The sequence below is a fragment of the Pogona vitticeps genome, chromosome 1 (assembly GCF_051106095.1).
Source record: "Pogona vitticeps strain Pit_001003342236 chromosome 1, PviZW2.1, whole genome shotgun sequence".
Lineage (NCBI taxonomy): Eukaryota > Metazoa > Chordata > Lepidosauria > Squamata > Agamidae > Pogona > Pogona vitticeps.
Window position 1 is genome coordinate 42,800,986 of NC_135783.1, and position 72,089 is coordinate 42,873,074.

Genomic DNA, 72,089 nt, shown 5'->3' on the forward strand with positions numbered 1-72,089 from the left:
TTAGCAAGGAAAGCAATGTGGTATACAGTGGTGCCTCGCTTAGCGATTGCCTCATTTAATGATGTATTCGCTTAGCAATGGGTTTTTTGGGAATTTTCTGCATCGTTTAACAATGTTCTCTATGGGCGATTTTCGCTTAGCGATTTCGGGACCTTGCTTCGCTTAGCGATGACAGTTTAGGTCCCCCTGTTTTGCTTAACGATGTCCGTTTTTGCTAATTTAAAAGTGTCTTAAAATGTTCAAAAACTGTTTTAAATGCTTGGAATCATTAGTGCACCTTGTAAAACCTTTGCAAACTTAATGTGGCTTTGTTCTGACTCTTCGTTAATTTTTGGTGAATTTTTTTCTCCCCCATTGAAATGCATTGAACTGTAGGTTTGACATTGCTTATCCCAGCTCCTGCCAACCAAGCAGTTTGAAAGCATGTGAACGTGAGTAGATAAATATGTACCATCATACTGGGAAGGTAATGGCATTCTGTGTCTAGTCACACTGGCCATGTGACCATGGAAACTGTCCATGAACAAATGGTGGCTGTACGGCTTAGAAACGGGGATGAGCACCACCCCTGGAGTCAGACACGACTGGACATTTGTCAAGGGGAACCTTTACTTTTACTTGTGCAGAATTCCACCCAGCTTGCTCCATATTCATGATTATGTGGAGAAATATGTAAAAGCAGTAGAAACCATCTTTAATGTGGAAAGTCTTGAAGTCTTCCAATGAGGCTGAAAGAAGTCAGTAATAATATTTTGAAGGGAGGGGAGAGGAACAGGTCTTAGTGGTAGCGTTCGGAAGGACAGTATTGTAAGAAGGAGGATAAGCCATAATGTTAGGTAGTTAGGCCTGTACCCCCAAAGGAAATGTAGGGTAGGGGAGCCTTTAGTAAGTGTTTGGGAGTGGAGTTTAGGAGGCTACAGCAGACTTTATCAAATTACAGAGCAGTAATAAAAAGAAAAAAGTGTCAGAAAGACTTGATCTTGAATTTTAAAAACTGGCTCTCTACCATTTAAGCTAGATGCTGTGCTTAGCACATTTGGTCCTTCACTTAGCGCAGTGGTTTCCACAGTGTGCACCCTGGTGTACTCGGACACCATCAAATCTAGCCAGAGGCACCACTGGATCACCTCTTGTCCCGTCCCACCACTGATGAGATGATCTAGCTCTGCTATCTTCCTCTCACTCTGCTGGCCCCAAGGAGGGTGAGTAAGGATATATTATTTGGATTTAACACTCCCAGAATGTGGCTAAATGTAATCCTATGCACATTTTACTCAGAGTAAGGCCTACTGGACATTGGGGGCCTTGTTATATATCAGTGGTTCCCAGCATTGGGTAACCCAAGTTACCCAAGTCTTGCAGTACAAGAACTGCAACTCTCAGAAGCCTTCACCATTAGCTTTGCTGGCCAGGGTTTCTGGGAACTGTAGTTCAAGAACACCTGGGTTAACCAAGGTTGGAGACCACTGTGTCAGACTGCTTCCAACTGGTGGTGATCCAATACATTAATGACTTCCAGAAGATCCTTTCATTAACAGATCTGTTGAGGTCTTGCAAAGTAAAGTTCATTGCTTGCTTTATTGTTTCGATCCATGGGCCCAGATTTCAAATCTCACTCTTGAGGCATGTATTTCTGAGAAAGCCCCACTTTAGGAATGAGAAGAGATTAATTTTTGGAAATGCATGTTCTCTTCACTTCTAGTTTGCTTCAGAGAATGACAAACATATCTCTTTTAACAGTGGGCATCAGTGGTGAGTGTGCTATGTATGCACTACTAACCTTTGAGTTCTTTTTCCTCACTCCACAGAATCCTTGGGACCACCCCATTTTTCCTGTTGCTTCCCTTTGTAGCTGCCTCCATCCCTCCCTCTATTTTCTGCTCTCCACAGAGATTCCTACAGAGATGTAGATTTACACTGTGTCTAAAAAACAAAAACAAAAACCATAAGTAAGTAAACTTTTTTTTGTTCTTGTTTTCTTTAACCAAGGAGCATCCAGACTGGTTATTTTTCCATTTTCCAAGGAAAAGGATGAGACTGGGCAGATCTCCCAACAATGTTCTCTGCACCGGAAAGGAAATAACGAAATTCCTCCAACAGGTTGACCCTCAAATGGGCTGGAATTCTGTTGCTTTGCATAATAAGTCACACGTGGAGTAGGCCCAATGAATCAATAGGAATTTGGTGAGCCCACTACACTGTAGGTTCCACTGATTAAAAGGGACTGCTTTAAATGTGACAATGCAAAGCAATAGGGTTTCAGCCCCTGAGTCCAAACATTTCTTACAATGATAGGGAGTAGTGGTGTCCAACGCCTCCTCCCCATCCCCCATTTTGCTTTCATTACTGTTTTAATGAGCTGTACAAAAATTATGTCAAATTAAATTCACAACAGGCCTATTACGACTTCCATTAAAATTCATTTTCCTCCTAGTTCATGCCTCATAGGACATCTGGAACAACATTTTGAAGTCTAAATGCATGCAGTGTCCAGAGAGTGGATTGTGTAGCAGACATTAAGTTTCTTTGATGTCCCAGGAGCTTCCAGTGTCTTCCCTTTTGGTCTTATATGCAGAGACATGTTGTTCATTACATTATTATTTTTCTTATCTCTCCAGTGACAATCTAAGCTGGGACAATAAATAGTTACAGGCTCTACAGTGTACAATTAGTATTCAAAACATGAAATTAATTTGTCCTCCAAATATAAGAACCTTGTAATTTGTTTCCTTTTTATTTCAGTGTCAGAAAGGATTTCATTTTCCACATGATTTTATGGCTGGGTAGGATTCATCAGAAACTTTCCCCAAACTACCTCTATAAAAACCTTATTTGATTCTTTTGGTAGTGTATATTTGGCCATTTCTTTCTTCTGAAATTGAACCTGAACTCATATTAAACTTCCAGTCTCTTTGCACACAAATGCAATCTTCGGTAGCCTAAGGATTTTTTTTAATTAGTAACATTTTAATTTCAAACTCCAAAAAAGAGGTTCTCCCCTCCATCTGACAAATATTGAAATAAGGATAAATCTTTACAGATAGCTCAAAGTAGCACCATAAATTACAGAGTGGACAGCAGAGGACAAATTAGAAGCAAAGTCTTATATTTTCTGGATTTGGGTTTAGCTTGTTTTATAATTGAAATGTTTCTGAACCACAGTGGGGAGTCTATTTTTATTTCATTTTAAATCAGCAGCAAGGAAGCCTAATTCCAGGGTGAACTAAAAATCACTGTTCTAGAATTTTGAATAAGCTCTACAAAAGGTGAAAGAGGGCTAGAATCTTATTGTGGTATTCTGCTGAATAAATATACAGAGGTAGACACTTGGCATTTTAAGGGCAGTGGAGTTGGTCTTAAGTTGACTGGGTGCCTATGGTAAGTCGTGGGACCCAAAAAAGAAAGGCAATAAAAAGGCAAGCAGCCAGTGAAACACAGGGCACCTGCATGCATAACTCCAGTAGGATCCTCCTGTGAAGGTAAAGAATGGCCTTATTAGGGGGCCATCTTGACTAAGCTGAGTGCACTCGAGTGGGAGAGGGTGCTTGCTAGAGATGCAGCTAGTGTGGCCACACCACATAGATTTAGCAAGGATTCTAAGGCCAGAAGGATGGTAGAGTTGAGACATTTGGGTGATTTAATGTTGTCAAATATTGCTATTTTAGAGAGGGAGCACCCGGGTTTTTCTGGAGCATCTTCTGCAGTAGCTTCATCTGGTTTGCAGAATTCCACACCTTCAGCTTCAGCGTTGAACCTACTCAGAGGGCAGCCAGTTCGTGGAGTGAGGCGGCTATCATAGGGGAGCCCAGGGGCATTGCCCCAGAGGTGATGGGGCCCAGAAGGATGGCAATTGCAGGTTCAGTAGTGGAGGGCATTCCACCAGACTATCAGATTCTCTGAGAGGCATTCCAATAGGGGTAATGCCCAGACCAGCTTCAAAGTCTTGGATGTCACCTTATTCACAGTGGTCCTTGCCTAGCCAGTCCCCAGGTTTCATGGATGGGCTCAGACACCACTCGCTACCTGCCACCCCTGACACAGGGTACAACTCTGTGTTGCATAGGGCCCTCCCTTACTGGCTACCATTAAAAATGGAGGGAAGCATACGTAGATGTGTTTGATCTTTTAAAGAGGAAATTAGAGGAGAAGCATGTGGACAAAAACAGAGGTAGAGAGAGGGAGAAGTTTAGGAGGAAGAAGCCTGAGAGATGCTGGGCTAATTGGCTTCTAGGCTTTTTCATTTACACAGGAGCCATTGTAAAGGTGTAACCTTTGCATGCTTGAACACTCTTTGAATGGAAATATCATAAAGTCCTAGATCAGCTCTGAGTTTTAGTAACCTGTTGGGTATTTGGTCAGAGCTGAATGACAGAAAAATTCTTTTACGTTGGGCCCAAGTTGGGAGAAAAAAAAAATTTTAAGGGCCTTGGGGCTTAAGGCAAGGCCCAACAGCTGTTCTAGAGAGTTATTAACTCTTCGCTTGCTGGACCATAATGAGGCATCCCGGCAAGGGAAGTGAAGCACAATGTTTGAAGGAGATAATGACAGCTGGAATTTCTCAGGTTTGTCTGCTGAGAGTAAATTATTACCCACTTTGTTGTCCACAGCATAAGGGGGGGTGGCGAACTTCTCAGTAGCAGCTTGCTTTTTACACCAATTAGCAAGTTGGGAGATGTTTTGAGATACTGCTTGTACCTGACTTCCGATCTCACCCAGCCTTTCCAGGATCAGGAGCAGGGTATGAGCAGATATCATACAGGTGTCTCTCATCTGCTGAGTAAGAGTCTTCTGAGGAGAACTTGCTTCCAACCAGGGCTGCTCCCGCTCTGAGTCAAATTCCAAAATAGAGTCGGTAGGTCTCCCTTCCCTTCCCAGTTCCTCCCGGGTTTCAAAGTCCGGGGGGAAGCGGCCAGGTTCAGCTACAGCATGGGATGGTGAAGAAGGGGGGAGCTTGGCACTTACATCCTTGGCATCTTTAGCGTTCGGCGAGGCCGTAGAAAGGTAGGGGATTATCTGTGGGTGAGAAGGCTGTTGTTTTTTTCCTCCTTTCTTTTTCTTCTTCACAACACTGGCCCTCCCCCTTATTGGGGCTGGATCGCTGCCTTTTCTTCGCTTTAGCTGAATGCATGTTTGCGTTGGAAGAAGGCAGGGAGGTTGGAGTCAGGCCAGCCAGATAAGGGAGCACAGTATCAGACGAGCTCACTGAAATTTTTGCCAAGAAACTGATTCCCCAAATGACCTTTGGAGCCGAAATCTGGGGATACACAAACATTTCGACCCTAGACGCCGCACAGAACACCTTCATTCGTTCCATCTTGTGTGTCCCGCGGAGTACTCCAGCCTCCTTACTTAGGGCAGAAGTAGGCCTTATCTCAGCACTAGTCCGGTACTGGCATAAACTGTCCCAAATGAATGACACCAGTTTACCTAAGATCTGCCTTAGAGAACAACTGGCCAACCCCTCTCTTAAATCCTGGGTGAGTGCTGTGAAACAAATAACTGACTCCTATGGCATCGACTTAGATTCTTTAACCGCTCTTCCGCCCAAATGTGTGAAAGCTAGTCTCAAGGATACAATTCGCCTTTTTCATATTAGAAGTGACCTTTGCTTCATCTCTAGCTCGCCCTATTCCTCTTCACTCCCACTCTATAAGTCAACTTTCGTCATGGAAAACTATTTGACCTGGATAACCACATTTGCCCTTCGCAAGGCCTTTACCGCTCTACGTTTTCAATGTATGCCTTCAAGAGTGTTAGAGGGCAGACATGAGAATCTGCCCTATCACCTAAGAATTTGTCCTTGCCACTTGGAGAAGTCGAAGACATCGCTCACTACCTTTTGAGATGTCCATATTACCACTCCCCTAGATCAAGGTTTTTGGCAAGTTCTCTGACTTCCATCCAAGACAGACCTAATCTCGCCCAGGTCTGCTGGCTCCTGGCTGACATTAACGCCAATACCACCTTAAACGTGGCAAACTTTGCCTTGGCTGCAATTAACATTTGAGCTCGCTTGTTCCCTGTACATTTGTCTCTTTGATTCCTGCTTACGCCTTATTGTATTTTCTTTTCTAATTAACTATCTCACCTGTTGCTTATTATTTTATTTTAATGTATTTTAATGACTTATAGTTGATAAATAAACACTTCATTCATACACCTTTGCATGCTTTTTCTTTGATTCAGTACATGAATCTGATATACAGGGCATACATAGATTTCCCAGGGCATGAGTGCCTTCTCTATGATGAGGGGTTCCATATGAGAGCGGTAATTCACCCCAACATACATTGGAATGAGCATCATAATAGAATAATAGAAAACTGAAGTTGGAAGGAGCCTAAAAGGCCATAAAATCCAACCCCCAAACCATGGGTTATGGTTGCAATTGATGATACTGTCATGTTCCATGGTGGGAGACCGTTTTGATGGCAGTCAATTGATTCAGAGGGCTGCATCCAATATGTGGTCCATTTGTGGAGCACCACATAGGTCATTTATCTGTTTTAGAGGCTGCCCCAGGGCAGGGGCAAACAGGGATTCAGGCGGAGTTAAGAAGTCATTACCAGGGCCAGCCAATGCTGAAAAAGGGTCCTAGTCCAATTAAGATAGCAGTTCTGGAGAATTTAAGTTCAGTTTTAAGATCTCTGTGTAACGGAAAAGAGTAGCCACCATGTCCAAAAATTTGAAATCAGTCAAGGGGATGGAGGAGGTGGTCTGGTCAAAGATTAACAAAGAAGTTTTGGAAGGAAAGGTGGTCAGCTCATTTATGGAGCCACCAGTATCAAATTTGAGGGTCTCCCTGCTAGAAGTGATTCCCCAGAAGGTGCCCAGTGAATATTGGTTGATTCACCTATCTATCATACCTGGTTGGGGACTCAGTTAACAACAGGATCCCTCAGGAACTATACTCGGTATGGTACACATCATTTGATGCAGCTGTCCACATGGTTTGGACTTGCAGGTTGGGTGTTGAGCTGGCGAAATGCAACATTAAATTGGCATTTCGCTTGCTACCAGTGCACCCCATGGATTTTGAGTTACTGGGTTTTGTTTTTGATGATGTTTATTAGATGGACAGGGCTTTGCCTATGGGGTGCATCATCTTTTGTGCGCGATTGAGCATTTCAGTTCCTTTTTCGAATGGGTGCTCAAACACAGAGTGGGGTTCTCCCATGTGGTGCACTGTTTAGTCACTGTTTATCTTTTAGTGGGAAACAAGGAACCTCTCATTGCAAACAAATCCTGGAAGCATTTCAACAGTTGACCAGGGAGCTTGGCATGCCCTTGCCTGCAGAAAAAACTGAAGGGCCAAGTACAGTATTCACCTTTTTGAGTATAAAATTGGACACTGTCCATCAATCCAGGAGGCTATTTGAGGACAAATTAGCAGACCTTAGGTGGCAATTACGGAACATGCGTATTTGCATCAAGGTTAACCTGAAGGAACTGCAAGAAGCAGTGGGCGACCTCAAGTAGTGTGTTTAAGGTAGTTGCACCAGGCAGGGCTTTTCTGAGGCAACTTTGTGGTGCCATGAAAGGCCTTTTGAAGCTGCATCATCAGTGGCAACCTTTTGCTGGGTTGAAGGAGGATCTGAATGTATAGTTACAGTTTACTGAGGACTTCAATGGGGTATCATTTTGGAGGAATGGGGTGCATCTCAGGGAGAAATTTCACGTGTATTCCAACGTTGCAGGGTTTTTAGGCTATGTGATTTATTTCCAGGGCAAGTGGTGTGTGGGAGTGTGGCCTCCTGAATGTCACGTGTCTGATATCACCCAAGATCTTACATTTTTAGAGTTTTTTTTCCAATAGTTGGGGCATTGTGGCTTTGGGTTGACATGTGGGCTAATTCTGCCACCACCTTCTGGTGCAACAACCTAGTGGTACATGTGGTAAATGCTCTCTCTTCTAGATCTTGGAGGGTTATGCAGTTGGTGCAGGCCTTCACACTGTGTTGTTTGCATTATAACATTGTTTAATAGGCATAACATGTGCCTGGTATAGACGATGTTCTGACTGTTGCCCTGTCTCATCAACAGATCAACCAGTTCAGGGTGTTGGCTCTGAAGGCTTGGGTCCAAGCAGATGTCTTACCAGAAGAGGTATGGAACCTTGGAGGATTGAAGCCAACAGGGCCATCAGTTTAACAATAGCACCTAGCACCAGACATAGTTATGCAGCAGCCTGCACCAAGTCTTTTTAAATTTTGCAGTCGGAAAGGTCTAGGTAGGCCGTGGTCCATTACTGTGGACCACCTACAGCAGCATGGGGTATATCTGCACCACAAGGGTTTAGCCCCCTGTTCACTTCAGGGCAGGATGTCTGCCCTAGTGTTTTATGCCAAGGTGCAGGGATGCCCTAACTCCACAAATGATTTCCATATTCGGAAAATGATAGAGGAATGGAACAAGGGGAGGGGTCAGTGGGATCACAGATGGGCTCCTTTTCCCCAAAATGTTTTTGGCTAGTTAGGAGGGACATGGGAGACTATTTGTAAGGACAGCTATGAGGTCACTTTGTTTAAGGCAGCGACACTTCTGGCATTTTGGGGGGAATTTCAAATTAGTGAGTTGGTAAGAGTTTCCAGAGCTGATCAGTCTTATTCAGCTGTGCAGATGGATGATGTAGTGATCTCCAAAGACCGAATCAATATCCATCTGAAAAGATCCAAGACAGACCAAATGGGAAACGGTCAGGTTATTTCATTGGGTCGGTGTTCAATAGTAGCCCTGTGCCCTGTGCAGGTTACAGAGATCTATGTCGAAGTTTGAGGGGAAGTGGCTGGGAGTTTTTCTTTCACAAAGACCATTGACAAAATACCAGTTTTGGACTGTTACCTCATGTGCGTTGCACAAAGTGGGCACTGTGGGATGGAAATTCATTCTGCATCGGTGCTGCATCCAATGCAGCAGCCCTTGGCTATGGCGAAGAGCAGATAAATAAGATGAGAAGATGATCCTCACACAGATTTCAGGTTTATATTCCATCATTGCCTCAGTAGATGCTGGTATTGTTTCTCTTTTCTCTTTCCGGTTCAGAGTTTTCAATGACAAGGTTGCAAGTTCTGTTATGTGGCCATAGTTTTATATTTTGAGCACCCAATTATGCTTCCTGGACCAGTTGGGGTCATAATTTGGGCCTTGGAGCCTGGGCCACACTTGAATGGAGGGGAAGGAGAGGCGTGCTTTGGGACAGGTTCTTGGAACTGGTGTCCCGAGGTACTCTGGATGTGCCCCCTGACATATTATTGGTTCAGCTGGGTGGCAACGACTTGGTTCGGAGGATGGGCAAGTCAGTTATTGTGCAGGTGATTAAGGATTTCCAAGCTATGATTGCATGTTCCCTGGAACGTAGATACTCTGGTCGAACATGATACCAAGATTGGTATGGCAGGCTGAGTGCAACCCCATATATATTGACCATGCCAGATGGGGAGTCAACCATGAAGTTGGGAGAGCCTTAAAGGCTGGCCTGGGGTCAGTGGTTTTGCCCCGGACATATGGGTTAAGTGGACTGGGGCCCACTTGTCTGAGTTGGGTTTGGGCCTGTTCTTGCGTGATTTGCAAGGGGGGCTTTGGGCTGAAATTTTCAGCGATGGTAGGAGCATGGGACGTATGAATAGCCCCTATGCTGAGGGCAGTGCAAAAAACAAGAGGTATGGTGAATTACAGTAGACACTCAAGGAGGGTGCCAGGCAACCAATCTCCCTGATTGGTGGAGACAGAGGTTTATCTGAAGGGGGATGAGAGTTAAGGGGATCTCCCAGGAAGCAGTGCACCTAGAGTCGCTAGACCTGTGGCTACAGCTTTGGAGATATTCCTGGAGCTGGACGGATGAAGACATGCCGGACAGAGGTCAGTGTGCTTCAGAAACGGGAACTCGCCCTTGGTGGTCTGGTCCAGATGTTAAAGGTACACCAGAATCAGAAAGGGGAATTAAAAGTTAAATAGTTAATAAATTTGTGCCCCCAGTTTTAACCCAATTCATGTGTCTCGCATCCTTATTCCGGGCTGGGAAGCAGAAATTGAGCTCTGTTTTCCTTAATTATCCACTTACTGCAGTACAATATACTTTACAGGACTGAAGTACCATCGGCACTGTGAAAGGACACAGGATGCATCTTCTTCCTCCTTCTCTTGACATGAACTGTGATGAATCTGAAGAGGAAAAATTTCTAGGTATGTTTTACATGACAAAATCTGGATTCTTACTTGCATGTAGAGTTTCATGAGCAGGAATCTCTCTTCTTCAGGTTCATCCCTGCTCGCATCAGTAAATGATATATCTTTTAAAATTGCGGAGGTTCTTGGATTAGTTGTTTCCAATGTGGATGCCCTGGACTCAGAGCTCAGAAAATTCAATTCCAAAATAAGCTTTTTTGCTTCTTCACTGCTTCTCTCTAGTGGCCAAATCTGATACTGCCACTTGGACATATGAATAGAAATACAAAGGACAATTTCAAACAATACTCCCCTTCGACTTAAGAATGACAAGCAAATAGTACAAAACCTGAAAAACAAATGTCAAAACGCTTTTAAGATGACTCAAAGTTTCATTTAAAAATAACACTAGAAGGTAACTAAGTCTTATTCATTGCACCTAAGTAACTTTGACACCTAGTATTGTGTACTGGATAGAGTTTCAGACTAGGGCTCAGGAGATATGGGTACAGATCTGTGTTTAGCTGTCTCGACTGACTGGGTGGGGGTGGCAACGTTAAACCTCCTTGAACATTTCACAGACATACCTCAAAACCCCTGTAAGGGTTAGCCATAAGGCAGAAGTGACTTGAAAGCACATAACAACTTAAGTTGTTACTTATTACACTAACTGTAACTTTGTAACAGATAATTACTTTATCTGTTGCCCTGAAGTAACTCATTACAAACAACTACATTATGCTTTACTGGTTAATTCCAAGTTGTGTTTGGACTACAACTATCCCCAAACAGCAATTGATCTGTGTAATTTGTAGTGGCAATATGCAATGTTTTGGGTGAATATGTCTCTGTGCATTTTTCAAGCAGAAGGCAAAGCAAAGACCCCAGGGGCATTCATGGAACAGACGAGCATTTCCCATAGACCCCTCATGGTAAATCTGGTGTTTATGTGTTTAAAATTGTTAAGATAAATCAGATGTCATACAATTAAATGTGAGAGAAGGGGAATAAAAAGTACTGATACTTTAAAAGGAAAATGCTGAGCTGAGGCCAAGGCAGGAAACTGTAAGCTTCATGCCCAATGAAGCCCAAGATCTCTCCTGCACATTCTCATTACACAACGTCCTTTGGCCTCTGAGTGGGCGCCCACCTGAGGAGGTGGGCCTTGAAGCACCAAACATTTGTTCACCCAAGAAATGAACCAGCATTAACCACCAAACCAGCAGTTTGTGCTCATCTCTAATACTGAGTTATGCACATAAATTCTCCCCAAATGAGAAGGAACCACGACTAGTCCTGATTCTTTCTTCATGCAGAAGTTCCCCAGTTGTGTACATCAGTATGCAAAGAGCCTCTCCACTCCTATTTTAAGCAATTGTCTCTGAACGCTGGATGTTCAAAAAACACTAGCGAGCTAAACGAAAAGTTTGCTGCTATTATTGCAGTCCAGCTTCTCAGGTTAGAACAAAAGCAGTAAACATGATGTGCCAAACTATTACTAGGTCACAAAAAAGGAAAGAAACCAAATTCCATGGAAACCTTACATGCTGAAACACATTACAAATTAAAAGGGAATTTTACAGCATAATTACATTTGCATTAATATGTTAATCTCACATATACAGACAGAGGGAAGCAGATACTTTACATTAAATAATTAACTTGGTGGTGAGTTTTATTGCCGGAAAAGGAGATTTCTCTGTGGCACGATGTTTAATGTTTTAATTAAACTCTTTTTGAAAGATGTTTACTGTAGCTTCTGTTTCTGCAGTAAGCAAAGCTGGGGTGGGGCAGAATTCAAACATGACAAAAAGTCATGTGGTGGTGGTGGGGGGGAAATGGCACAAACCTATCAAATTGCTGGAAGCACTCATCAGACTTTTAACTCCTACCAGAATACGTTTTTTCCTGTCCTTTCTATTTCAAAATTAGGATGGCCCATCTACACGTCGATCTCTGATACAAGGCTAAGTTTCAAAACAGTCTAGCTGAGCCATTTTCTAATCACAAGTCATACTCGTTAACACCTACTCTTTGCTGCTCTGATTTCTGCTTATGGGCTCAAGATGTGGTTTGTCTGCCTTACACTTCACATCAGGCTGCAAGTGTGGCTTTGTAACAATTCTATACCCATTGAATAAGTCCATTATATCACAATCATTATATCAGTTTAAACAAATTGGAGAATGAACCAGTGGAAAGAAGCAAAATCCAAGTTAAATAACCAAAAATATTTAGAAAAATAAAAAGAGAGAAAGGAGAAAACTTTCTCTTAAAAACTAAGGAAAACAAGTACATTTTTTCAAATTGCCATTTTTACAAAATCAAGTTAAAAGCCAGTCTTGGGAGGAATTTTCATTGGAATGGAGGCTAGTTACAGAAAAAAAAATCCTATTTTCACCTTTCACAGCCTTACAGCTCTTAATGGCAGGCTAGAGAATAGATCCTTCAAACAACTAGAACCAAATGGTTTCTGATTTTATATTTAAAATGCACTTTGAATTCCACCCAGAGATGTATCAGCAACTAAGGAGTCTCATAGCAGAGTGGTTAAACTGCAATACTGCAGTGAAGACTCTGCTTATGTTCTGAGTTCAATCCTGGGCTCAGGTACCTGTCTCGAGGTTGACTCAGCCTTCCATCTTTCAAGGTTGGTAAACTGAGTACCTACAGTAGCTTCCTGGGGGGGGAATGGGTAGCCTGCATAATTAAATTGTATATCATCCATAGTGTTTTAAGCACTATAATAAACTTTGTCTTTGCTACAGAATTTGTGTAATATAACCCAGCCAGTCAGATTGAATAAGAATTTGACCGTCTGTGTTCTGCACCAACACAAGATACCAAGTGACTTCAAATACAGTGGTGCCTCGCTAGACAGTTACCCCGCATGACAGTTTTTTCGCTAGACATTGACTTTTTGCAATCACTATAGCGATTCGCAAAACAGTGATTCCTATGGGGGAATTTCACTGGACAAGGTTTGGTCCCTGCTTCACAAACCAACTTTCGCTAGACAACAATTTTGACAGGTGTTTGCGGGACCTAAGCTTCGCAAGACAGCTATTTAAATAGCTGATCAGTGGTTCACAAAGCGTCTTTCCTGTGGCCGATCTTCACTAGACAACAATGATTCTTCCCCATTGGAACGCATTCAACAGGTTTCAATGCATTCCAATGGGGAAATGCTTTTTGCTAGACGATGATTTTGCTAAACAGCGATTTCAGTGGAATGGATTATCATCATCTAGCGAGGCACCACTGTATAGCCCCATGTAGAACATATTGAATCCATATTTGGATATAACCAGTGCATGCATATTTGAGGCTACATTACTCAGCTGCAAGGTCTTCTCATAGCACCAGTTCTGTGGAATGACCTTGTAAATAAAACTGTCTATTATCTTCTGCAGATATTGTTGTTGTGGTGGTGGTTGTTTACAAGTAACAGATTTTTTATTCTTTTTCAAGTATGAGTATTACATCCTAACATAAAGGATGAGTGGTGGGAATCCTATTGCAGTTCAGGTAGAGTGTGATTAACTTGCAGCATCTCAGCGCACCTGGTTGGTGGTGCCATGGCTCATCTTGGCTGCACAGTCAGGTGTGTGACTTTAAAGGAACACCGACAGGGTTCTGGCAATTATGATCCTTCACTCAATTGTTGAAGCAAGCTAGTGTAATTGGTAACACTGGAAGTAATTGATCATCAAATTATGTAGATAATTCTGTTGGAGAGATGCCTGAAGCTACTTTTTGATAAACAGCCTCTCAAGAACAATGTCAAACAGCAGCGATAAGGCACAATATTCTAGCTGGCCTCACTGACAAATTAAAAATTAACAAATGAGCAGTCCAGGGGCATTTACTTAGAACGTTTTATAGGAACTCAAATGTGCTGACCGCCTGATAAAATATGCAGATTTCCACTTTATCAAAGATGGAAAACTAGCCAAAGTTATGTTGCAAATACATTTGTAGAAAACATTGGTAACTGAATGAATGGTAGAATGATAGAAAAAAAAATGAAACAGAAGGCAAAACACAGAAGCCCAAGTCTTGTTGAGGGATTCCCCTGGTTTCCTGAAAAAGAAGTTTCACTGCAACATTCTTTTGGAGCTTTTTAACAGCATCAAGAAATGTCTAGAGCTTAGGGTTACCAGGCACAAGGCAGGTACTTTATACAACATAGAATAAACCCAAGGAATTTACTGCTATAAGGTGAGGTGGTGATCAGTTGCTTATGGGGTTTTTAAGTAATATGGCAAATTTCTGAAGAATAAACATATTAACAATTAGGCACTTCAGCTGAGGAGGACCCCCAGATTCAGAGGCTGTATGCAAGGAGTACAAGATACTGAGAACCAACTGCTTAGACATGGTCTATTGCCTTCAGAACCACATTGTGGGCTTCACAGAAGAATCTGGGTGGCCATAACAGAAGTCAGGATGCTGCATAATTTGGAATTAATCTGACTTTTCTTCTATACATCAAGCCCCCTTGTTTTATTGTGGAGTTAAAGCCAGTTAAAAACTTGGTTATTCAAGAAGGTCTTCCCTCCAGTCAATTAAGTCTTTCTCTCTCTCTCTCTCTCTCTCTCTCTCTCTCTCTCTCTTTTTTGGCTATTCCATCTTGGTAATCCTTTCTTTAAATTAATTGTTTTAAATTGAAATTTGTAATTTTATGATTTTATATATTTTTATACTGTTTCGTTTTATTTTGTAAGCCACCCCGAGTAGACATGGTCTAGAGGGGCGGGGTAAAAATCAAATAAATAAATAAATAAATAAATAGAAAAGCTCAGTGAACAGTTTCCCTACAGAGAAAGGGATTCTAAGCAAGTTTCCAGATCTTCCTGGAGGTATCACAAGTTTTTAATTTCAAAAAGGAACAGAAAAAAACAACAACAACAGGACTGATGACATCATCAGTCTTACACAGTGTTAAGTTAAAGCAACAGGATTTCAGTCAGTGTAATGCAGCTCCTGATGTTCCTAGCTATGTTTCCTGAGAAAAGCTTGGAAAATGGCCATACTGGCTAAGGGTTTCTGGGAGCCGGATTCCAAACAATAAAATTTCCAAGTTCTTCCCTGGCGTTTATTTAATAGTTGAGTCACAGTTAAGTCATAAAATACAACAGACAGTATTTTCAGACTGCAGACCATGGTTAGAGGATCTCAGTGGAAAATAAAAATCAGCCCCTGTGCCACAGGCTTAATTTTTTTTTCTTTTAAGCCGGTGAGGTTGATCTACTATGACAGAGACTGAGCACTGGTTCATAGGGTTAAACAAGTCCAGTCTCTAATGTAAAAATTTCCTCATGGCTTCCAGAAGCTCTTATTTATTTTCTCAGCTCACACATTTTAGCTATCAACATTTCTGTAGAGGCAGCTGGTACCCAGTCATTTCTCCAGAGGTACCCCATTCATTTCATACTTTGTTTTAAAACAGGCCTCCACTGTCTTAGAAACTTAGAAATATGTTTTGGCATTTTTAATATATTTAATTTTTTGTAACTGGAATGGAACTTTATTTATGTGTTAATTTGGCTTTTTATAAGCTTTCATGGACTTTGCCCCACTTCTTCAGATTTGCTTCTGAACACATGACATACAATCCATAAAAGCTTACACCAAACATAAATAAGTAAACCCTCCTAAAACCTTTAATGTGACACAAGAGTCTTCATGGTCAAAGCTACAAAAGATTAATATGGCTATCCTGTCCCCCTACCCCCCCAAACTGTTTCGCTCTGTGTGAGAGAGTATCTATCACTTGTCTAAAAAATGCTTGTTCTCTTCTGTTGTAGGAATTCTCTGTTAGAGCATACCAAAGTTCATTTTTCCTTTTGTCTGCCATTCTTGTCTACACTTTAATCTTTCGCTAATTGATAATACACTGTTTGGGAGTCTTAAACCATTACTTCAAATGTATACTGTTAGCTGTCCTGGGCAAATGTCTGATGGCAAGGTGGACTTACAAACCTGCTTGTTTGAAATGAATGAATACAGTTTCATCTGCCTACATTTTAAAAAGTGAAGCCACAGGAAAGGAAAATCATATGATTTTTTTGGTCAAATCATTATGATTTGACAAACTGCAATTGGTGGTATTTTGTTGCATCCTGTCTGCAAGCCATGCCTAAGAACACAAGTATAGCCCCTTTGAATTAAACCAGACACTCTTCTAGTCTGGCATTCCATTTCCTGTGGTGGCCAACCTGTCGTCAATAATGATTATGGCAAATTTTATACTCTCCTTTTCCTAAAAGAAGCTAAGAGTGCCTTATAATCTATCTATCTATCTATCTATCTATCTATCTATCTATCTATCTATCTATCTATCTATCTATCTATCTATCTATCTATCTATCTATCTATCTATCTATCTATCTATCTATCTATCTATCTATCTATCTATCTATCTATCTATCTATCTATCTGATCCATGCAAGTCTTTTTTAAATTATTCATCCATATCTAGCCATGGGGCCCAAGGGTTATAAAGAAACTGAGGAACGACGTTGCTGATCTTTTAACTAAAATATACAATTTGTCCCTTAAAAGAGGATAGCACATGTCAGCCAATTTTTAAAAAGAGAAGCAGGGGTGACCCAGGAAACTACAGGCTGAGTTAGCCTAACATCTGTTCCAGGGAAGATAGTGGAAAGTCTCATCCAAGATAAAATCTTAAAACACATAGAAGAGCAAGCCTTGCTGAGGGAAAATCTGTAAGGGTAAGTCTTGCCTCACAAACCTTTTAGAATTCGTTGAAAATATCAACAGGCATATAGATGCGGGCAAACCAGTGGATATTGTCTATCTGGATTTTCAGAAGGTGTTTGACACAGTCCCTCACCAAAAGCTGCTGAGAAAACTCTACAGTCAGGGGATAAGAGGGGAGGCCCTCTTATGGATTGAGAATCAGGAAACAGAGAGTAGATATCAATGGGCAATTTTCGCAATGGAGAGAGGTGAAAAGTGATGTGCCCCAGGGATCTGTCCTGGGACCGGTGCTTTTCAGCCTGTTCATCAGTGACCTGGAGACGGGGATAAGCAGCGAGGTGGCCAAGTTTGCAGATGACACAAAACTTTTCTGGGTGGTGTAGACCAGAAGGGATTGTGAAGAGCTCCAGAAGGATCTCTCCAAACTGGGGAAATGAATGGCAAAATGGCAAATGTGGTTCAATATAAGAAATGTAAAGTAATGCACACTGGGGCAAAAAACCCAAAGCATTATTTTTTGGCTCATGAGTTCTGAGCTCTCCATGACGGATCAGGAAAGAGATCTTGGTGTGCTGGTGGACAGCTTGATGAAAGAGTCTACCCAGTGTGTGGTGGCAGTGAAGAAGGCCAATTCCATGCTAGGGATCATTAAAAAGGGGATCGAAAATAAAACAGCCAACATTCTAATGGCAATATACAAAACGCTGGTAAGGCCGCACCTGCAGTATTGCATACAGTTCTGGTTGCCACACCTAAAAAAAGATATTGTGGAACTGGTAAAAGTGCAAAAGAGAGCGACCGAAATGATGGCTGGGCTGGGGCACCTCCCTTATGAGGAAAGGCTACAGTGTTTGGGGTTCTTTAGTCTAGAGAAAAGGCATCTAAGGGGGACATGACTGAGACGTATTAAATTATGCAAGGGATGAATAAAGTGAATAGAGGGGAAGCTCTTTTCCCTCCCACACAATACCTGAACCAGGGGACATCCACTCAAATTGAGTATTGGGAAAGTGAGAATACAGAAAAGAAAACATTTCTTTACCCAGCATGTTGTTAGTCTGTGGAACCCCTTGCCACAGGATGTGGTGATGGCATCTGACCTACATGCCTTTAAAAGTGGATTGGACAGATTTCTGGAGGAAAAGTCTATCGCAGGTTAGAAGTCATGATAGGGATATATAATCTTCAGGCTTAAAAGGAAGGTACTTGAAAATGCCAGATGCAGGGAGGGGTATTAGGAGGCAGGTATCTAGTTCTCTTGTATGCTCCCAGAGGCATCTGGTGGGGCCATTGTGAGATACAGGAAGCTGGACTAGATGGGCTCTTGGCTTGATCCAGCAGGGCTCTCCTTATGTTTTTATGTTACGTAAGTATCCAAAATTATCAGCACCAACATTTCCTGAAAGCAAAACACAATAAAATCATTGCCAAAAAGGCAGAATGGTATTTTTTTAAAGTTTACAAAGGATGAATAAAAATAGGAAAATATTCGTTGATCCGTATTCATCGGGACTTAAAATTTGATGAATACGAACGAACAAATATTTAACGAATCAACTATTTTCATTTTTAAAAAAGCCAATCTGTTTTTATATTCATCCCTATCTCTAATAGCAACATATGCTTTTAACTGTCAGTGGAAAGGCAGGAATGCAGGGAACAACCAGTTTTTTAATGGAGAGGAGTTCTCATATTGGGTTGCCATGAAAAAATCAGTCCTGCTGGGTGTGGTAGCTGAATGCATCAGACTACTTTGGAATGCTACAAGCAAGGCTTAGGAGAAGCCAGTAACTAGAAGGCAACTGAAATAGCCACCTTCTGCTGTTCTTCTGTGGTGTTTGATATTTAGAGGCATGCTGCCCTTGATCCTGAAAGAAGCATATAGGCAGAATGACTATGAGTCGCAGTAGCCTTAACCTCCCTGAACTTCTCAAATTCAATTTTTAAAGTAATACAAATTTACTTTGGGTCTGGAGAGGAACCACACGAAAACATCACAGTTCTGAAGGGTGAAAATCCAAATAGCTGACACCTTTAAGCAGTGCTCCACCATCAGCTACCTGAGGTTAGATGTTTCATGGCAGGGCCAGTTCATGGCAAGGTCAGTTCTGGTCCTTGAAGGCAGATGTGTTAAAAGTGCATAAGATCAGAGATGTTACACTTGTACTATGCAGAGTAATAGAAGAGATAACCCATTTTCTGTTACACTGCAATTAAAAAAAAATTCCTGGCATCAGGCTAAGTGCATATCTGACTTGCTAGCTAGGACAATATTTCAGGATGTCATTGACAAAAAAATATACTTTTTATTGAACAATCCTGACAATTAGGTGACATATAAACGAAAGTTGCTCTGTTTTCCATGAAAGCTGGGGTGGGATCTGGGGAAAGGAATTTTAAGGTTGAACACAATTTGCTGTAATGCAGACTCTCTGATCTAAGCGTCTATTTTATGTGACAGGTCTGTCAATGTTAATATTTTCAGCTCCATTGGCAAGATGTATATAATCATGAATGCCACATTTCCTGACTTGTTATGACGTACGCTTTAAAGCAAATAAAGAGGGACTGCTTGATTTGTAGGCTCATTTCTTGAATACCTGAGGAAACGAAGTAACATTTGACGACATCTGAAACGTAAAGGAATTCTGTTTTTTGTTAATAAGGAACTGTGTCTGCATTCTCCTCCCCAACAGCAAATTCCTAGAGAAACCTCTGTGTTAAAATAATATCATTCTGTATAATGAGCTGAAGGTTGAAATCCTATCATCACACTAAGCAACAGGATTTAAGCCTTCTACTTATTATATGGAAAAACATTCTTTTAACATAGAGGACTTTCTAGGAATTTGCAGGGGAAAAAGTACAGTAAGTCACAACTTGAGTAGGTCCATTGGATCAATGGAGATTGGTTGAGCCAACTCTTCTATAAGTTGCATTGATTCAGTAGCCTACTTTACTATTCTGAGCAACAGGATTTCAGCTCAAGAGTTTTTTTAGCTGAGATTCATATACTGTATTTAGGACAGGGTTGGACTGATCAGTCCATGTCAATTCTTAGTGTGCATCAGTTTTGCATGTGTTCTTGTAACTAAAACCGTTCCATCCATTTAGATTAATCTGGGGAACTTTTTTTTTACAAACCACAAACATTTATATTTAAATATATAAAAGTGTACAAAAGACATTATTCACAAAACATATATTTTCAAGCACATTTGGAAACTTACATGAGGTGGTGATTTTTTCCCTGGCTGTGTGCCTGACCACAGCCAGATTCTAGTCATCGTGTTTTTATATGCTTTATTTCCTTCTTTTGCAACCTCAGGTTTACCTTCCAGTATGGGAGATCAAAAACCTTATTGATGTCTTCAGCATAGAGTTAATCTGAACATATAAGCATAGTTGCCTCTGTCCTTTTCATGTGGAGCGAGATAGGCTGAAAAGCTAAGGGTCCTTTTTCTCCATCTCAAGGCTTCACTACATGAAGAGGCTCCCTCCTCAATCTGGAACCAAAAAATACAGTTTTCTGATTGTATGGAAAGACTGAGCTTTATTCACACTCTATGTGAATAAAATGACACAATGGTTAAACTGCAGTACTACAGCCAAGGCTCTGTTCATGAGCTGAGTTCAATCCTGACAGATTCAGATGACTGGTTCAAAGTGGACTCAGCCTTCCATGCTTCCAAGGTCAGTAAAAAGAGAATCCAGCTTGCTGGGGGGGGCATGTTTCTATATGCATACAGTGCGGTCTTGACTTGAGAACTTAATCCGTATTGGAAGGCGGTTCTCAAGTCAAAAAGTTCTCAGGTCAAATCTGCATTTCCCATAGGAATGCATTGAAAACCATTTGATCCGTATCTGCTCTTTTCCGTCCATAGAAACTAATGGGAAGCTGCTATTCTGCCTTCGGCCACTAGAGGGGGATATTTTGTTTCTTTTTTTCTTAGGTCAAGAAAGGTTCAGGGAAGGCAGGGAAAATACAGTCCAGGCAGTACAGTACCAGGCAGTCCGAAGACTGTCTCCCAATCCACTCTCTAAACGCTGGGAGGAGTGAGGAAGCAGACAGGCACCCTTTTCACTGCCCAACAGTTAACTGAAAGTTCAAATTTTGCACTTTCCCTGCCTCCCACGTGGTTTTTTTTCAGTTCTTAACTCAAATCTAAGTATGTAAGTCAAGTCAATATTTTCCTATGAGAGTGGTTCTTAAGTCAAAATGTTCTTAATTCAAGCCGTTCTTAAGTCAAGACCCCACTGTAATTTTATTGTAAACTGCCCAGAGAGTGCTCTAGCACTATGTGGTGGTATATAAGTTGAAAACAACAACAAGCAGAAGAAGGTGGAACAAGGTTGAGCTGCTCCCTTTCTTCCCTTGTTCATGCTAGCCCTATCCTGAATGTCTCAGTTGGGCTCACAGCTTCCTCATTTATTGCTTAAACAGGTCTAACCCCTAAGATTCATATGTTACTTTGGTTCTTTATAACGCATTTTGATAGATCAAGAGCTGAGCGGAAGCGATACTGTTCCTCCCTCTGTGCCACTTAATTTTTCTTCTCTCGTGTTATCATTTATAATTCATAAAGATGGGCTCGCATTGGCATCAAAAGACTTTGACATCCTTGCATTCCACTAATTTTGCTATGCCCCGAGTTAATTTTATGGGGCTGACTCACATCTTTTCCTGAATCCCGTAATTAACGCATTTGACACTGTTTAACGGAAGTTCTATGGACGACAGAAGTAGAAAGGGGATTGTAGTTCAGAGCCCAGCCACATGTAATATTTGATGCTTTGTGGCGTTTCAGGAAAATGACATATAAACAGAGCAATTGCATCTGTCGGTGGGTGTCTCTGGTGCATTGGGGGGGGGGAAATTGCCCTCCTCTCTTTTCTGAAGGCCACACAGTTCAGCACATACCTAAGAAAGTGCCCCCGTGGGGAGTCTGGCACTGTGTGGCTCAGCTGTGCCAGGGCTGACAGACAGCCTTCTCAAAGATATTGTAAGGGGTTTCCTGCTAAGAATTATTGCTCCTTCTCAAAGGGGAAAGTTGAAATTGCTAGTTTAATAGATGCTATAATCTATCACAGTGGCAATGCCGAGAAATGAGAACATTTCAATGCAGCGGAAGATTATTATTTGGTTGTGAGAGCCATGTTGCATAGATTTTGTAATGTATGGTCTACTGAGAAGCATTATCAGCGGATAAAGCAGCTATACAACAGCTTTATTCCATTACAAAACATGTTAGGACAAATTATTCATGTCTGCCCCACCTTTTTACACTCCTTTGCACCCTGCCCGTGCATGCCAGGAGAGAGGAGAGCACTTCTTTCAGACGGAGCTGATTTCTTTCTTTATTTAAAATACTTATAGGCCACCTTTCTCCTGAAAAAGACCCCCACTTTCCCTTCCAATCTAAGCATGATAAATACACACACAGTTGAGATGGGAGATAAGATTTATTAGAGTCAGTTTTAATGCACTGTATGGGATGTATAGAGTGGACTGGTAGTCCAGATAGGTGGGGTATAAATCAAATAAATAAATAAATAAATGTAGGCAGAGCTTGTTTTGGATTAGCTTCTGAAATTACTTAGCCAGCATTTCCCAAATTCTGGGTAGAAGATAAATTACAATCTCTTAGAAGACCTTGAGTTGATTTGCAATAGATCAGCAAAGGCTTCAGACCACCAGTTGTTTCAAACACTTCAAGGAATGCTTTGTTCTGTACCAACTAACTTGCTATGCACCAAGTCACATGTTCTTCTCCCAGTGTCACCCCATTTTTATTTATTTGGCTATGAAGCTTCTACTTTCTTCAGTCATGACACTGCAGATATGCAACTGTTACATACAGCACTGATGTTACCTGTCTGTCATGGGTTTGGAGGGAAAGTTCCATCCTATGGGGAGTGGAAGGCGGGACATCAGGAGGAGGGGCTGTACTGTATATATATGTGATGCGTGTGAGAGAGATGCTGTGAGACGCTGGGATGTGACGAAGCAGCAGCTGGGAAGAAGAAGCTGTTGTGGGAGTCTGTGTGTCAGACAGGGTACTACTGTGTGTCAGAGTACCAACCTGATAGGTTCAGGTGTCTGTTGGTTAGCCAGAACTGATAGGTTCAGGGTTCTGTGTGAACCAAACTGTATGCATGTATGAGTGAAAGTAAGCCACGTTACTTTATCCTATTCACCTGATTATTTTATTTTTCCCTGTGTGTATTTAAAATAAACCTAATTCTTTTATTTGTTTAAAAATCCATCCCTGGTCTGTGTGACTTCTTATAGGGAATGGTTGGTGGCAGCTTAGTGTAACTGTGTGGCAGATCCCAGTAGGTCTGGGTTTGTCACATTGATTGGTGGCAGCGGTGGGATACGACTGGTCCAGTTGTCCAGTGGTCCAGCAAAGCCTTGGCAAGTGTGCCCAGAGCAAGGGGGGTCTAGTCAGGGACAGTCTGAGGCGCGTAGGTAATCTTCTAGGTGTACCTCACGGGGAGGTGCGCTAGTAGAAGAACGTGCCAACTGGGGAGACTTAGATTAAGGTGCTCTGAGGCAGCCTAGTTTTGGCGGGAAAAAAGCTGAGGCAAAACTGCATAGTAACAGTGAGCTAGCTTGCCAGCTGAGAGGCCCAGCAGAGGGGGGTAGGCTCTGACTCGATACTGTTGCAAGTTAGTGCTGAAGAACAGCAGCAATCTCTAGGGAGAGCTGGTTCTGAGGCAAGAAGGAAAAAAGTGGTCGTTTTATTTTGAGGCTTGACTTTTTAAAGCAGCCTGTTCTGAGGGGGGATTATGCCCTTGACTCGAAGCCAAGTAGCAGACATGAGTGAAGTGAAAGACCCCCAGATTGACCAAGGTTCTGAGGATGAATTTGGCTCGGTGCAGGGTGACAGCACAGGAGAGCAGGACCCAGAACTCAGAAAAATACTCCTAGCCCAACAGCATGAACTGAGGGTGAGGGAAATGGAGAGGCAGGAAAGATTGGAGAGAGAGAGAATGGAAATGGAGAGGGAGAGAGAGAAAATTGCTCTGGAAAAAGAAAGAATGGTGTTTGAATTAAGAAAACTGGAACTGATGAACCAGAACAATAATAACAATAGGGATTCTGAGGGAGGCCAATTGTCTAAGGCTGACCTGAAGAAATTCCCTGTGTACCACAAGGGAGATTGTCCTGAGGTGTTCTTTTCCCTAGTGGAAAGAGCGTTTGTGGACTTCTCAGTGAGGGAAACTGAGAAGATGACCATCATGCGATCTTTAATCAGTGGTAGCCTGGCTGAGGTTTATGCCGAGATGCCTGAGGAACTGATGAAAGATTTTGCAGAGTTTAAAAAACTGGTGTTTGCCAGGCATGGGATAAATGCAGAGCAGCTGAGACAAAGATTCAGGTCCCTCACCAAGAAACCAGAACAGACTTTTACCCAAGTGGGGGCCCAATTGGTGAGGCTGCTTGAGAAATGGCTATCGCAGGAAGGGACAGAGACCTATGAGCAGCTTAAAGATTTGATAGCGCTGCAACAGTTCTATTCAGTCCTGCATGGGGAATTGAAATTCCAGGTGAGGGAAAGGAAACCGAAATCTGTGGCAGCAGCCGCAGAGATCGCGGATTTTATTTCCCAAATAAGAAAGCCCTTGGGTGAGGGGAAATCTGTAGGTAAACCCAAAGAAACCTACAGCAAGTACTCTCAGGGACCAGGGAAAAGCCAGCAAGGGGGAGGGGCCCATGGTGAAGGGAAGCCCTCAGATATGAAACTAAGACCTCAGGTTTTGGAGGGAAAACCAAAACAAGATGAGAGAGAATCAAAATACACCAGAAAATGCTATTTCTGTCAGGGAAAGGGTCATCTAATCTCAGAGTGTGAGAAATTAAAGCAGCTAAAAGGAATGGTGCCTCAGAATGCTAGTGGGACCAAGCCAAAAGCTGTGTTCTGTGTCCAGAAAGAGCAAGGCTCAGTGTCACTGAGGGAGCCTGTTGCCATGGCTACTCAGTCTGGAACAGCTACCTCTGCTGATCAGGCTGAGGAAAATGGTCCTCTTATAGAGGTAAAGCGCTGCTTGCTGGTGAAAACAGATTCTCAGTTGTTTGAGACAGCCGGGGTGGACGTAGGAATACTTGACCGTCAGTATAGGGGGCTGCGGGACACTTGTTCCCAGGTAACCCTGTGCCATCCAGATATCATCCCTAGGGAGTTTATAATCCCAAATGAGAGCATGAAGGTGGCAGGGATTGAGGGGCAGGTAATCTCTCTGCCAGTAGCAGAGGTACCTGTCAACTTTCAAGGCTGGAGGGGAGTGTGGCGGCTAGCGATTTCATCGACTCTGCCAGCAGCCGTGCTCGTGGGAAATGACCTGGCTGAACATGTGAAACGGGTGCTAGTGATTACACGCTCACAAGCCACCACGGGGACAGTTCAGGGGGGTAATGATGAGCCAGAGACGGAAGCAGAGGGGAGTTCAGAAGCTGTGGTGGAAACCTTAACCACAGACAGCAGATTTGGACAGGAGCAAAAGGCAGACGCCACTCTCCAAAAGTGTTTTGAACAGGTGACTGACGCCCAGCTAACACCTGAAACCCCAGTGAGATTTCTGGAGGAAAAGGGGATTTTATATAGAGAAACCCTGAGGAATATCTCAAAAGGGGGAGATGGGATCAGAAGTCAGCTGGTGGTGCCTGAAAAGTATCGCCCCATGATCTTACAAAGGGGTCACTCTGACATGTTTGCTGCACACTTAGGGGTGAAAGGGCCCCTTGATTTGATCAAACAAAATTGGGAGCAGATCACCCAGGATGACCCACAAGACGTTGTGACTTACATAGACACCTTGATGAATGACCTAAGGAGAAATCTAGAGCTGGCAGCAGAAAACCTGCAAGCTCAGAAGGTCAGACAGAAAACATGGTATGACCACAAAGCTAGAGAGAGGCACTTTGACCCAGGGGAGGAAGTGCTTTGGCTTAGGCCCTGCAGAGAGAATAAACTGCAGCTCAAATGGGCAGGACCATATAGGGTCATTTCCAAGATGTCAGACCTGAACTACCTAATAGAGCAGGAGGAGAACCAAGCAAGGAGGGTGGTTCATGTGAATGCCCTAAAACCCTACTACAGAGGGGAACAGAGGGTTTTATTCGCGATAAAAGCAGCTGAGAGTGAGGAAGCGGAATTACCCTTCTGGGAGGGTAGAGGGGAAGTAAAATACAACCCAGAGGAGGTAAAGATCAGTCCTGCACTCACCCAAGACCAGCAGCAAGAACTAAAAATGCTGCTTAGTAAATATCAACAGGTGTTTTCCAACAAGCCGGGGATAGTGAAGGGAGTGATGCATCGGATCCACACAGGGGATGCACCCCCGCAGGCAGTATCCCCATACCGAGTAACGGGACCCTATAGGGACAAGGTGCGGAAGGAGCTGGACGAGATGCTGAGGGAGAACATAATCGTCCCCTCTTCTAGTCCTTGGTCCTCTCTGATAGTCCTTGTGGACAAGCCTGATGGGAGCATTAGGTTTTGTGTCGATTACAGGAAATTAAACCGTGTAACCACTCCTGATGCCTACCCAATGCCCAGGCTAGACAACCTGATTGAAACCATAGGGGGTTGTCGGTTCATCTCATCATTGGACCTGGTAAAGGGATATTGGCAATTAAGAATTGATCCCAGGGATCAAGAAAAGACTGCCTTTTGCAGCCCTTTTGGTCTCTATGAGTTTCGAGTCCTGAGCTTTGGTCTCAGAAATGCACCAGCCACATTCCAAAGGCTGATGGACCAGACCTTGGCAGGGCTCAGTGACTTTACAGTGGCCTACATTGACGACATAGGGATCTTCAGTAATACCTGGGAAGATCACCTGATACACCTGAAGTTAGTGCTGCAGAGGTTAAGTGCAGCAGGGCTAACAGTAAAGGCCAGCAAGTGTCAGCTGGGTAGCCCAGAAATAAAATACTTGGGTCACATGGTAGGGGGAGGAGTAATAAAACCCCTGGAGGCCAAAATAGAAGCTGTTCGTGATTGGCCCAGACCCAACACCAAGAAAAAGGTCAAATCATTTCTTGGGTTGGTGGGCTACTACAGAAAGTTCATCCCGAGGTTTAGCGAGATTGCGGCTCCGCTGACCGATCTGACGAGGAAGAAGGCTGATGACCGCATCCCGTGGACCAGCGACTGTGAGGCGGCGTTCCAGAGGTTGAAGGAGGCGTTAATCAACTATCCTGTCCTGCGTGCTCCAGACTTCGACCGGGAGTTCATCATCTACACCGATGCGTCTAACAGCGGGGTAGGAGCAGTTCTGTGCCAGGAGGATGAGAATGGTGACCAGCATCCAGTGTCCTACCTGAGTAGGAAACTTCAAAAAGGTGAGAGACATTTGGCAACCGTGGAGAAGGAGTGTTTGGCCATAGTCTACGCGATCCAGAAGGCCAAGCCTTACATCTGGGGAAGACATTTTATTCTGTGTACTGACCATTCACCATTGCAATGGTTAAAGACAATGAAAACCCACAATAGCAAACTTATGAGGTGGGCTTTAAACCTACAGGACTATGACTTTGAAGTGAAGGTGGTCAGAGGGTCAGTGAACTGTGTTGCTGACGCCTTATCAAGAAGACCTGAAGAATGAAGACGGCGAAAGAAACATGGACTATGTGTATATAATGATGACAAAAAGTTAAATGTACCTGGTTTTGAATTTGGTTTGTATGAATAAAGGTAAATGGATGTAATGTATATGGTAAATGTTTAAATGCATAATTGCTATGGTTAACTTAGAGTGTAAGGTTAAGTAAGTATAATATGGTATGTATAACTGTTGTTGTGTATTTTACCTAGGTTGTTTTTTGGTGAAAAGCACGTTAGCTTTCCCCCTACAAAACAACTTATAAAGAGGGGAGGTGTTACATACAGCACTGATGTTACCTGTCTGTCATGGGTTTGGAGGGAAAGTTCCATCCTATGGGGAGTGGAAGGCGGGACATCAGGAGGAGGGGCTGTACTGTATATATATGTGATGCGTGTGAGAGAGATGCTGTGAGACGCTGGGATGTGACGAAGCAGCAGCTGGGAAGAAGAAGCTGTTGTGGGAGTCTGTGTGTCAGACAGGGTACTACTGTGTGTCAGAGTACCAACCTGATAGGTTCAGGTGTCTGTTGGTTAGCCAGAACTGATAGGTTCAGGGTCTGTGCTTTAAGTTAAGGGTTCTGTGTGAACCAAACTGTATGCATGTATGAGTGAAAGTAAGCCACGTTACTTTATCCTATTCACCTGATTATTTTATTTTTCCCTGTGTGTATTTAAAATAAACCTAATTCTTTTATTTGTTTAAAAATCCATCCCTGGTCTGTGTGACTTCTTATAGGGAATGGTTGGTGGCAGCTTAGTGTAACTGTGTGGCAGATCCCAGTAGGTCTGGGTTTGTCACAGCAACCTCCTCCTTCCCAAAAATAATATCCTCCTTGTCTTTCCTTCATGTCAACTTTGCTCCCTCATGGACATCAGGCTAAAGTATTTCAAATATCTTTGGGTAGAAATTATATTTTTACCTTCTTATTTTGTTTGCATTGTCTGTTATTGTTTGACTTTGTGAAATGAAAGTCCTCAATGGTAGCAGATATTTTGGGACAAACAGGAAGGAATATTTCTCATTCAGAGTGGCAGCTGGGATGGGATGGGCAACTCAGGGGCACCTGTTGGCCAGTTTTCTACCTCAAGAACATCTGTGGGCCATAATATGAGCACAGATATTGAGGAGAAATTCTAATTTCTTGTTCCATTTTTAGGGTTGTGTTTGTTCCCGATCTCCTTTTCATTTTATTTTGCAATAATAAAACAAAATATTTATTCTACTCCCTAAATGAGAGAAGACTCTGATGGTTTCTAGGAGCTGGAGAGAGCACAGAAGGTTCTGGGGGCAGAGGAACAAGGCCTGAGCTTAGAGGAGCTAATTGGTCTCCTAGGAAAGTAGGATAACTTTGAGTCTATATTCCAGGCTTTATTGGTCCACATGTTGTTGCACTTCTATTGAGTGGAAAGTCTTGCCATCATTGTCATGTGGGATCATAACCTATGCAAAGTGTTGAACTTGTACAGGCAGAGGGTGGAGGATTTTCTTCCTAAAGCTCATAACTTGAGCAAGTGGCACAATTGCCAGCTTTCCTAAGGGAGTTTGGCTTGGACTCCCTCAGCCTGGATGAGAAGAAATTGAAACTCAATCCAGACAAGATGGAAGTGCTGTTAGTGGGTGCTTCGCCGGACAGGCTGGAGGGCTATTTCCCTGCCCTGAATGGGGTTACACTCCCCCTAAGGGACAGGGTCCACAGCCTGGGGGTGCTCCTGGACCCCAGTCTAACTCTGGAAGCCCAGGTGGACTCAGTGGCCAGGGGCACTTTCCTTCGCTGTGGAAATTATACCAGCTACGGCCCTACTGGATGAACTGAGTCTCATGACAATTACACATGCACTGGTAACATTTTGTATAGATTACTGCAATGCAGTCTATGTGGTCTGGCAACTGCAACTGGTCCAGAATCGAACTGCGTGGCTGGTGAGTGGTGGGGCTGCTAGGGAACACATCAAGCCAATTCTGTTTAAATTACATTGGTTACTAGTTACTGCCCAATTCAAAGTGCTTGTTGTGACATGTAAAGCCCTAAATGGCTTGGGCCCTGGATACCTGAAGGACTGCCTCCTTGCATATAAACCTACCTGGCAGTTAAGATCTAGCCAGGGGACCCTTTTGAAAGAACTGTCCCTCAAGGAGGTAAGAGGGATGACTTGTAGACAAAGGGCCTTTTTGGCAGCTGCCCCCAGACTATGGAACAGCCTCCCAACTGAGACTCGTCTGGCGCCAACGCAGATGACATTTCGGCACCAGGTCAAAACCTTCCTGTTCCAGGAGGCTTTTAATTGAAATAATATCAACTGTGGGTCCTGATGGCAATTTCTAGAGTCTATATTTTAACTGTATTTTAAATTTTTTTGCTGTATTTTAATTGTTCTAAGCCGCCCAGAGATCTTTGGGTAGTGTGGGTGGCATATAAGTTAAATAAATAAATAAATAAATAAATAAATAAATAAATAAATAAATAAATAAATAAATAAATAAATAAATAAATACAAATCCTGTGTGGGACATCCCCCTCTATGGAAGATCTATAGCACAGTGGTCTCCAACCTTGGGCCTCCAGATGTTTTTGGACTACCACTCCCAGAAGCCTTCACCACCATCTTTGCTGGCCAGGATTTCTGGGAGTTGAAGTCCAAGAACATCTGGAGGCCCAAGGTTGGAGACCACTGCTATAGCATGTTAATCATTGTGTTTCTCTGAGGTCAGATGCTGCTCTGTGCTGTAAGCGGTTTGAAGATAATTTTTAATTGAATACATCTCTGTATAGTGCTGTTTCCCATATGCAAAATTTAACAAGAGCAATCATGAAAAAGCCTTGCCTCTGCATATGAAAATTGCTGGTTGCTGAAAAATATCACTTGAAGAAAGGAAGTAATATGGTACTGATTAAAACCTACAGAGCTTAACCCATGCTCAGCAGTGCCATCTCTTTGAGTGCTTGTGTAATTCCTTTTGTATCAGCTCTCACAAAAATTTGTGAATTTCAAATGTGATAGAAGACAAATATGTCAATTTCTACTCAGGTACCTGAGCGTCTTTGGATGGGATCAGGAGAAATAGCTTGAATTTTGGACTGCTTGTGGCATGGTCTGTTGTAAGCTATTTTCCAGTGATCACATGACACCCAGGAGACAGCCTGACCCTGTTCCATGCTCAAGGTGGACGTTTTTTGGTCCAGCAGGAGGGCTATTGTTTTTTTTTGGGGGGGGGAAGCTTGTTGTTGTTTAGTCGTTAAGTCGTGTCCGACTCTTCGTGACCCCATGGACCAGAGCACGCCACGCCCTCCTGTCTTCCACTGCCTCCTGGAGTTTGGTCAAATTCATGTTGGTTGCTTCAATGACACTGTCCAACCATCTCGTCCTCTGTCGTCCCCTTCTCCTCTTGCCTTCACACTGTCCCAACATCAGGGTCTTTTCCAGGGAGTCTTCTCATGAGATGGCCAAAGTATTGGAGCCTCAGCTTCAGGATCTGTCCTTCCAGTGAGCACTCAGAGTTGATTTCCTTCAAATGGATAGGTTTGTTCTCCTTGCAGTCTAGGGGACTCTCAAGAGGCTCCTCCAACACCACAATTCAAAGGCATCAATTCTTCGGCGGTCAGCCTTCTTTATGGTCCAGCTCTCACTTCCATACATCGCTACTAGAAAAAAACATAGCTTTGATTATGTGGATCTTTGTCGACAAGGTGATGTCTCTGCTTTTTAAGATGCTGTCTAAGTTTGTCATCGCTTTCCTCCCAAGAAGCAGGCGTCTTTTAATTTCGTGGCTGCTGTCACCATCTGCAGTGATCATGGAGCCCAAGAAAGTAAAACATGTCACTGCCTCCATATCTTTCCCTTCTATTTGCCAGGAGGTGATGGGACCAGTGGCCATGATCTTAGGTTTTTTTTTTTTTGAGGTTGAACTTCAGACCATTTTTGTGTATTCATAAGGGAATACACAAAAATGTATTTTTTCCTGTGTATTCATAAGGGATTTGTTTTTTTGGAGCTGGAATTGAGCAATTCCTGCTTGCACAGTAGGGTCACTTTAGGGGAGATCACTCATAGCACAATCAGACATGTCGGTCTGATCACACTCTATTTCACAAACTGAGAAAAATAAAACCCAGTTTGGTTACTTGGTCACTCTACACATATGCACGTGCATGTGTGCACACACACACATAATGCACACATACTCCTGTCCCTTACCTTTAAGAGAGGATTTAAAGTCACCTTCCTTAAAACATGAGAGTTTTGCAACAGTCTCCTAACAATTAGTGGCCATAAAAAGACATCAGTCTCCATTATGCACAATTAATTCACAATCCACTTAACAAAAGCCTCCTCTACTGTCAGCCAACTATAACAGTATGTTACTGAATGTCTTTAAACTGTTCTTGCCCTATTTATTATGTAATTAATATGATCTCAAAAGCAAAGGAAGGGAAGTAAAGTTTTTTTTTAGTTCCTATAGATCTCACATCTGCTAAGTGGTGTATCGCCCATATTCTGTAAGCTTTATTACGGAAGAACAAATTCAGATTGATGTGCCTCCCAACGGGTGGGTTTGAGGTACAAGAGGAACATATGGAGGCCATCTTGCAAATATCCATCTCCATAAAACTAGCAAAAAAAGGTATTACTCCCCTTTGAAACTGCAATTGAGGGTTTCCAGTTGAGAAATCTAACTTGATGAATAGTTTATACACACAGTCAAGACCTATTACACATATGGAAAATGGCCCTGTCCTTGGTGATTTTAATTAGTTTATTTGTTAAGTGGCTTGTGAGTCAATTGTTCATAATGGCAGGTTGATGCCCTTTTATGGCCACTAATTTTTAGGAGAAAGTAGGAAAGTTATCTCAGGTTTTGAGGAAAGTGACTTTATCCACATTGAGAAGGGACGTGTGTGTGTGTGTGTGTGTGTGTGTGTGTGTGTGTGTGTGTGTGTGTGTGTGTGTGTGTGTGTGTGTGTGTGTGTGTGTGTGTGTGTGTGTGTGTGTGTGTGTGTGTGTGTGTGTGTGTGTGTGTGTGTGTGTGTGTGTGTGTGTGTGTGTGTCTAAAGAAACTATTGGGTGTCTTATTTGTTCAGTTTTGAAAAGGGTGAAAGTGAGATGGCTGTTTTACTGTCTCCCACATTTGAAATTTGAGCATTTTAGTTCAGTTAAACAGAGGTGAAGCAAATAGATGAATAAACAGGTGGGCGGGGGAAGGTAACCAACAACAATGATGGCAGATCAATAAAAAATCTGGAGTGCCTGGACACAGACAGAGGCCCTTGGATTTCAAGAATATACGTTCATGAGTCATAATTTTAAATATTTTAATTTTAAATATTTGCCACAAAAATATTTTTCTACTAATTTTAAATCTTTGCTGTTCGATAGGTATGGACTACCTGCTCAATGCCACATTTAATCACAATAAGTGGACATGTTCCAAATAGAATGGAACTTCTCCATAAGCAGTTGATCTTTTAAGATCTTATACTGCACAAAAGAATGAAAGCATTTGTGTGCAGGGCAAGCTCTTCCTGCAGGGAAGAAATGGAAACGGACTTATATTATTGATTTATCTAGCCTAGTGCTGTATAAGGACTAACAGGAGTTCTCCAGGCTTTCAGACATGAAACTTTCCTTGATAGGCCTCAGAGTTTACCTAGAAATTTCTGCAGCAAAAAGGGTCTCTGGCTGTGGAGCCAGAGATTAGGAGTTGAATTCCCCACTTTGCCTCCTTGAGGGGGGCTGGACTTAATGATTTGTAGGTCCCTTCCAGCTCTGCAGTTCAAGGTTTATTATTGTTATTATAAGGTGCTGCATTACTGATCTATGTTATATGCATGTTTAAGGAACACCACAAAAAAACTCCTAGTCATCCAGTGTGGGCTTCAGTGGTAGACACAGGACATGTTTTGCATATTAAAGGTCCCAGGTTCAGGACATTTCTAGCAGAAAATGATCAGACAGCCAAATAATGGGAAATGCACATTCCCTTGGAAAGCTGCTGCCAGTGGAAGATGATAAATCTAAATGAGATGGACAAATGATCATACTTGATGTTAGGTCGCTTCAGACAGACATGCAGAACTGTAATCACTGCATGTTTGGGTAGCCTGGACCATCTAGGTCCCAAATGTGCATAAACCTTATATAAAGCTTAAATAAAGACTTCTGTGTAGGTGTCCCACATAAAAGGGATTGGGATTGGACATAGAATCATAGAGTTGGAAGAAACCACTGAGGCCATCCAGTTCAACCCTCTGCCGTGCGGGAACATCCATCAAAGTACTCCCAATGGATGGCCATCCAGCCTCTGCTTAAAAACCTCCAAAGAAGGAGACTCCACCACCCTTCGAGGCAGCTTATTCCACTGCCGGACATCTCTGACCGTCAGGAAGTTCTTCCTAATGTTCAGATGGAATCTCTTTTCCTATAGTTTGAAACCATTGCTCCGTGTCCTAGTCTCTGGAGCTCTGGAAAACAAACCTGTCCCCTCTTCAACATGACATCATTTCAAATATTTAAACATGGCTATCATGTAATTTGTAATCATGTAATTAAGGTTAGGTTTTATTATAAGGTCATAGACCTGAAAATTTAAAGATAAAAACATTATATAAGATATACAGAGTAAGTAAATTGTTGGAACGTATTGACAGTATAAAACTTGGGTCAGGTGGTTGTCTTAATATAACATTTTACGAATTCTTAAAACTCGGAATAAAAATTTAGCCACCAACTGTGTTATTAATTGGTTCTCCTCCTGACAGCAGAAACTTCAGGTAGTCTGTGGCTATCATGTCCCCTCTCAACTTTCTTTTTGTATGGCTAAACATTCCCAACTCTCTAAGCCACTTCTCGAAGGTGAGGCCTTTAACAATTTTAGTCACCCTCTTCTGGACACGTTCCAGGTTGTCAACATCCTTTTTGAATGGAGGTGCCCAGAACTAGACACAATACTCCAGGTGAGGTCTGACCAAAGCAGAATAGAGTGGTACTATCATTTCCCTTGACCTAGACACTATACTCCTATTGATACAACCAAGAATCACATTGGCTTTCTTGGCAGCCACATCACACTGCTGACTCATGTTCAGCTTGTGGTCTACCAAGACTCCTAAATCCCTTTAAGGTACTGTTGTCTAGCCAGGTGTCTTCCATCCTATATTTGTGCAGTTCATTTTTTCTGCCTAGCTGTGGGACGTGGTGGCGCTGTGGGCTAAACCGCAGAAGCCTGTGCTGCAGGGTCAGAAGACTAGCAGTCGTAAGATCGAATCCACATGACGGAGTGAGCTCCCGTCGCTTGTCCCAGCTCCCACCAACCTAGCGGTTCGAAAGCATTGCAAATGCAAGTAGATCAATAGGGACCACCTCGGTGGGAAGGTAACAGTGTTCCGTGTCTAAGTCGCACTGGCCATGTGACCACAGAAGATTGTCTTCAGACAAACGCTGGCTCTATGGCTTGGAAACGGGGATGAGCACCGCCCCCTAGAGTCGAACACGACTGGACAAAAATTGTCAAGGGTAAGACCTTACATTTCTCCCTGTTGAAATTCATTTTGTTAGTTTTGGCCCATGCGCCTCAATGTAAAACATTGGAGTGCTGTTCCAGCTGTATGTGTGGGATGTTTTCAGACAAAGCAATGGTGTTCCTATCTTGAGGACAGAGACTGCAGTACTTGAAAAATTAGTGGCTGCACAGGCTGTGGGCTCTGTGAGCTGAAGTCTATAAAGATAATTTTTCCAAGCTCTGGCCAGATGCCCCTGTGATATTGTTCCCTTGTATTCCTTATAGGCATCTTGATGCACCATCATTAAAAAGAGAGGGACATACTTGTAAATGTTTAAATATAACAATATAACTCCTAGAATTCCCCAATTATGCTCCTTGGGGAATTCTCGGAGCTGTAATCCAAAAATGCAAATCCACATATCAGTATTAAAGGTTCCCCTTGACATTTAGTCCAGTTGTGTCTGACTCTAGGGGGCGGTGCTCATCCCCGTTTCCAAGCCATAGAGCCAGCGTTTGTCCGAAGACAGTTTCCATGGTCACATGGCCAGCGTGACTAGACACAGAATGATGTTATCTTCCCACTGTGGTGGTACCTATTTATCTACTTGCATTTTTATATCCTTTCGAACAGTAGAGCCAGGAATGTATAGTCTCTTGGGGACACTGTTCGGTCATTCAGGAAAATAGAATATATTTCATTGGCCATCCATTTATTCAGTCATGATGAGACACCTTTCTTTTTAAAGCATGGTTCATTTTTAGTATCTCCTGATAGATTTGCTACGGTACAAATATCCACATAGCTTTGTGGTATAAGGATTATTTTAGGGGTGAGTCTTCAGGATCACATGTTTGTTTGTAGTTTGAGACCTTTTAAATGAACCAGGGGAAAAAGCATTCTACTTTTTTGTTATTGTGGCTTGAAAAGAGTTGTGGGAAAGCGTGCCCTGCTACTTTGTGTGCTCCAGCTACACAGAAGGCTGTTTCTTCTTTTGAACAATTTCACCAGCAGGAGATCCGCCTCACGATAAAGAGCCAGCTAAAAAAAGAGAGGAAAGATTAGAGTTGATAGCAATCTCGGGCCCACCTTTAATATAAAAGCATACAGCATTTTTTTGGGAAAAAAAAAGAAAATCCCCAAATCAATCCAGGTTCCATGACTGAAACAGAGAGGTGGCTGACCTTTGCTTCTGGCATCATTTCAGACTGTATTGAGGTGATGGTGGGGAGAGAGGGAGGTAATCAAAAGACAGGTAACATGAAAGTTTGGCAGCCAGTCCAGGAAAACATATAAGCTAAGGAAGTTATTTAAGTTTGCCCTGGGTGATTTTTGGATTTTCTTAGAAATCAGCAGTCACAAGGGAACCAGGCCTCCTGTTTCAGAAAGTGAAAGCCTTTGAAGGGGATGGTCTTTTCTTTCGCTGACATTTCATATTTTCAGATGTCATGGTGATGCCTCAAAGCAGTATCACTTCTGTTTGCCAGTGACCTACAAGGACAAAACCATCAATATAGGAGGGGTTAGGCAGAAAATACTAAAACCTAGAAGCAAGAATGTTGGAAAGCCTTTGGTTTCAGGTCCCAATCCAAGTCTCGGCACCAAGTGGGTGGGTTCAGAGTCATGAGTCCCAACCTGACAGCAAGTCTCATGACTTGAGTCTTTGTTCCTCCCTAGAAGTGGTCATTATTGTGACAAATCAGACAACTTAGTCTTTACTGTATCACTGTGATTTCCTCTCCTGTAGAAGCATAAGGGCTGCCAGTGGACAGAGTGATGAACTAGGACTCTGAAGAGCAGGGTTTGAATCCCCACTCAGCTGTGGAAACTCACTGGGGGAGTGGAAATGGCAAAAACAATCCTTAAATATCTCACTTACTTTGAAAGCCCTATTAAGGTTTCTATAATTCAGTTCCGACTTGACAACGCAGAATACTCACAAAGAATCATAAGCTATTTTGGGGTGCAGTTAGTTTGCAAGATGCACATGCCTCACACCACATCAGGCCAGCAATCCATCTACTTCATCATTGTCTACATTGGATGAATGTGGAGTTGGGAAGCTTCCCTGAAGCCCAGTTCTCAAAGGCTCTACCGCTTCCTTATTTTCTTGGGCTTGATGGACCTTTCGATCTGAACCAGCATGGTCCGTGTCCTTAGCCTTCATCCAGGCAGATGGAACATTTTAGAACCTCAGGAGTCCTGATTAGTTGCAAAAGACACGCAAAATTAAACTTACATAGTTCTATAGGCTAAACTTATATAATTCTGTTCCATAGTTCTGTTCCAAAGGCTTTCTCTTTCTGAAATAGGAGGCCTGATCCCCTTGCAATTGTACCTGGCTCTGTGTATGAACCCACGGGTTACTAGTTCATGTGAACATGAGTTTTCTGGCTTTCGGTATTTGTATATTATAGTTTGCCCTTGCTCTTGCTCACACAAACATCCCTACATACTTGTTCTTTTTCCTATTTTGCCATACAGCTTGGGGTCTAGAAATACCCCAGAAGTTACTCAATCTAAGGCTTTTTTATTCCCTGGGTAAGGGTTAAGTGGTGTAGTTGCAGACCAGTTCAGTGAGAAAGCACAGACAAGACTTCAAGAAGTGTTTCACTTTTATCTCTTGACTTTTGCTGTGTTGGGGAAATATTAGAGAAAATTCAATTTGCAGGTATTGATCACAGAAGAAAAAGTGCTAGGTTTCATGAAACAGGGTAGCATTATTGTTGCCATTTTAAACTTCGCACTGTTTGGACTTGCACAAAAGTACTGTGATGATGTTTGAAATACAATATTGTGTGCAGCATCAATTCCACCCAGAACATCAAATGATATGAGGCAGGAATGTGTTCTTTGTACAGCATTGTTGTGGGTTTTCTTAAAGGTATACCAGCCCACCCTTTCTTCTCCCTTGGGCAGCCCAAAATTTGGACCAGTGCATTAGGAACATGGATGAAATAAACTTTACAGGAGCCATATTTTTAAAAGAAAGAAAAAAAAGAGACACAGTTGATGAGCATTAACTCTGCCTCATTTACAAGGAAAGATGCAAAGACCGAGAGAGATTAAGTGATTTGTCCAAGGTCAGAAAACATGTCCTTGTCAGAGAGAGGCTTTATGTTGAAGGCATCTGTGTTCCCTTGTGATAGTGTTGCCCCAGTATTCAGCTGCTTTAAAAGCACCATCTTTCTGTAAGTTTAAGCCAGGTGCATATCCTACAGTGTGCTGGAAGACAAGTCAGTAGGGAAACATCAAATGAGGGATTATCCTTATTTGTGAGGGATCTAATCTAGCAAGGAACTGACCCAAGCACCTTTTCACTTCAAAAAAACAGGGTTGTAACTTGAGTTAAAGCAGCAGCTATTTACACAAAGTCATTAAACCATCTACAACATCACCATACAAATTTTGACCACTAAATTACAGTTGGGCATTCTTTGATCTAGGAATTAAAGGGCCTAGAGCAGTACATCGGGATGAATGAATGTATTAGCTGTACTGCCTCTGACATTCAAGATTTTTTAAAAAAACTTATGCTGTTTCCCATGTTCTCTTCTCTGTTCAAGAAGCACAGTGTAAATCTTGGGACATTCTTCCCGAAACCGAATCAAATGAAAAGCATTATAACTGGTCAAAATCAAGAAGTGGTCCAGTTTCCTAATACCGTCCATGGAGAGGGAGGGAGATTTAACTCTATGGCACTTTCCTTTAAATTTCATTTCTGTGGTCAAGAACCCCCTAACAGGAAATTTTCAAAATAGCTTCAGATTAGATGGGAAACATGCAAGCATGCTTTAGCAGCGATGCTATATTGGGAAGTTGATTTTTATGGTTTTTTTAGAAAAGAATTTCTGGAAAAAAATTAATTGAAGAGAATCAGTTTTCTGAAAATTGGCCTTGAAAACTATTTGCATGCAGATCCCAGTCAGCTCCATATTTTTCCATGATCAGCGAAGATGAACCAAGATAAGGGGGTGGGACTTTCCCCCAATCTAGTCCAGCTTTCACTGTCTACAACATTTTAGACACCATATTGACCAAAATCCTGTTGCTCAGTTACACTGAAGGCTTTACTTTTTGTAATCAATTGCTGTAAGCAACTCAGTATACAACAGATAATGCCAAAGAGATTTCTTAACTGATACCAATTCACTGCACAATAGGGTTTCAGCTATTCTTTCCATCTTATTGAGGAAGGGAATTGTAAATTTTGGCAAATCCTTCCTTCCTTCCAAATATTTTTATCCCACTTTTCTCCTTTATTCTATAAAGGATCTGAGAGAAAGCTCTCACTCATCACTGGCTCAAAGTTACTACATGATAAGCTTGCAACCCTGTGTAAATATAGTAAGGTGTGTGCCTTTTTGAATATAGTGTGACTTTCTTTCACATAACATTACACTGGATTGCACTGCCAGTTACAGATTTACTATATTATTGCTTTTATTGTTCTTTATGGTGAGTTGCCTTAGGCAATTTTTTCCCCAAGCTGTAAAATCTAATGTACCTAAATCAAGGAGCAACAGTTTATTATTGCTGTTCATCATACTGGATAAAGATGCTATTATTTGCCTGTGTTATTTAGCTCTCAGCATACAATGCAGAGGATGAGAGGCATAACAATTCAGTTGTGAGCAAGCCTTCTAAATAAAGAGACAGGTTCATCTACCAAGGCACCGAATGTTGTAAATGGAAGCAAAAGGTTGTGAGTGAACTCTTTCATACTATATGTAATGGTTGAATATCTAGATGGCACTGACAGGACTCTCCTGTGATGCCTCTGAGAAAGAAGGAGAATACCAGGTGGCAAGAATATGGAGAAATTTTAAACAAAAAGAAGAGAACTATCAGGAATAGAGATGGGGGTGTTCATATTTGTATACAAATATCCCAACACAGCTGGACTTAACGAGGGTCCAGACCATCCATTCATTTGTCCGACTGCAGTCATGGCCCCGCACATCCTTCCGGTTGCTCCCAGAGCGCCACTCTCTCCCCACTCGGCTGGACACTCCAGGCAGGGGGAGGGAGGACAAGTCTCCCTGCACAACTGCCGAGTAGCCAGTGGAAAGAGAACGGCACTCCGGATGTGATTGGAAGGATGGGCTGCCACTGCAGCAGGATGCATGAGTGGATAGTTTGGCCCCTGGGCCCTCATTTAAGTCCAGCTGTGTGGGGATATTCATATTCATATACAAATACAGTGGTGCATCGCATAATGAGTGCATCATTTAATGATGAATCTGCATAGCGACGCTTTTTTGTGATCGCTAATGCGATCGCATTGTGATGTTTAGATAGGCTAAACATCGCATTACGATGATCGGTAAGCGTTTTGCTTACCGATCTTCGCATTGTGATGTTTAGAAAACAGCTGATCAGTGGTTCCAAAATGGCCACCGGATCAGCAAAATGGCCGCCTGCAGCATTTTCGCGCCCTGCCCTCGCTTACTGGGCAGCGAAAATGGCAGCCGGATGGGGGAATATTCGCTTACCGGTAAGTTTTTCCCCCATAGGAACGCATTAAACTGAGTTTAATGCGTTCCTATGGGGTTTTCCCCCCGCATAGCGACGAATCCGGATAGTGACATTAATCCTGGAACGGATTAATGTTGCTATGCGGGGCACCACTGCACATCCATCTCTAATCAGTAAGCATGTGGTGCCTTTCGAGAAACAGCATCACTTTTGGGCCCTCCTGAACAAGAACAGTCTAGGCCCTCATCACACATTGTTATTCCAAGCTGCTGGAAGAATAGCAGGAGTCCCAGGCAATCTCAACAGTTGCTGATTCTGAATCACTAGAGCAAGGACCGGGATCTCCCCCCCACTCCATGCAGGGTGATTCTGAGCGATTGGAAAAATGGGCAGTAGACAGCAGAGAACCATGAAAGGTACTCTAAATGGAAAAATTCCTGCTGCTTTCTGGAGGAGAAGGAGATGTAAGGTGGTAGAAGGTGAAGAACATGGAATGCGAGAAGTATGAATCAAGGTAAACCAGAAACCGTAAAGCAAGAAATAAACATACAAACATTGTAATGATTGTGAACTAAGCACTGGATTAAAGGGTACTGGAATGGGACATTTTTCGTCAGACAACTACAAACTCTTCTACTCTGGAATCCAGAAGAAATAGAGTGATTTTAATACTAAGCCAAAATGTAGCACAGGCAGTTAGGAACTATAATGCAAAGTCTGATCAAAACCCTAACAAGAATATGTCAACAAATATGGAAAACAAAACAATAGCCCACATATTGGAAACACTCAGTATACATCCCAATCCCTTAAAAAGGAGATGCCAAGTAAATATAGGACCATTGCTTTAATTTTCCATGCAAGCAAACCAATGCCCAAGGTGTTGCAACAAAGGCTTTTACCTTAGATGGATACAGAGTGTCTGATGTTCAAGCTGAGTTATGAAATTGAAGCGGCACTTGAGATCATATTGGAAATATCTGCTAGTTACTGGAGCACACCAAAGAACATCAGAAGATCAGTCTATGCCTTATATACTATGGCAAAGATTTTGTCTGTGTAGTTCATGAGAAACTATGGATTTTTCTGAAGGAAATGGGTGTGCCTCAGCACCTGAGTGTTCTGATCTGTAACCTGTATGGTAGACAAGAATTGTTAGACAAGGGTTGATTTCATCCCCTTATCTGTTCAGTCTGTACACAAACATCACACAGATTCAGACAAAAAAGGAGTGGAAACTGGGGGAGCCAAAGCTCATTGACTCTATTGACTATCACCACTTGCTTTTGTTCTTCATAGAAACAAATTATTCTGTCAGATACACCCTTGGGCATTTTGCAAGTGATGATGTGGTAACACTGGCAATTTGTCTCTCCCCCCCCCCCCCCCCACACACACTTTCCTGTTGAAGGTTGTGGTCTGGGAAGAGAGATAAGATTACTGAAAGTTAACAATTGGTTGCACAGATGAGGGTCATCAGGAGAGATTTGGCTTTTCAGACCATGATCTTTGCTTGCATGAAGAAGGGCTCCTGGCAACTAATGTGTTGCACCTTATATGGCATGGGAAGAACATGTTCACTAACAGTTTTGAAAACTTGGTATGGAGGGTTTAAAACGGTACTTTGGCTAGGAATCCTCTGGATATTCCAGAGGTCAGAGAAATAAGTAACTGGGGACAAGAGAGTCAGTGATACATCAGAAAGTGCTGTGATGGCACAGAGGGTGAAGAAGAAAAACTCATCACACCTGCAGAAGACATTAGAGTGGGAGTTAATACTGCAGTACACAGAATAAGGTACATCAAGCAATATAAGGATTCCAAGGTGACCGAATCAGCTTGGGCCAAAATGAGTTTCAACAATGAAAACATATACTTCTACATTTGGATAAAGAAATATCAGTTGGGTGACAACTTGCTTGGCAGTAATGCATCTGTAAAGGGCCAAGGGATCTGGGTAGACCACAAGATGAACATCAGTCAACAGTGCGGTGTTGCAGAGTAAATTGCTGGTTGCATCAGTGGACATATAATGGAAGTAATGGTACCACCCTATTCTGCTTTGAATGAATTTCCTATGTGTCTATAAAAGCAGGAAGAAGAAGAAAAAAGAGAAAACAGTGTGAAGATGAGACTAAGAGGGAGCAACACAATGAATTTAATGGTTAAGACTGGGAGGTTTTAGAATAAATATAATGGAGGTGACAACACAGTATTTTTCTATAGGATGTGATAGATACAAGAAGATTTTATATATAGATAATATATATAATCTTCTTGTATCTATCACATCCTATAGAAAAATACTGTGTTGTCACCCCCATCCTGGGAATAACTGCAGCTGTTGAACCTGAACAAAGCAGATAATTAGAATTTTTTTATTTATATCTAAATCAACATTTCCCATATTTGTATCTATCTTGGAGAATTCATAGAAAATCATTTGAGATCCAAAAATTCAAACATGGAAGTAGAAGTGACAGATTCACAGAAAGTAATCATTTCTTTTGGCACCTGAAAGGATAACGAGCTATGGCATAAATTTCATGGAGTGTAGTCTTTTTTTCTTCCCTTTTTCAGCTAACAGCTTTGGGCAGTGGCCTTTTTTTAAAACACACACACACACACAAAACCCCAAATGTTTTTATGCCTCTCGCCAGCATGAAAAGCAGGCTGTGTTAGCTGTGACCATAAAAAGTGTCCTGCATAGGAAATGGTTGCCCCTTTGAAGGCTGGTGATGTAAAGATGTCAGTAGCCCTCAAAGGTGGAAGCAGACACCTGTTCCTGCTAGCAGAAGTCTATACTTGTAAAGCAATGGAACAGGGAGGTATATTGTGGTAAGCTGTAAATATAAGCAAAAACAAGTTAAAAGGAGGTATATGAGAAGAAAATGAAGTATCAAAAAGCAAATTATAGGGAAGGTTTAAAGTAATCACCAACGTATTTTCAAATACATTCCCAGGGTTTTCTGCTACTGGTGCCAAGAGAGAAAATTGGACCACTTATAAATAATAATAGTGGGGAACTGCATAGAAGATGTAGTATTGAAACATCTGTTAAACAGGGTATCTTTCTTCCTACCTCTTTCAGCTCTGTCTCCATACACTGTGGAATGATGGTTATATTCCCAAGATGAAGAGTCAGATTTCATTGCCTCACAGAGGAAGATTCCTACCGTATACAGAGAAATTAATAACAATAGCTAAGAGGAAGGAAATGGAGATCTGGAAAGGGGGCTATCATGTCAAGAATATGTTTCAAATATCCTTGACATTGAGAAGCCTGCCATTTCCATTTCTATTGTTTCTAGTGAATTATACACCATCCATTTTGGACCATCTTCATTGTGTCTTTTGTCTACATATAAAACAAAACATGCTAAAGGTTCAGAACAATTTCTCTATTCAGGCAGCCTCCCCATGCACTCCATCAGCTACCATTCCCAATACTGCAATGAGGACCATTTTCTGTTTTATCCATTGACCACATCATTCTTTCTTTTACTTTGAGTCCAGAAAAACAATTTTATGCATTACACAACAGCATGGCCCACTGTGATGCCATTCAAACCGTTTGGATGATAAACTACATCATTCCTATAGTGGCCACTTTGACTGAGCTGGTGAGAGCAGGTGCCCAAAATAACATGTGAGTGCACCACTCTGATTTAGGCTAGGCACCCACGGGAAGCCAGGTTACCGGTTGGAGACAAATCGCCAACATGCATTTTCCATGTGCACAGCCTGGAGGAGGGACGGAAGGATGGAGGAAGAAAGAAAACAAGATGCTAGGAGCTTTGCCTACAAGCTGAAGGTATGCAGCATTATCAAATCTGATTGCATTGCATAGTACACCCCCCATCTCATGTAATATTCTTTATTTTCCACATTTAGGGAAAATAAATGTTGCTTAGTCCGGAAGCATTCAACAATACAAATATCTGCAGAAACCTGAGAACAAAAAATGAGCCAAATTGGCTCCATGCAGGTCAGTTCTGGTTTGTATGGTAAATATTTGTCATACAGATTAGATAGGATGGTATTCACACACACTCCAACTGGAAAGGCAATTTCCTTTCTGCATACCTTAGTTAGCCTTCTTAACACAGTATTTCATGAGCATGTGCCCTCCTTCTTCTTTCAAAGCAGGTAATTAAAAGTTTCAAAGTAAAGTATCGCTGTCTCATTGCATCCCTTGTTTATGAGAACATAAATATGCTTTGAAATTATTTCAAGCATGAAAGCAAATAGAAAATGAGTCGATCACTGGTCCATTCTAATGCTGCATTTTGGTAGATAAGAGAATTGAGACCTAGCTCTTAATTAATGCTTTAAAAAGCCAATAACAATTAAATGTAAAGGATTAGAATAATGGGTAGGTTATGTGTATTTTTTATGATTAAGTAGCTGTACCACTTAGGTATACTCTAGGCATAAAATTAGAGTCCTTAACAGTAAAGTCATTTTCTATTTTGCCACAGCCCTGGAGCATACTCTTTCTCTAACACTGAGAAACCTCTTAGCAATAAAAGCAAACTTATTTAACTCTTGTTCAGTTACTTGTTTCAATGTGATTAATGTCAATGTTATCAGTTCAGTAGCATTTAGTACTCAGTGTGGTATAATAGAGAGAATGACATATCAGGACTAGACATGGGGACAAATAAAAAAATGCAGTGCGATATTCGTGAAAAATCACTGATTTGTTAAATATTCATCCCTTCATATTCGCCAGTTCCAGAGATCCTGACAAGTACAAAGTGACAAATATTTTCCCATTTTTATTTGTCCCCCATACAAAGAGAGGGAACACTAGACTTATGGCTTTCCCCTTCTGCCTATGGGCCTGCATTTATAAAAAAATATTATATCTGCAAAATTACGAACAAAAAGGGGCAGGATTTTTGGACAAGAACCACCTTTCTCATTAAAAACATAATGGATACAGTTACAGTGGTGCCTCACATAGCGAGGCTTAGCTATGTGAAAACATCGCTAAACGGAACATAAAAACCCATTGGAGCGCATTAAACATCGTTTAATGGGCCCTAAACTTACCGTTCAGCGAGGGGAGGGCGCGAAAATGCTGCGTGTGACCATTTCGGGCATCCGGCGGCCATTTTAGAACCACCAAACAGCTGATCCACGGGCATCGCAAAGCGAGGATCGGTAAGCGAAACGCTTACAGATCATCGCTATGTGAGTTTTGCCCATTGGCATGATCAGTATGCCTCCGCATTAGTGATCCCGAAAAAGGGATCGCTATGCGGATTCGTCGTTATACGGTGCGCTCGTTAAGCGAGGCACCACTGTAATCTGTATGTCTTCCTAAAATCAGAGCTCTAATGAGGCTCTTGTTAAGCCCATGTTCAGCTGTTTTACCTCTATGTCAAGAGAAGCTCACTTCACCTAAGGAAGGACTGGAAGGCCCATTTTTCTCAGGCTTTGACCATACCTAATGCATCTTCTTGGCTTTGAATATATATTTATTATTCTATTTTTCACCACTAGAGAGATTAGATACGATAGTAAGGTGGGGGTATAAATTTAATATACTGTATTTTTTGCACCATAAGACTCACTTTTTTCCCACAAAACAGGGGTGTGGAAAGTCTGTGCGTCTTATGGAACTAAGAAAACAGATTATATTTTCCTGTTTTCTTCTCCTAAAAAATTGGTGCGTCTTATGGAAAGGTGCGTCTTATGGAGCGAAAAATACGGTAAATTTAATTAAAATTGATGAATCAAATCAATGCATTCCATGTTTTTCTCCCTTTTTAAAATTCTTACCTCACGATCAATATGGAGAGATAAGGTGCTCTGTGTTTTCTACTGTTTTCAATACTCTGCTGTATGTAATTTATCTCTCTGAACAATGGAGTCTGGAGAGCAAGCTTACTTGACATTGTTGTCCTTTCATGTCATTGTTTCTGCCATCAGATATTCTAGCCCATGTTTTGCTCTCAGTTGCCAGTTTAATTCTTTAGTGATGTTGTGAGGACAGAGTTTGCAAGGCAGTTGTTCCCTGTCAAGTAGTATTCAGTCATGAGTTATACAGAGAGAGAAAGCTAGCAAAGAACCATGCATGCCAAATTAATGGCTATTGGCTGGCATTAGGCATCCATCTATTTAGCAGAGGACAGTTTTATAGATTATGAACATTCTAACCACAATTTATTACTCATTAACCTTGAAGTCCTTTGAGAGGCAGAATCCTTCTCCATGAGTAGAGCTTTCCATTCCAAAGAATCGATGTTTGGAAAACATACAGAACAAATGACCTTAAATATATTTAAACAATAATACTAATTGATTTATAGCTACTTACTCCCTGCATGAGAGGCCTGCCCAAAGATGGATAAGGGAACTGGGAAAGATTCTTAGTGTCTCCAGTTGCCTCTGAATCAGGAATTTGCATGGCAATTGCTAAACATTTTCAGTTTACAGGCCTTTCTAAGGATCAAGGTCTGATGTATCGAACACAAAACTGAAGATCTCTGATTTCTTGTTTATAATGTTATAATTACATTACACATGACGAAGATGGAAATCTGCTGAAAAAAAATCTTAATGTATGTTTCTCCAACTGTCTTAACTCTGAGATCGGCCATCTCTGAGCTAATTCTGCAGCCCTCATTTTGGAGTTTGCCTCAAAGCTAGTTGGTTCCCAACTTTGGGTCCCCAGATGTTACTGGACTAAAACTCCCAGAAGCCCTCACCACTAGCTGTGCTGGCCAGGATTTCTGAAAGTTGTGGTCCAAGAACATCTGGGGACTCAAGGTTGAGAATAACGTAGTCTGCACATCTAGCCATGGAGGTTTGGAATTTTTGTGCTTTCCTGCACTACCCCCAGCCTTGTTGAAGACTCACATGAAGTCAAAAGCGAGGTTCTGTTCATGATTTTTTTTAGCAGTCTGGAAAAGGTATTTTCCACCCTTGCCATTAGAGCATGTTCTGCTAGATATATTCTATGTTCCATTTATATGTGGGGGTATGTTTTCAAGAAAGGAGAGCTATAAATCAAACATCAAGATCTTATTTAAAATGCACTGTTAGACATTTTGGGTGCATGATTTTTTTGTGTGTATTTTTGATGAATGCATTCCACAGTGAATCTAACTACAGGAGTTCTCATAGATTTCACCACTTCAGGCAACGTGACTTGTAAAGTAATATTTTGTAGCCCAAATCTTCTTGCTGGTGTGACACAGGCAGTTTAACCTTTGGAGGCAAATTGCCCTAAGTTAAGAAATCACTGTAGATTGAGTTGTGTAACCTAGCATGCAACTGCCAATGCCCACAGTGATTTCTTGAGGGAATTTGTCTCCAAAAGTTTCACTATTTATCTAGATAGAGAACAGAATTTCAAACAGTAAATTGTACAAAATATCCTCATGGGGTGGAAAACCTTAATGATGATGATGACAAATGCAGCATATAAATAAAACTAATAAATAAAACTTATGATGATGGTGCTGGTGGTGATGAATTAACAGCAAATGTCAACTCTGCTGAGAAAAAGAAGAAAATATGTCACACCTCATCTGTGAATGCCCAAAGACTGCACAAATAGATTACAAAGTTAGACATGAGAGAGTGGCAAAGTTAGTGTACTGGTCATTATGCAAAAAATATAACTTGCCAACCACCAAAAACCCATGGGAACGTCAGGTCAAGAAGGCTTTAGAAAATAAGGAAGTCAAGATCTTGTGGGATTTCTGGATCCAAATGGACAGACGCCTTGAACATAACACACCGGATATAGTAGTAAGAGAACAAAGAAATGTGTAGATCATTGACTTTGTAATTCCAGGGGTTGCCAGAATTGAAATTAAAGAATTGGAAAAACTAACAAAATACAGAAATCTGGCAATCAAATATCTTGCTTGTAGATGAAACACACTTCAGTTGTCTCCATGTTCATCAGAGCTTTGGAAATTTATTTATTTATTTATTTATTTGATTTATACCCCACCCATCTGGCCTAAAAGGCCACTCTAGGCAACGAATAATATCAAGAAATTTCACACAATACTATAAGCAGTTGCAGATCTCAGAAATAACACCATCAGAGCTACAAAATATTGTAGTATTAAGAACAGCATACATACTGTGCCAATATTTAACAGATACATAGGTTTTTGATTAAAACTTGTATCTGTTATATAATACAGGTCATTTTTACAATTTTGATGGACTATGCCTGGTATTTTTTTAACAATACATAATTTATGTGGTCAAGAGAGTAGTTAAAAAGTTATGTTTATACCAGTATGGAATTGCGATATTATGTAATTGAAATGCAATATTACCCCAAGTTACTTGGAGAGAAGTGTCACTGAAGCTTATTTTTGTCTTGACATGTAAAGGATTCCACTGTCAATCATTTGCAATTAATGGTGATGGTGTTGGCTTCTCTGGTCAAGATACGGATGGTGAGCTTAAGTCTTTTTAGTTGACATCTCATGTTCGAGAAGCAGATCATTTTGCAGGAGAGCCAAAAATGTGCCTGAATGCAGGGGAAAACTTTGGATTTATGTAGACTCAGTTGTCCCCAAACAGTGTTGCGTTTCTTCAGTTCTTCATCTCAGGAGCTTTGGAAGTAAAATCAATATATGTATCCTTCCCAAACAAAATCTATAAATATTAGCAGTTTAGGAGCAAGTCAGATCCCCACATATAAGGCAGAATAATAAATGTTTTTTCATAATTCAAGCCCCTGGGTTTAACACAGAAATTATACTTGAACTGATCATAAAAAAATACCCATTATTTGCTGCATGCACAGCAGCACTACTTTTTTTTTTTTTTTGCAATACTCACAAATTTTTCATGCATAAAATCCCCTGAATGCTCAGAAGAAAACCACATTGATTCCAGCGGGTTCATTCCAGGCAAGTGTATATAGGTTTAGCTATCACTGCTCCATGACGTTCAGTATTGTTGGCACTGACTTGGTGCAGGCTTCCAGATGTCCAGCAGGATTCTGTCCTAGCCCTAACTAGAGATTGCTTTCAATAAAACACTGGGATAGTGATACTTCCGTGGTGCCATATTGTGGCCTTCCAAAGCAGTGGGTTTCCAATAGCTACCGCTATTCAGTGTCTAACCATGTAGAGTAGAAAGCTACAATCTGTAGGTGAATTTTTTTAGGAGCCTGAAAAAGATATTTTTCATGCTTGCATCAGGTAATACATCCAGGTACACATGTCCACTGCTTCCATGTAACAGTATTGTGTTAGAGAAGGGTGTGCGTATGTTGAAAAGCACTTATTCAGACACTTCTACTCCAGTTTTCAAATAAAAAAAGCTTTCACCAAGTGATCTAAAATTCAGCTAAAGCAGTATAAATGGAATTTTAGAGGAATACAAATTTCACATATAGCACAAGAGCAGAAGTAGTTTAAAGTCTAGTAAACAGAAAATGATCCATTACGGGGTGGGGACTCTTAAAAGAGGGTGCTCTTCAGGAGACTATGTGAAAAAAACGGGGTTAAACTGGGCCCTGGGCCTGCTTGTGAGAAGACCCTATTTCTGTCACCTGTCAATCATGAGCAAGCTTTGTCTTCCATGTTTGATTTGAGATGACATTTTAAATATGCAAGCAATCAGATGCTCATGTAGTCCTGAAGTGCTGACCATGGCTTGCCATTTAGGAGAGCATGAAGGTCTGAAATCCCATTTAGGAGATTTACAGCTACAATGCTAGGTTTACCGAGAGCCAGCTGTTGGTAATCCTCTCTTATTCTTTCTTTCTTGTGCACCCCTTTTTTAGGGTCATATTTTTACTTTTGGCTTGTTGGGCGGTCCTTTTCCACCTACAAGACATCTTTTTCTCTACAATGTGGACATTGTTCTAGAGAATGCCACAAATCTTTATTAGAAATGGGGAATCTCTATGTTTCATTTTCTCTCAGGCACTTTGATCTCCTCCAGAACTTTCCCCTATCTTGGGTTCAGCTTCTGCTAAAATTTCAGAACTTTGGCATGAAAATTTGTGCACTTTTGGTGTGTATTTCTGTAAGATGTGCATTTTTGTACAGCTTTGCCTAATGCACGTATGTTGGAAGCAAGTTTCCTAACACAATGCATTTTTACTATTATTTTCATCAGACATTTGTTCCATTAGACATTAATCTATGCATTTCTGACTGATAAACCCCATCATATATCACATCACATCAGTTCTTCATTTCAAAGCTTGTTCCACTTCCACTAGAAATGCTATTCCCAAACTTGAATTTAGTTAGCTTATTGACAGAAGTTTGCACTGAAGGCAAAAGCAATTGTTCCCAAGGATTGATAAACTCCATCACAACATTTGACCAAGCAAAGCAAATCATTCTGCTTATATACTGCCCCATAGTGCTTAAAGCACTCTCTATACACATACCCTAATCCCGAGCAAGCTGGGTACACATTTTAGTAACCTTAGAAGGATAGATTGCTGAATCAACCTTGAGCCAGTTACCTGACTCTGCTGGGATTGAACCAGGTTGAGAGCAGTGTCTTCACTGCAGTACAGCAATTTAACTACTGCACTATAAGGCTCTTCAAGCATGCCTTAATTTTATTTATTTATTTATCTTAAACACCACCTTTCTCCATTGATTGGGATTCGAGATAGGATATAAACATATTTAAAATGCACTACTAAAAACATACCAATCGAAATTGTAAACTTTAATAGAGAAATATTTTTAAAAACATTATTTAAAAATTATGGATCAGATTTTAAAAGCCCTCCCGTCTCAATTGCCTGCTGATTCCTCAAAAGCTTCTATGGCAGTAGGCATTCAACTGCTAAAAGAAGGAAAGGAGGAAGGGGACAGCAAAACTTCCCAATTAAGGGAGTTCCATATTCTGAGAGCAACCACTGAAAAAGCCCTCTCTTGAGTCGTCACTAGACATGCTTGTGAAAGTGGTGGAACCAAGAGAAAGCACTCCTTTGAGGATCGTAATACTTGTGAGGGCTAGTACCGGGAGACTCTGATCTATAAAACATAACTGGTACATATGTCAGGTTGAAAATGTTACATTTACCAGATTAATTTCTCTCCTTCACCTCAGTGAGTCTCACTGGGTGTTCAGTACTTGCATCTCTCTCTCTCTCTCTCTCTCTCTCTCTCTCTCTCTCTCTCTCTCACACACACACACACACACACACACACACACACACACACACACACACACACACACACACACACACACACACACACACACACACACACACACACACACACACACAATTTGTGTACCATGAAGATATACCTTAAAGGAAAAATATCTTTGCTGTTTTCCAAAAGTAAACTAAAATAAATATAAAGAAACTTGTTCCACTCCCAACAGAAACTCTGTCCCCAGTCTTGATTTGAGTTAGCTTATTGACAAGAGGTCTGCACTGAAGGCAAAAGCAATTGGTGCATGCAATTCTGGGTGAGCTTGCCCTGCTAATGTCTTCTGCAGTGATTAATGTCTCTTGTCACTTATTCCCATGAGGAACAACATCCAATCCAGTGAACTCAGAGAAGGTGCCAGGAAGCTGTTGGCAGGTTTTTTTTTTTGTTCCAAAAGAGTCTGGCTCTTCTGGAGCTAACAAGCAAACAAAATGTCCCCTGAAACTAGTTTTGGAAGTAGTAACCTAGCAAAACGACCATTTATTTCCCATCTACAATACTTGGAAGGGATATGTACTTATAGTTCTGCCACATGCCAAGCTTAAGAACCAAGGAGAAATATAGCAGAAATGAAGGGATGGACTAGCAAATGATGTGGACACTTCAGCTGGTTCAAAATGTTGCAGCCAGAATGAATAGAGAGATGGCCACAGGGATCATAGTACTCCCTTGGGAGAACTTCACTGACTGCCAGTCTATTTCCTGGCCATGCAAAAAGTGCTCATTATGACTTATAAACCCCTATACAGATTTGGTCTAGCCTATCTGAAGGACTGTGTAACACCCTCCCCTGATCTCTGAGATCTTCCAGGCCTTATAAGTTCCCTGTACCATTACAGGGACGTTTGGTGCAGACCTGAGAGACATCATTTTCAGCAGCTGTTTCCCAGTCTATGGAATTCCCTGCCTCTAGTTTGGACTCCTCCTTATGGTTCTTTTGCCAGCGAGTGAAACTCTTCCTTTTCTGGCTGGCTTTTAACCTTCAAATGGTTTTGCAGAGTTGCAGTTTTTTAGTAGGAGGTACTGCATATTTTTATCAGCATTTTTAAAATTAGATATTTTGAATATTTTTAACTTTCTAAATGAATGATAACGTTCTTTTGGTTTAACCCTGTTTTGATCATAATGTCTTAATTTACTGTGATTTTATATATTCATTTTTACTTGTACACCTCTTTGTGTTTGAATAAATCATATCAATGTCCTATGACTCTTTCCAATATTTACTGTTGAGTACAACAGATTCACATATGTACTCTTCTATAACATTCTTCTAGGCTATCCACTGAAAATCTGTACAACCAATCTTTTCTTTCCTTAGTCTATGAGGCCCTCTTGTACACCTTTATCATGGTAATTGACTTGGGTTTTTTTTCCAGGTGAAATCATTTCACTTCATGAAGAGCAGTAAATATTTGTAGATATCTCATTTCAATGGAACTTGTCCACAGGCTAAGGGCTGCAGCGGTTGTTCAAGGAAAACCAATGACAACTACTAAACTTTGTACTACTGTTTAGGATTTGAATGCAAATGCTCTCCCATGCACGATGGGTATCCACATGTTTCTTCCACAATCACATGGAAGAGCTTATGTGCCTTCAGTCAAATGAGCATCACACCAAAGATACAACAAATGGACAAAACTTGACTTGTCCTTGATAAAGAAGGATGTCTCAATATGTTGAGATAGCCCATGAAAACAGTCAACCACTGCAAGACATTTTGCTACTGAACAAAAACACCAGCACTATTTTTCATCAGGCGATTACCTGATGAATCTCCTGATGAAAAATAAATAAAAATTTAAAAAAATTGCAGGAGAAACATTGTATTTTGCATCAAATGAGCCTACCTTTGGCATAAAAACTTGCATTTTCTGCAAAATTCATTGGTTCACTGTACAAATGCAGTGTTTTGTGCAAATATTATGATTTCTTGCCAAAAAGAATACTTCTATGAATTTTTCACAGGAAAGTCCCCAAAAGTGCAAAAGTCCTCCCAGCAGGGACATTTTTTAAAAAAAGGATCATGGAATGAAAGTTCCTGCTATGCACTCCCTAAGTGAAGACATAGACATCAACTATATACTGTACCTCCATCCATGCAATAAGTGTGCACGTGCAGGAGTGGCGCCAACGGGCCATTGATATGCGCAGTGTTTTTTGCTTCCCCGGCCCCGGGAGAGGTAAGCAACCCGGGCCACATGACCTTTTGGGCGCGAACTGGCACTATTTAAGGAAGTGCCAGTTCGCAAGCTGGTCCTCTTTTGATTTTGGCACCCACCCGCCCACCCTCTTTCTAGTGTGTCTTTTGGGGTCGCCTGTTGTGGGGCCTGATAGGAATTTTTGACCTCTATCCTAATTGGCAATGGATGGAGGGATTTTTCCCACACTGGAAAAGTGTTTGTTGGCATTTGATGGCGGTTTTTTATAATCGGTCACACTGCCGGGTAGTGCGGGAATAACTGGTTGTCATGGTGTGTCCCTTTTGTAATTAGCATAAAGCAAACAGCGCGTCAATTCTGATGGTTCTACGGATCGTGCGATTACAGGGCCGAAGGCGGCTGATGTGCTGGACCACTTGCGGACCAAAGGTCATCAAGTACGATGGCTAGACAGTTGGAACCTGGGGCCTGGGACTCACCCATTGACTGATATGGAATTATTTGGCGTTATTTCCCTGCACTACCGCAGGCCCCCTCAATTTTGGAATTGGTTTATTTGGTGGCATTTAATTTGGTTTAATAAAGTGTGGCCCATATTTAAATCCAAAGAATTGTCTTCATTTCGGGGCCTGGGGGAGCAAAGAATAGGTTAAGGATGACATTTTCATGAGGTTTAATTTCACTACTGGTGAATGTTTCAACTTTTGTTCAATTTATGCTAAGCAGTTTGCTCAGTGGTATACCCAGTGCAATGTAGTGGGTAGAATGACAAACTAGCACTCAGAAAGTCTGGGCTCAAATCCCTGCTCGGCCATGGAAACTGACTGGTGTGGGAAAATGGTAAAAACAATCCTTAAAAGTATCTCACTTACCTCAAAAAGACAAGTCAATTTTGACCTGATGCCACGTAACAATCACACACGACTCACACAATCGTTTGCACTCCAAGATTTAAAGGACCGTGACAGGAGGCAATGAGAGGAGAAAGCTGAATTTTGAGAAGTTATGGAAAAAGAGATGAAAAGTAATCTAGCCAAGGGAAAGCAACTTTTGATTTGAGAGCAGTAATAAACTTGGTACTAGGTTAGATATGGCAGAAAAGCTAACATTAAAAGTAATGCCACATGTCTCTGATCAGGAAGCAAAGAGCAAGTAGGCAGAATGATGCTCCACAGTAAAATGGGGAACAACAGATGTCTAATTGGCCTAATATATTTTTACAGCGCAGTCATTCATAACATCCCAACAGAGAAGGAAGCTCTTTGCTCCAAAGCACTACTTGTTAAATTAATGTTGCAGAAAGTTATTGTGTTTGTAAACAATGGGAAGCAAGTTCCTTCCTCACTGGAACAGGTCTAATCTGTCCAAGTGAGATTTGGTGGCAAATTCAAGGTAACACCATTGCCACTAGACTGGTACCCTATTCTAGCCAACGCTAGAGCTCACAAGAGCAGAGTAGGCATGGGCAGAACATTTGCTAAATTCTTTGTTCTTGTACTCGAAGTCTGTCTCTGCACTCAGCAAGAGACTTCTAAACTCTCTTAAGATTTATCACTCCAGCACGGAGCACATTGCATAAGTTATACAATTCATACAGTTGAGTTAAAATCCTTCTCACCTGTGCAAGAACTCTTGGGGATAGCACCAGGAAGTGCCTCACTCTCTCGCAGGTGAGCTTTTGAAATCCCTCATCTTCATGCACATGGAGGAGGCAAGGAAGAACTTACCTCCCTGGCTCAGAGGTGCGGGCATGTAGTGAGGTGGATGAGCTATCTAGCAAGGAATAGAAAGCCAGTGATGGATCTACGTTCCAGAATAGAAGGGACAACCCCTTGAGACTATAATAGACACTTCCCCCAACTCATTGGGGTCCGTGCCTGTATCACCACCACTGAAATTGAGTAGTGAGTGCTGAGTACAGCTCTACTAACATTCGGAAGCATCTGTGTCATTTCCTTCTGGTTCCAGCCCAAGAGATTCAAGAATATCTATGCAAAGAGCCTTGCTCATCTGTAGGGAGGAGCACCTCCTTCTCAATTGGAAGAGAAAAGGAGGCAGAATGCACGGGCATAGGAACATATGAAATTGACTTACACTTTCACCTCTGCGCCACTTTGTCCAGTATTGCTAACTCTGACTGGCAGCAGATCTCCAAGGATTTACCTAGGATGGCTTTCAATTATTATGCCTCCTGATCCAGATATGCCCCATAGCTCAGTCATGGTAGCTGATAGACAATGTCATCATCTGTAGCTCTTCTCAAATGCTAGTAGCCATAACCACCACTGATCATGGGAATAAGCCTCTTTTACTGAAAGTTTTCCTGCTTACACACGCAATACAGAGATGTGTATATAAGTATATGCATATTTATTGCAACATATATTGAGGGATCATCTTAGGTATAAATTGTGGAAATATACCTCTGCAACAGCAAATCCTTTATTACCATGAAAAAAATGGGCTAGTTTATGTCTTGGGTCTACGTGGACAGCATTTTAAGTGTTACTTACAATGAAGTGGGAAGCAGTATGCCATCTATCAATTGAATTTTGTTTGGTTGAGTTCCATGGCCGTGCTTGTGTTTCCTGCACTTTAGATCATCTTCACTCTTATCTTTTCCCTTCCCTTGGAGTCTGTCTGAGCTGTAGAACACAGCAGGACATGGTGTTTGAAATCAGCAGGGTGCCATGATACAGTAACATTAAGCTGACTGATTTTCCCCCCTGTACATGAGGAAATCCTAGCTATAATCATAGAAATTAAAGTTTGTCTATTGCCTGAGCCAAACAGGAAATGTTTGCATTTTTTTCTCTCCTATGATACACCTTTGGGAAAACAAATTCAAATAATCCACATTCGTTTGTCTCAAAATATTACTTGTTTGAGATCACAGGTGTGCTTGTCAGATTGAATGTCTCAATCATGATTCACTGATCTTGATGGGTCAGGCATGTCTTTGAAGTATTAAGCGAGTTTGCCTGTTAGCCTTCTAATCTTCTACAGGAAATTAGGTCACTGGACGCTGGACGCTTTGCATTTTAACCTAAGAGCAGAAAATTAATGTGATTTTAGAATCTCATTAATGTGTTCTGTTAGACTGTTGGACTGAGACTTGTGAGAGCCTGTTTATTAAATCCCCATTCAGCTATAGAACTCACTAGGTGACCTTGAGCTAGTCACCCTGTCTTGGCTCAGTCAAAGCACTTCACAGCACAGTTGTGAGGTTAGAGGAAGGGGGGAAGAGAACAAAACCAGATTCCAATACATATGTCAGAATATCTGTTTATCAAAATCCAAGGAAAACATAAGATAATATGAATATTTTCAGTTTTGGTTTTAGTAAATGCTTGCATTATTTTATTTTTCCCCTTTTATTATTATATATATAAAATCAAGGCCTGTATATATATACAGGCCAAATATATATATAGAATAGAATATATATACAGGCCAAACTAACCTCAAACTAACCTCAGAGGCAAACACCCTTTACCAAGAGAAACACTTTTATTGCCTCCTAGTTTAGCATAAAGTAGGCTAAAAGTCCTCTGCCGTAAGCTGGAAAAGCAAAATTAAATTAAATTAAATTAAATAATTAAATTAAATTATTCTTTTTTTATTTTATTTTTGTCCTTGGTGTTGCAGAGTTCTAGATTTTTTTTGCTAGATTCCTTCAGTTGTGCAGCAGAATTGCAGGGATTCACAGAGGAGAATTAACTTCAAGTTCCCCAAAATAGCCCATCCTTTTCCCCCCTCATTATCTGGCACTTATAGTTTCAATAACCCTCTCTGAGACATTAGTAAGAGAAAGTGTAGAAAGGTTTAATATACTTACAGTTGAACAGATTAATCAGCAAACTGAAAACAAACATGGCTGCTTCCAGCAACAGGCCCCAGCAAACTCACTGCTTCCAACACATTTGAGAGAGGAGAAAAAAGCTCTTAACAGAGAGGATTGAGTTTTAAAGGGAAGATGTGACACTCCAACACTTAGTTCCAAAGCAACCACCTAAACCCATGCGGTAAAAGGTGAGTCACTATCTTTTTCGGCCACAGTCCCATTGGAATGTCCATGTATTTCATGTCATGCTTCTCTCCTTCCATCCATAATATCTCCTTGGCTCAATTGAGGTAACTATTTTCGTTGCTTTTAAGAAATGGGTAACATCACTGTTACCAATTGTAATAACTAAATAATTTCAGGAGGATTAACTAGAATCACTTGATTTTAAAGTAACAGCCAGGCACTGACCTTATAGAGTCTTAACCGTTAGTAAAAGAGTTTCTCACATTGTAAAGTTAATAACCTATAACTCTTGGCTTACAAGTCTGAGTAGAGGAAAGAGGTGATTTCTTTAAGGGCCAATCTGGTATGTCAGAAGTGTACTTGTATTTTAAAAGCAGGGGGAAAATCACAGCCATGGCTGTGCCTCATGAAGACTGGGGCCGTTTCCCTCAATAAAAATCAGTCTGAAGCTGCTCTTCCTCCTGGAAGAAAAGCTGTATGACTTTATAGAAGGAATTAGGAATGGTGGAGTTCGGGACTACACAAATGCAATAGTTAGGTGGTACCTTTATTTAACCACTTAAAATCACATAACAAGCAAGCTTTTCTGGTTAAATTCCACTTCTTCAGGCTGTGCATCACCCTTTTATGGATAGTGCAGAAACAATTTTCCCAAAAATTCATGGCACATGTCCATGCTGAGTCGGCTTGTATGAAGTGAATCCAGATGCAGATTGCCAAGTCAACTGGGAGGTGTGGTCTTAACCATCCTCCCTTATAAGCATAGTAGGAATTTTCCATCCCAAATGCCAAACAAATGATTTGCTAATTATTCTGTGTCTGACCCCACACACCATCCCATTGCTTGCTCATGAAACATGAAGTTCACTCTGGGCTGGTGGTTGGGAGTGGGGGGAAATTCAGAGACATAGCAACCTCTATTAGAAGGGTGGGGATATAATTTAGTTTATTGTCCAGGTAGAAAAGGAGCTAAAAGGTAAAGGTTCCCCTTGACAATTTTTGTCCAGTCGTGTCCGACTCTAGGTGGCGGCGCTCATCCCGCTCTTCAAGCCATAGAGCCAGCGTTTTTGTCCGAAGACAATCTTTCCGTGGTCACATGGCCAGTGTGATTTAGACATGGAACGCTGTTTACCTTCCCACCGAGGTGGTCCCTATTTATCTACTCGCATTTGCATGCTTTCGAACCGCTAGGTTGGCGGGAGCTGGGACAAGCGACGGGTGCTCATTCCGTTGCGTGGATTCGCTCTTACGACTGCCGGATCTTCTGACCCTGCAGCACAGGCTTCTGCGGTTTAGCCCACAGCGCCACCATGTCCCTACAGAAAAGGGAGCTAATTATACCCAAATTAGACAAACTAATACTTGTACCTGGTGAATAGATGTTTCTTCAGTTTGTCGTCACCTCAAAAGTCCTCATGGTTGTTGTTGAGAGAGTCCAAGGTGGTGCTGTTGAGCGATCATTGGATGGTATACTCCATAGTCCAGAAATTTGATTTTATGTTTCTACTAATTTGCTCTTGAATTCGAAGAGGGAACACGGATTTCAAAAAGTTATCCTGAATACCTAGGTCTTAATACAATTGGTAGCCCCAAATGCAGGAAATCCATTCACTCAGTTGAACTGTAATAAATCAGCACTTATACAAGCCCCATGTATTAAGTGGGTATACTAAGAGTTGGATTTACACTCTAAAATCCTATGTAGATATTAAACCTTGGGAACTGTCATCGTATCACAAAATATGCAGCCATTTTAAACAGACTTTATTTCCACATGAACAGAATATTAAGAAAGTTGTCTTTAGCTGCCCTTTGTTGGCACAAAAGTGATATTTAAAAATAATGTGAAAGCTAATTGCTTGCAAAAAGAAATAGACGTGCCAATTTGAAATGAAAAGAAATTAGCTTAATTGTGCCTGTGACATGGTGCTAACTGCACCATGCTGGTTATTTCTCCAGAATAATTCACACATTCACTTACAAGTAATCCTCAGAGACTAGCCACCAAAGCAAATATACTAGTCAAAGAAAGGATTTGATCTTTGGGATTTAGGCATAGAAATCCAAGCACATACCATACATATAAGAGTAATGGGGGCAGGAACACTCCCCCATTACTCAGAAACTATGTCAAAGAAGACCAAATGATGCATTTCAATATCTCTTTGCATCAACTAGTAACTCCAAGAAGCAAATGATTATGAAGCTAGATGTGGGATATTCAGGACAAGTCAAAGAAGGAATAGTTAACACAGCTAAACTTCACATGGTTAAACCGGAATTCACCTCAGTGGGGAGGGTGTCACCAATTCAGACAGTTTTAAGAAGGGATTGGACAAAATTATGGCAGATAGGATTATCAGTAGCTATTAGGCATAACATATATATTCCTTCCAGGACCAGAGGCAGTGTGCCTCTGCATATGCCAGTTGTTGTTGAGCAGAAACAGGGGCGAGGTCTATTACACTCATGTCCTGCTTGTAGACTCCTAATTTTGCTGTGGACTGAGCAAATGAGAGTTGGTAGTGCTCTGGTACTTACATTCTGTTTATCAAACCAAAGTCAAAATCTTTTAACATAAATTACCCCAACATATGTGCAAAATTGTCACCAGCAGGGGGAGATTGCCAGTAATTAAAGAGTTCCTCCTTTGAGTTCAGAGATCACATGACTCAACCACAATCAACCTCTTTGTGTATGAGGTGCATGAACCCCAGAATCAAGAGGGGTGCTTTTAATTACCAGCACTATCCCCCTCCTGTCCTGGACGATGTTACCACAAACAGCAGATTTCTGATAATTAAGTCCCTGCTTTAATTCTGGGGTTCACACAACTTGCCTGCAATGAGACTGATTGTGGGTGAGCTGTGCAGGCCCCTAGATCAAAGAAGGAACTCCTTAATAACCAGCAATTCCCTCTGCTGAGGCTAAGTTTATCATTGCATGACTGCAATTCATGCTACAAGATTTTGGCTCAAGTTTCTTAAATAAATCTGGTGCAATCTCAGCAGTCTCAGATTCATAGCTAAGAAACAGATGCTTCCACATTGTTATGGCATTATCCAAATTGACAGTAGCAATGTTACAAATAAAGTATCTCAAATTTCTATGCATTTACCCTCTTCTGGTTTTATTTATTATGGTCATAGTAGGACTGTCAGAGAGACAACAACACCAACAAAAAAGACAAACAACACTAGTATGAGTCACATTTAGAGTAGGCCCATTTTAATCAACTGATTTTATGGAGGAGTTGACTCACCAAATCCCGATTAATTTGATGGGCCAATTTCAGAGCAATTTACTATGTTAAGCAACAGGATTTGGGCTAATGAGCAAATAGCTGAGAGCCTTGTTCTTAGAGCAACATAAAAGACTTTTGAAACTGATTTGCTAAGAGGAGGATGTGGCTCAGATAAAAAGGAAGATGGCATAAATTTGTGTTCTTTACCAGGAAACCTAGAAAGTAAAGAGATAATTAATTCCTATCTGCACTATCATAAAAAGTAATTATAGGGCAGAATACAGTGGAGAGTCTTACAGTCCCTGGTTCCTTCAGCTCTCAAAACATGGAAAGGTTGATTGAAAATCTGAGCAAACATTTCCACTGTGCATATAAAATATAGTAGGTTTCCCAAGAGCCAGATAAAATTGCTTCGGGAGTTGGATCCATCATCCTGATGTATACTTTGTTTACACCACACAATGAGGATAACACATTTGTTTCTAAACTGACAAATAGATAAGGTGAATCTTCTGAAAGTAAATAAAAGCTTAATCATTGTCAGCCACGATTTAATGTCTGTCAATAAAATATAACATGTAATAAAGGGAATTATATGTTACATCCCCATATGATTCCAGTGTTTATGACTTCTGGACTGTGGTAATTTTCAGGAGATCAATACATTTTAAGAAATGCATGTGAGTTTCAGGTGAGACTAAAGGGCCCTCATGCCACTTTGAAAATATGGCTGTTTTCGACTACACTTTCCAGAATCCACCAAATGTAATGTTTTCAAAGCCTGACTCTGATTTAGATTAGGAGAACCCGAGAAGTTCCTTAAAGTGTTATGGATTTGTATAACTGACCCAGGTATTTGTTTGTTTGTTTGTTTGTTTGTTTGTTTGTTTGTTTACCACCCAGCTAAGATAAAATCCAGATTAATCCAACATGGGAAAGGAAAAAAGAAAGGTGGGGGGGGAGAAGAGGAAGAAGAAGGAGAAGGAGAGAAAAGAAAAAAAAGAGAAAAGGGGAGCTAGGCTAGGTAATGGCTGTAGGGAAGGCTTGCCTGTATAGCCATGTCTTCAAGCTAGTTTTGAAGGCCATCAGAGAGGGAGCTAGGTGGATTTCTACAGGTAAGTTGTTCCAAAGGCAAGGGGCCACTGCCAAGAAGGCCCGATTTCTGTTTTTTCCCCACTGGGCCTCCCTTGGTGTTAGGCCCCTCAGCTGCCTAGCCTGACTGGAGCAGGTGATACAGGTAGAACTGGGTGGAAGAAGATGCTCTGCCAGATATCGAGGTCCTAAACCATTAAAGCCTTTATATGTAATGATTAACACCTTGAAATCAATGCGGAAGCGGATAGGTAGCCAAAGTGGGGAAAATATGCTGAAATGTTTTCACCCCTGTTAATAGCCTGGCTGCCATGTTCTGGACCATCTGAAGCTTCCGCATCAGTCTCAAAGGAAGCCCCACATAGAGAGCATTACAGTAGCCTATTCTTGAGACTACAAGCGCATGGACCAGCATGGTGCACACCCCCATGTCTAGATAGGGATGCAGCTCCATGGGATGCAGTCTCCATGGTAAGCACCGGGTCAAGATGGACCCCCAGATTGCCAACCGAATTCTTTATGGTGAGAGTCATCCCCCAAAAGAGAGTGAGTTCCCCAAACCACTGACATTGGGGCTTCCCACCCACAGGACCTCCGTCTTGTCCAGATTCAACCTTAGTCCATTCGACTGCATCCATTGCAGAGTGGCCTCCGGGCAGCACCCAAGGGACGGAACAGCATCCACTATAGATGGAAAAAAGGAGATGTAGAGCTGGGTGTCATCAGCATATTGGTGATATGAAATTCCACATCCCCAGATGACACCCCCCACAGCCTCATATAGATGTTAAACAGCATTGAGGAGATTATCGAACCCTGCAGGACCCCACAACTGAGGGACCATGTGGCCAATACATTCTCCCCAAGCTACACTCTCTGGGGCCAGCCCTCCAAGAAGGACTAGAGCCAAGCGAGAGCAAGGCCACCAATCCACAATTCGGAGATCCTCCCGAGGAGGATACCATGGTCGGAGGTATCAAAGGTAGATGAGATATCAAGAAGGATGAGCAAGAACATTTTGCCCCTGTCGGCCTCCCTAAGTAGGTCATCCGGCAGGGCGATCAATGCTGTTTCCATGCCATAGTACAGCCTGAAGCCCAACTGAAATGGACCCAGGGCATCAGTTTCATCCAAGAGAGCCTGTAGCTGGTCGGCCACCACCCTCTCAACTACCTTGCTGAGAAAAGAAACATTGGCGACGAGCCTATAATTGCCAATGTTGTCCACCACCAAGCTTGGTTTCTTTCTAATGGGCCTAATGAGCATTTCCTCAAGAAGAGATCCATTCATTATTTCAGTGGCCCATTCCATTATCACTAGCCTGGCAGCTTTGATTAGCCAGGCCAGGCAAGGGTCAAGAGAGGAGGTGGGGGATCAGCAGTGATCAAGGACCTTGTCCACCTCTGCGGACATCACAGGTTGAAACTGACTAATTCTGAACAGACAAGGCACTGCGCTGTATGTCTCAGCTCGATCCACTGTTTACAAATAGGGTGCAAGATCCCATCAGATGGCCTCCACTTTTGATTTAAAAAATGCTGCAAATTGGTCAGAAGAAATGCTAGATGGAGGCCAATCATTGTGACCAATTCCAGATAGGTTGTGTACTATACAGAAAAGATCCGCCTGCTGATTGGATGCTTCGCTTATCCAGACAGCGAAGTAGGCTTTCCTAGCAGCCTCTACTTTAGCAAGGTTAGAGTGGAGGGATGACTGAACTGGTTACCTCAAGCTTGGTAAGTGGTAACGGTGCCAGAACAATAGACAGCTTTCAGGCATCTGTTCACCATTCTTCTGGAATGACTAAGAGCTGTACCAACACCATAAATATCTTCCCCTACCTGTAATCACCTGTATGTTCTTGAAGCCTCCAATGGTAGGCAGTCCTTCCTCTAGGATGTTTGCTAATCAACCCTTTGAAGGTTGATGACTAGTGTTAATCAACATAATTGTTGCTTTCTCAACCACATATCATTCTCATTTAGCCCCAGAACCATAAGGCATATAAATATGTGGTGATATCTATGAAAGCTCCTGCCAAATAAGACTTGCTGATCTTAAAGGTGAAAAAAGATTTTTCCTTGTTTTTTCAGCAACTAGCACCATTATTTCTTTGGAAATCTGATGATGGTGACACATACCTTAGTTTAGTGGTCTCCAGCCTTGGGCCTCCAGATGTTCTTGGACTTCAACTCCCAGAAATCCTGGCCAACAGGGGTGGTGGTAAAGGCTTCTGGGAGTTGCAGTCCAGAACATCTGGAAGCCCAAGGTTGGGGACCTCTGCCTTAGTTACATCCTGGCTGGATTAACGTAGCACACTCTACATGGGACTGCCTATGGAAAGTGTCAGGACACTTCAGCAGGTACAAATACAACAGCCAGATTGCTAAGATTGCTAAGAGGGACTGGCCACAGGGATCACAACACACACACACACACACACTGATCCGCTTCCAAACTGAATTCAAAGTGCTGGTTCTAACCTATAAAGCCCTAAACAGCTTGGGCCCAGGTTATTGCAAAGACCACTTTTTCCTTTATTATTAGTCTGCTCGAGTGTTAAGATAATCAGGAGAGAACTTTTTCTTGGTTCCGCCATCTTCACAAGGGTGCTTGGTGGATACACAGGAGAGTAATCCTTTTCTATTGCTGCTCCCAGACATTGGAACTCACTCCCACATGAGGCTATGTAGAAGGAACCAATTTTTATTGTCCATATGCAAGCAGGTGAAGACCTTTCTCTTCAGACAAGCTTTCACTTAGTGACTGGCTACCTGGGTGGGTCGTTAATGGATTATTGTACCTTATTGCTTTGAATATGTTTTGGTGTAGCTTACTTTTTCGGTAGGTTATTAGTTTGATCCTTTTTGTAGTCTCGATCATCCCAGAGTGCAGGACATGTCATGTTCAAGTTACAGGAAGCTAGATTTAGGCTTAATATCAAGAAAATCTCCAACTGTTAGAGCAATACAAAAAATGGAACCAATTACCTTAGGAAGTGGTGAGCATTCCAGTGCTGGAGGCATTCAAGAGAAAATTGGGCAATCATCTGTCAGATCTGCTTTGATCTGGATTCTTGCATTGAGCTGGGGATTGGACTCAATGGCCTTACAGGCCCCTTCCAAGTCAATTATTCCGTGATTCTATTTGTATACTCACTGCTATTAGCTTTAAATACAGTCTTTTAATGGTGTAAGCCATCTTGGGTCCTTTTAAAGGAAAAAGGCAGGATAAAAATATTTTAAATAAATAAAATAAATGTTAGGAAATGTACATACCGTAAATATTGTTATCAGAAAGAGAACAACTTTCCTAATAGTAATTGCATGCTATCAAGTCAATTTTGACTCATGGCAATACTTTCCAGGGTTTTCTAGGTACAGAGGATTCAGAAATGGTTTGCCATTTACTTTAGGGGGCATCTAGGGTCCATGCAGCCTGCCCAAGGCTGTGTAGGCTGGCTCTTCCCCTGGGGGTCACAGTGGGAATTGAACTCCCAACTTGTAGTTCTGCAACCCAGTAAGACTACCAAGTATATATTCATTCTATTCATGGAACTAGCATTTTTCAACTATGTTTCATTATAAAAAGCATCCTTGGGGTGTCATGGAAACTTTTTTAAAAAAAATCAATTAAAAAGGTCAGAATTAAAAACTGATCAACAAATCAATAATTAAAAAAATCTAGCAACAGAAATAAAAACCTGGAGGGGGGGACCCACAAGGTTATCCATAAAGTATTTAACTAACTTAAGATAAAGTTATGTGAGCTCATCTTATTTAAACACACTCATGAAAACTCATTATGACCCTAGTAGATGGGCCACCATGAAATATAATTCACCGAGAAATGTTCAAGCTCTATATCTCTTCTCCCAATGTCCTCCCCATAGACTGTGAGATGGAGTGTGTGTGGGGGGGAATCAGGGAGAAAAATATCTGCTGTTATTAGTGACTGGATAGAATCAGCAAATTCTGACTGAAAAAAACTTCGTTCCTGATAGCCATGTGTTCTCTTATACAGAAAAGACTCTACTATTTGAAGGGATGTTAGAAGACCTGTTTTGAAGGTGGTGTTCTATTTGAACCGTTGCCCAGTCCAAGCCTGATGATTCTACTATGGTAACAGTTAGTACATCGTCAGAAATGGAGGTCCCCTTAAGAAGGAGGGATGTGCACTGGGATTCAGAAATGTTCAGAATTCACCAAATAATGCCATATTTATTTATTTATTTATTTATTTATTTATTTATTTATTTATTTATTTATTTATTTATTTATTTATTTATTTATATGCCGCCCATCTAGACATAGTCTACTCTGGGCGTCTCACAACATATACAATTAATACAATTTAAAATTCAATATAAAATATAAATCGTAGGTTTACAATTGGATAGTTCCAAATATATTTGGGTCCAAATTTGACAGTTCCACATACAGTGGTGCCTCGCTAGATGATGATAATCTGTTCCACTGAAATTGCTGTTTAGCGAAATCATTGTCTAGCGAAAAGCATTTCCCCATTGGAATGCATTGAAACCTGTTTAATGCGTTCCAATGGGGAAGAATCGTCGTTGTCTAGTGAAGATCGGCCATAGGAAAGCCGCTTTGTGAACCGCCAATCAGCTGTTTAAATCACTGTCTTGTGAAGCTTAGGTCCCGAAAACACCTTGTGACAAACCCAGACCTACTGGGATATACCACAGTTTCACTAAGCTGCCACCAACCATTCCCTATAAGAAGTCACACAGACCAGGGATGGATTTTTAAACAAATAAAAGAACAAGGTTTATTTACATAACACACAGGGAAAATAAAATGATCAGGTGAATAAGATATAGTAACGTGGCTTAGTCTCATTCATACATGCACACAGTTTAGTTCACACAGAACACTTAACTTGAAGCACAGACCCTGAACCTATCAGTTCTGGCTAACCATACAGACACCTGAACCTATCAGGTTGGTACTGACTGACACACAGTAGTACCCCGTCTGACACACAGACTCCCACTCAAGCTTCTTCTCTCAGCTCTTCTCCAGCTTCTTCCTCCAGCTCTCCACACACGCTTCACATATATATACAGTACAGCCCCTCCTCCTGATGTCCCGCCTTCCACTCCCCATAGGATGGAACTTTCCCTCCAAACCCATGACAGACAGGTAACATCAGTGCTGTATGTAACACCTCCCCTCTTTATAAGTTGTTTTGTAGGGGGAAAGCTAAGGTGCTTTTCACCAAAAAACAACCTGTACCCAAAACATACAAAAACAGTCAAATAATAACACACAATACCATACTTACTTATACTTACACTCTAAGTTAAACATTTACCATTTTCAATACATCAAGTTACCTTTATTCATACAAACCAACATGTTTAATAAACAGACACATTTGACTTTTTGTCATCAAAATATATACATAGTCCATGTTTCTTTCGCCGTCTTCATTCTTCAGGTCTTCTTGACAAGGCGTCAGCAACACAGTTCACTGACCCTCTGACCACCTTCACTTCAAAGTCATAGTCTTGCAGGTTTAAAGCCCACCTCATAAGTTTGCTATTGTGGGTTTTCATTGTCTTTAACCATTGCAGTGGTGAATGGTCAGTGCACAGAACAAAATGTCTTCCCCAGATGTAAGGCTTGGCCTTCTGGATCGCGTAGACTATTGCCAGGCACTCCTTCTCCACGGTTGCCAAATGTCTCTCACCTTTCTGGAGTTTCCTACTCAGGTAGGACACTGGATGCTGGTCACCATTCTCATCCTCCTGGCAAAGAACTGCTCCTACCCCGCTGTTAGACGCATCGGTGTAGATGATGAACTCCCGGTCGAAGTCTGGAGCACGCAGCACTGGATAGTTGATGAGCGCCTGCTTCAACCTCTGGAACGCCTCCTCACAGTCGCTGGTCCACGGGATGCGGTCATCAGCCTTCTTCCTCGTCAGATCGGTCAGCGGAGCCGCAATCTCGCTAAACCTCGGGATGAACTTTCTGTAGTAGCCCACCAACCCAAGAAATGATTTGACTTTTTTCTTGGTGTTGGGTCTGGGCCAATCACGAACTGCTTCTATCTTGGCCTCGAGGGGTTTTATCACTCCTCCCCCTACTATGTGACCCAAGTATTTTATTTCTGGGCTACCCAGCTGCAGTTTGTTCTCTTTACAGAGCCCAGGCCAAAGCACTCCCTCCCCTGGGTTAAAGTGCCTCTCCCTGCCTTCCTGGTCATCCCAATCTTTCTTTCTGACCTTTTGAGCTTGCAGGGTCTCTGCTGCTAGCTCTAGGTTTCTCTTTAGGTCATTCATCAAGGTGTCTATATATGTCACAACATCTTGTGGGTCATCCTGGGTGATCTGCTCCCAATTTTGTTTGATCAAATCAAGGGGCCCTTTCACCCTTCTCCCAAATAAAAGTTCAAACGGACTGAACCCGGTACTGGCTTGTGGCACTGATCGATAAGCAAACAAAAGGGATTGCAGCTTCTGGTCCCAATTGTTTGGATTCTCTGCCAAGTAAGCCCTAATCATGCGCATTAGAGTCCCATTGAACTTCTCAGTTAACCCATTACTTTCAGGGTTATAGGCAGTGGTTTCCTTGTGCTTAATTCCACAGATTTGCCATAACCGTTTCATGAGCTTCGATGTGAACGATGCGCCCAAATCTGTGATTATTTCTGAGGCAAATCCCATCCTGGACATATACCCCACCAAGGCATCTGCCACTGTGTTAGTTTCAATGTTAGTCAAGGGTATGGCTTCAGGGTACCTCGTGGCATGGTCCACAATGGTGAGAATGAACCTGTTCCCCCTCTTTGTGGCCTTGGGCAAAGGTCCCACAATATCCACCCCTATGCATTTGAACGGAGTGTCAATCCCAGGCAAAGGGCACAACTTTGCTTTGGTCCTGTCGCGGCTCTTCCCCTGCCTTTGACACACATCACATTGTTTACAGAACTCCCTGATCTGCCTCCCTATGTCAGGCCAGTAAAAATTCTGTGTGATTCTCTGCTGTGTTTTGTTCACCCCTAAGTGCGCAGCAAACATGTCAGAGTGCCCCCTTTGTAAGATCATGGGGCGATACTTTTCAGGTACCACTAGCTGACTTCGGATCCCATCTCCCCCTTTTGAGATATTCCTCAGGGTCTCTCTATACAAAATCCCCTTTTTCTCTAGAAATCTCACTGGGGTTTCAGGTGTTAGCTGGGCGTCAGTCACCTGTTCAAAACACTTTTGGAGAGTGGCGTCTGCCTTTTGCTCTTGGCCAAATCGGCTGTCTGTGGTTAAGGTTTCCACCCCAGCTTCTGAACTCCCCCCACCTGCTTCCGTCTCGGGCTCATCATTACCCCCCTGAACTGTCCCCGTGGTGGCTTGTGAACGTGTAATCACTAGCACCCGTTTCACATGTTCAGCCAGGTCATTTCCCACGAGCACGGCTGCTGGCAGAGTCGATGAAATCGCTAGCCGCCAAACTCCCCTCCAGCCTTGAAAGTTCACAGGTACCTCCGCTACTGGCAGTGAGATCACCTGCCCCTCAATCCCTGCCACCTTTATGCTCTCATTTGGGATTACATACTCCCTAGGAATAATATCTGGATGGCACAGGGTCACCTGGGAACAAGTGTCCCTCAGCCCCCGATACTGATGGTCAAGTATTCCTACGTCCACCCCTGCGGTTTCAAACAACTGAGAATCTGTTCTCACGAGCAAGCATCGCTTGACCTCCACAAGAGGACCATTTTCCTCAGCCTGATCAGCAGATGTACTTGTTCCAGATTGAGTAGCCATGGCAACAGGCTCCCTCAGTGACAAGGAGCTTTGCTCTTTCTGGACACAACACAGCTTTTGGCTTGGTTCCACTCGAATCCTGAGGCACAATTCCTTTTAGCTGCTTTAATTTCTCACACTCTGAGATTAGATGGCCCTTTCCCTGACAGAAATAACATTTTCTGCTATATTTTGAGTCTTTCTCATTTTGTTTTGGTTTTCCCTCCAAAATCTGAGGTCTTGGTTTCATGTCTGAGGGCTTCCCTTCACCATGGGCCCCTCCCCCTTGCTGGCTTTTCCCTGGTCCCTGAGAGTACTTGCTGTAGGTTTCTTTAGGTTTCCCCATCGCTTTCCCCTCACCCAAGGGCTTTCTTATTTGGGAAATAAAATCTGCGATCTCGGCTGCTTCTGCCACAGATTTCGGTTTCCTTTCCCTCACCTGGAATTTCAGTTCCCCATGCAGGACTGAATAGAACTGTTCCAGCGCTATCAGGTCTTTGAGCTGCTGAAAGGTCTCTGTCCCCTCCTGAGATAGCCATTTCTCTAGCAGCCTCACCAATTGGGCCCCCACTTGGGTAAAAGTCTGCTCTGGTTTCTTGGTGATTGACCTGAATCTTTGCCTCAGCTGTTCCGCATTTATCCCATGTCTGGCAAAAACCAGTTTTTTAAACTCTGCAAAATCTTTCATCAGTTCCTCTGGCATCTCTGAATAAACTTCAGCAAGGCTGCCACTGATTAAAGATCGCATAATGGTCATCTTCTCAGTTTCCCTCACTGAGAAGTCCACAAACGCTCTTTCCACTAAGGAAAAGAACACCTCAGGACAATCTCCCTTGTGGTACACAGGGAATTTCTTCAGGTCAGCTTTAGACAATTGGCCTCCCTCAGAATCCCTATTGTTATTATTGTTCTGATTCATCAGTTCCAATTTTCTTAACTCAAACGCCATTCTCTCTCTCTCCAATCTTTCTTCTCTTTACAATCTCTCTATTTCAAATTGTCTTTGCCTTTCCCTTTCCCTTTCCTGTTTCTCTTCCTTTTCCATTTCCAATCGTCTTTGTTTCTCCCTTTCCTCCATTCTTTCTCTCTCTAATCTTTCCTCCATTTCCCTCACCCTCAGTTCATGCTGTTGGGCTAGGAGCAATTTTCTGAGTTCTGGGTTCTGTTCTCCCATGCTGTCACCCTGCACTGAGCCAAATTCATCCTCAGAACCTTGGTGAACCTGGGGGTCTTTCACTTCACCCATTTCTGCCATTTGGCTTCGAGTCAAGGGCATAATCCCCCCCCCAGAACAGGCTGCTTTCAAAAGTCAAGCCTCAAAATAAAGCGACCACTTTTTTTTTCTTTTGCCTCAGAACCAGCCTTCTCTATAGATTGCTGCTGTTCTTCAGCACTAACTTGCAACTGTAGCCAGCCAGAGTCCACCCCCCTCTGCTAGGCCTCTCAGCAGACAAGCTAGATCACTGTTACTTTACAGTTTTGCCTCAGCTTTTTTCCCGCCAAAACCAGGTTGCCTCAGAGCTCCCTAATCTAGCCCCCAATCTGAGGTTACACGTTCTTCTACTAGTGCACCTCCCCGTGAGGCACACCTAGAAGATTACCTACACGCTCTCAGATTGTCCCTGACTAGACCCCCCTTGCTCTGGGCACACTTGCCAAGGCTTTGCTGTACCACTGGACAACTGGACCAGTCGTATCCCACACGCTGGACACCAATCAATGTGACAAACCCAGACCTACTGGGATATACCACAGTTTCACTAAGCTGCCACCAACCATTCCCTGTAAGGAGTCACACAGACCAGGGATGGATTTTTAAACAAATAAAAGAACAAGGTTTATTTACATAACACACAGGGAAAATAAAATGATCAGGTGAATAAGATATAGTAACGTGGCTTAGTCTCATTCATACATGCACACAGTTTAGTTCACACAGAACACTTAACTTGAAGCACAGACCCTGAACCTATCAGTTCTGGCTAACCATACAGACACCTGAACCTACCAGGCTGGTACTGACTGACACACAGTAGTACCCCGTCTGACACACAGACTCCCACTCAAGCTTCTTCTCTCAGCTCTTCTCCAGCTTCTTCCTCCAGCTCTCCACACACGCTCCACATATATATACAGTACAGC

The 72,089-nt window shown here is 41.9% G+C and overlaps 1 long non-coding RNA gene across 1 annotated transcript; it reads right to left on the minus strand.

The window, feature by feature from the left end:
• Positions 1-32,392: 32,392 nt before the first annotated feature.
• On the minus strand, positions 32,393-57,056 carry LOC144585825 (uncharacterized). The gene is made up of 4 exons (XR_013540390.1): positions 54,689-57,056; positions 46,265-49,068; positions 43,557-43,646; positions 32,393-36,487 (listed from the first exon to the last, which is right to left on the minus strand). It is a non-coding gene; the product is annotated as an uncharacterized LOC144585825 (long non-coding RNA).
• Positions 57,057-72,089: the final 15,033 nt, after the last annotated feature.